The 72089-nt window shown below is 39.2% G+C and overlaps 1 protein-coding gene, 1 long non-coding RNA gene and 2 pseudogenes across 4 annotated transcripts; 3 read left to right on the forward strand and 1 right to left on the reverse strand.

The window, feature by feature from the left end:
• Positions 1-4336: 4336 nt before the first annotated feature.
• Positions 4337-4509, reverse strand: LOC122013071 (annotated as a pseudogene).
• Positions 4510-14143: 9634 nt separating this feature from the next.
• On the forward strand, positions 14144-26216 carry LOC122009662 (protein YIPF5 homolog). Of its 2 annotated transcripts, none has more exons than XM_042565919.1 (2): positions 14144-15052; positions 25946-26216. In XM_042565919.1, the coding sequence occupies exon 1, from the start codon at positions 14266-14268 to the stop codon at positions 15037-15039; it is 774 nt and encodes a 257-aa protein (XP_042421853.1). In that variant the 5' UTR covers positions 14144-14265; the 3' UTR covers positions 15040-15052; positions 25946-26216. The 2 variants fall into 2 exon arrangements, with proteins under 2 accessions (XP_042421853.1, XP_042421852.1); XM_042565918.1 differs by having other exon boundaries at positions 14144-15003.
• A 1685-nt stretch (positions 26217-27901) lies between these two features.
• On the forward strand, positions 27902-30277 carry LOC122010998 (annotated as a pseudogene).
• Positions 30278-42086: 11809 nt separating this feature from the next.
• Positions 42087-43411, forward strand: LOC122009663. 2 transcript variants are annotated; one of them, XR_006119629.1, is made up of 3 exons: positions 42087-42615; positions 42693-42785; positions 43197-43411. It is a non-coding gene; the product is annotated as an uncharacterized LOC122009663 (long non-coding RNA). The 2 variants fall into 2 exon arrangements; XR_006119630.1 differs by having other exon boundaries at positions 42734-42785.
• Positions 43412-72089: the final 28678 nt, after the last annotated feature.

Below are 72089 nucleotides of genomic sequence, written 5' to 3' on the forward strand. Positions count from 1 at the left end.
ACTATGTTTTAGACTTGGTTGATTTGGTACTTGGATATTTTATTTTAGCTTTGCTCTATCAGACTTTGTTTTAGTCTTATTTTGGAATTTTACATATGGATATTGTATGGAATCCTTCCGTTTTGATGGACTTTTGGTATGATTTAGATTTTATTCTACTACATGCTTGCCTGGATGGCAGAAGAGGTGAGTTCGCCGGATTTGAGCTTTACGAGTGTAGTTGAGTAGGGTGGATTTTGAGTCAGAGTACTATTGTTTGTGATTACTATTATTAACTGCGTGATTGTGACAGCTAGAGGCTGAATATCTATGTAAACTGCGTGGTGAATGTTTTTATTTATTGTTATTATTCCAGCCGCCTGTGGATGAGGTATATGAGGATGTAGAAAAGTTTCAGATTGTCCACCGTATAGGGGAGATGCTGCCGAAATTTTCTCGGTCAGGGACTCCTCTGGGGCGTGACACCAACAACTTCTCGGTCGGCGTTCCAGACTCTTGCCCCAGCATGAGTTATAAGTGAGCATGCTCTCACGACCAACGACCTCTCGATTGACGTTCTATACTTTCGCCCTGGCGCAGGTTATAAGCAAGCAAGACCTTCACCAACTACCTCTTGGTCAGTATTTTAAACTCACCACATCAGGGGTGATAGACGAGCAGGGCCCTTGCCATGACTCAAAGAAGTAGTTTTTCTGGAGGCAATTAACATCGCTATCGTCACGTAATTCATGGATATTCAAAAACGCCCTTTTTGTTAAAGATGTCTGCATGAAGCAAGGGAGTTCCAGTGGGAAAGGAGTAAAGAGATAGGAATAAAGATTGAAACCCGATCGGATCTACATTTAATTGATTACAGGGGAGCGCCCCTTAAAATCTCATTCTTAAATCAGTAAGAACATAGTGGTCATCTAAGTGCTTAGAATTCTCTTCCAGTGCCAGCCGTGAGTCAGCACCTCGGGCAAAAGCGTTATGCTTGACCTGCTTTCTCAAGATGGATTCGAGCCTGTTCTAGCTCAGCTTGAGTCAACTGAAGAATGCGGCGTTGTTGAGCAATTGCTTCATCTTTAATCTTTGTTTCTTCCTGCAAAAGGGATATGGAAGAGGCATGTTTCTCTCTCAAATAGATCATGAATTGAGCTTGGCTCTCCAGGTCTAAATAAACTTTTTGTTTCAACGCTACCTCAGCACAGGTCCACGATTTAGCAACTAGACAAAGTTCTTCAATTTTCCTACGAAGAGAAGACTGAAGATCCCTCTCCTGCATCATCTCGGCTAAGGTTGTATCCTTCTGGGCAAGCAGTTAGGTCACATGAGCCAGTTGCTGGCAAAGGTGTTGCAGTTCATCAAACTCGGAGTTCAACTCCATGATTAGGGGACGTCAGTTAAAGGAAAGTATGTATCTGTGGATAGAGGTCAACCCCTTTTAAAGAGAAAGAGGGGAGAAGTAAACTTCTGTAGAGATTAAAGTGGCCCTTCTTCTGAGGTTGATTGAGCAATTAAATAGGTTACAATACCGATGGTCTGGGAAATGTTGGGAAAAGAAGCAGCATTTATAGTCATAATGGCAAAGTAAATGAAACTCGAGTTTGAGTCTAGTTAGTCAGACTTTAGTCTCATTCGACTAGACTTGGAGGGGAGACTTGTGATACGATGTATAAGGGTGGGACCCGATAAGGCTAGACAGTTAGAAGTCAAGGGGATGTGACAGTTAAGGATATTCCAAAGTCAAGCGGACGTGCTGGTTAGAAGTCAAAGGGACATGATAATCAACAGTCAGGAGGGGAAAGAAGGAGTTAGACCGTGTGACGTCATCAGCCGCATAATTCTCAGTCGGGTACAGACAGATCAGGGGCCTAGATCTGAGACATAAGATTTAGCCTGGAGTAATGCCTGACCTGCCCCGACTGGTCGGGTTTCTTCAGCTCGGACCACATAGTCAAGCTTGATACTTTCATCAAGACAATTCCCGATCGGCCCTTCAGCGATCCAAACGTGAAAGATGGGGCCCTCGCCACATCTTGTCTCCCTCATCAAGACTCAAGTCAAGTGGTACACCCAAACGGTCATCCCGAGCTGTCCGTAGCTAAACTCGGGCAAGGCAGAAAGCGCTAAGTGACACACAATATTGTCAGGGAATCTTAATCGCCTGTTAGAGAATAACTGTCATCAGTCAGGGAATATTCTAGTGGTCGGTCATTCCCTGAGAATGAAACCTTCTTTCAACCAATGAGAGGGCACCACGTGTCCTCCATCACTCGACATCCCCTGACACCCGACATTCTCTGTAGAGCTGTAAGCGAGCCGAGCCGAGCCGAGCTGAGCTTTGAGGTGTTCAAGCTTGTTTGATAAGGTAATCGAGCCGAGCCGAGCTAAGCTTAAAATGAACCAAACTTTTGAGATGAGTGTTCAAGCTTGACTTAGTTTATTTTTTATAAGCTTGAGCTTGGCAATTCAAGCTTGGCTTGAGTTTGATTTGAGCTTGACTTGAGCTTAGTTTGAGCATGGTTCGTTTAGATGTTATCAAGCTCTCAATTAAAGTTTCTTTGATTGTTTGAAACTTTTAGTTGTTTGATTAATATTGAGCTTGATAATTTAAACTTATTTATTTATTTATTTAATTTTATTATTTATTACATATTGAAAAGAGTTTTATTAATGAATATTATTTACAAACGTTGTTCACGAATATTGTTCACGAACGTTGTTCATGAATGTTAACAAGCTGAACACATAGGTGTTCAAGCTTGTTTGTTTAGTTTAACGAGATGTTTAAGGTTGTTTGTTTAATTAATCTCGTGTACATTGAACCAACATAAACAAGCTCTTATCAAGCCGAACACCAAGCTTGTTTACGAACGCTTGGTTTATTTACAACCCTAATTCTTTAACATCGGTCAGGCTCTAGAGGTATACATTGCTATATAAAAAGGGAAATCATCTCCCTTGAGCAGGTACGCGTCCATTCGCACTCGTCTTTTATAATTTTTTTTTCCTTCGTACATTGTTCTTCTGGGGGAAAAGTACTTGACTTGAGCGTCGGAGGGCCTGTGCCGGGAACTTTTTCCCTGGTTTTTTATTTCTAACGTTCCGTGTGTTTGTTTGAGTGTGTGCAGAGCCTAAGTGCCACCAGTCTTATCACCACTGTACTTGAGTTACACATAGGGATCCATCTTTCTAGTACACATATACTTAGTGTGTCCAAGTCACCTTCCCGTAAATACTGACGCCATCTCAATTAACTTTCGTCTGACTTAAGTTTCAAATAGGATCATATGTGTTCTAGGTGTAACCCAAAGTACAAATCTCTAAAACCAATACTACTCTGAAGCTATTGGACTAGACCTCATCGGCTGAGCTCCATTAGCTTTCCCTTTCGAACCCTCTAAGTCTATGAGCTCTTAAATTTGAATTTTCTCTTTACTTCAATAAATTATAAATTTTATCTAGATAATCATTATCTGTTGTAAAAAGGTAAAACCGTAGACGATGCCTCTAGAACAGCCACACACTTATTAGAAGAAGATAAATTATAGGATGTTTGTCTAATAACAACAGCGCAGGTAAGGTAAGAGAATGAGATAATTAGCAATATTCTGTATGAATTATCTATGTCAATATGTGGAGGCTAGATAACTATTATCTCTTCTCGATGATTATATATGAGAAAGTAAATTGAGGAGTTATAATTGACAATTCTAGAAAGGATATTTTTCTTAATTTGTCAAGATTTAACCTCCTATTATAGTAATATCGATCCTACCGTAGCCAACTCATCATTCTAGAGTTAATAGTCACTAATTATCAAATAGTTAATGTTAATAAAGATGATTATAATTAATATCACCTGGATTAATAACTAAAATGCTTAAATAATTTATTATCTTCACCTTGTACTTATTAACACTAACGTATGCTAATATTGGTCCATCTCTTTTTCTCTCGTTTTTCTTTTTTTCCATATATGAACAGATTAGAAATGCGCGGAGGAGAGTCTTCATGTAACGATAAAATTATTACCATATGATCAAAAGGTCACGAGTTCGAATCCTGAAAATAGTCTCTTGTAAAAAATAAGGTAAAACTGCGTACAATAGATCATTTTTTGGGACCCCGTATGATGAGAGCTTCGTACACCGGATTGCCCTTATAAGTATTTTTTTTATAATTTAAATTATATAATAAATTTACTTTGTTGTTTTTTTTTAAAAAAAAAAATCGAGTTGATTAATTAATTTTTAAAAACCGATCAGTCCGTCCATTTTGTACGTATTGTTTGCACAGAGTATGCACTAAACTCACCTTTAAACAAAATTAGTCGGCCATAAATTAGACTCGGCAAGGATACATCAGTCTTATGCAGTAATATAACACAAGGATGATTTTTGAAAACTCTAGCAGAAATTATTATAACAAATTCTCTCTCATGAAAAATATTTTTTTTTTATATCAGATATTAAATTGATAAGAACGATAATATACTTGATCTTAGTCAAAATGCCAAGAAAATATATCTTGTAACGTCATCGACCCAAAATATTTATAGAAATTTTTTTGTTCATAATGTTACCAATCCTAAGATGTGAAACTAAAAAGAATCATGACAATACATATTTTTTATTAAAAAACAACTAGAAAAAATTTCTAATAACTCTTAAAATTATTTTCAGTATATAAAGAAAAAAGGACATTAATATAATTTTATTTTAGGCTTCATCAAAATTAGTTGGTAAAGGATTACATTGTTAATAAAATAGTAAGATAATCAATTTTCTTTTCTGATCGTGAGATTCAATTTAGTAATTTTGGATGAACATGAAAATCTTCATTCGAGTAGGGTCTTGTTTAGCTCCCTAATACATGTTTAGCGGTCAAATGTATTCTCAAATCTCAATTTGTATTTAAGGATCAAGTCTTAGTTTAGGTAAATTCTTGAAAATTCTTTTTTAGAAAAAGGAAAAAGAAAAATATAACTATTATTGAGAAGTACAAATGTGAGTAGAAGAAAACAGATTGCTCAATAATAAGAGATGAATGGACAAATGTGAGGGGAGATCTATCTGGAAGTTTTTCATAAATAGTCAGTGGGTAATATGTTTTTGAGATCTATTGATATATCTAATTTTTTTGCTGAAAAACTTTTTGAGGTGTTGGATAAAATAGTTAACAAGGTTGGAGAGGAGAATGTTATTCAAGTGATAACTAACAATGATGCAAATTGTAAAGTTGTTGTGGAGATGTTGATAGAAAAGAGAAACATAATTTTATGGAGTCGTTGAGGTGTTGTTGGATAGAACAGTTAACGAGGTTGGAGAGGAGAATGTTGTGCAAATTATATAGTTGCTGTGGAGATGTTGAAAGAAAAGAGAAACAGAATTTAGATGCTGAGTGGTTGTGTCGTCCAATTGTTAGAGTGAATTTTGGAAGTCTTTGAGGACTTGTCACATCGTCGGATAATTATTGATAAAGGAGTACTAAAGTTACATTGATGTTAAGGATGTTCACGGGAGGCAAAGATTTGTGCAGACCAAAAGCTACTATATTTGTTTTGTTATCTCTTATTGATATGAAAGACCCACTTATTGCAATATTTTCATCGGATCAATGCTGATCCAAGCACGAATGCAGAAAATCTGAAAAAGATAAAAGGTCAAGTTATTGATTTTTCAAAAGCTCAGGGATTATTTGGAAGCAAGGCTGCAATCATGATGAGAAATACAAATGATCCAGTTAAGTGGAGGGATTCAAAAGCATTGTCCTGAGCTGCAAAGGTTGACGAGTCACCTATTAAGTTTGATTTGTAGTTCTTGTGGAAGTGGACAAAGTCGGAATACATTTTCATTTAATTTTGATAGCACAGGAAATGAACATGTTTAATACCACTTATCTGTTTTTTTTAGGTTTACCGAAGAAAAGAAGCCGCTTGTATCCAAAGAAGCCGAATGATTTGTTTCCCCTCATTCAAAATTTTAAATCAAGAACTGACAAGCCAGAACTAAAAGATTTTGGGGCATTAATGCAGACGTACGTCCTCAGATAATGAATTGATAACTGCAAAGGAAGTTGGCGAATTAAGTGGAGCAAAGGAGGAGGTTATGGTTGCCGATTTCTGTCCATCGTTAGGTTTCCCCGGCGACACGCCGGCAGTGAATACGGAAAATCATAAATAATATATTTTGGCCAGAATTTGTTCAGTTTACATTTGGTTCTCATATTGAGATAATATTTCGGGAGTTCTCAGATTTTGGAATTTATTGGCTTTTATCCAATGGGAACACACATTCGTTCCATCATACGATGGCTGATGATGGCTTAGACTATACTATGTTAATATTCCACGATGAAGTCAACTAATTGATAGACGAAATTTTTGCTTGATCAATTTTCAATTGTTTTTCTATAAAAACGTAAAATCTCAAAACAAAAAACATTACAAAAATTCTCGGGCGTTTTACCAAATAAACTATACATATCTATTTTCAGATTGATTAAATCACATATTTCTTCTCATTCGCTTTCTTATAATATCCCTTTAAAAAAACACTCCGAACTATTTTTTTCCCCCAAAATAAACTAATCTCCACTTTCATCTCTATCGAATAATCCTTCCTCTCCATCGAAGAGTTCCCTATTGGGATGGGCCGATGATTTACTCACCTGCATGTCGAGCTCCGTCTCAGAGTTTGTAATCATCTTGTGAGGTAGGACCGCTGTCACCGAGGTTGCCACAATGACTAAGAAGCTCCTTCGTAGCACCGGAAAGGTCGTATAGATCATTGGCATCATCTTTCTCATCCTCGCAAGTCCCTTTATTATTGAGATGGACTGTGAGCAATAGCTGAATTAATTGGAGATGCAACAATCTGTTGGAAAAAATTGAATGAAAACGCGACGTGTGGGTTGTAGTCCCACAAAGAAAGTGAAGCCTTCCGGCCGGCTGATTCGGAACAAAGGGGATGAAAATCCAGGGCCTGGATGACATCAACCCAAGGGGCATTTTTGTGAACCCTATTAATTGTTACATCAGTCAGACAACTTGTTGGCCAACATACAAGATAAGGAAGGTTGCCAGCTTACTTACACGCCACGTGACACGCTTGCTTGCGCCACATGACACGCAAAGCCACATGGCAAGCAAGCTTGCAAGCCACACGTGGCTTGCTGGCAGCCACCAGCAAGCCACGTTGTGGCTTGCTGGCAAGCATGCAAGCCACAACGTGGCTTGCTGTGCTTGCAAGTCTTGCAAGACTTGCACAGGCAAGGTCTATAAAGAGACCTTAAGTGGAATGAAGAGAGTAGAGCACAAGTGAAGAGAGTAGAACAGCTTAAATAGCTCAGTGAGAGAAGTTAAAATGCATTTTGTGTGCTCTTTCATTCCTTCTGAAATCCCCATGTTTCTTTCCCTTCTGTTGTGCACTTCTTTTGCTCAACAGAAATAGTGATAGTTTTCGGATCTAGTTCAGATCGTCACGACAACCAGTGCTCGGTTGTACTCGTGATCCTGCCGTTTTATCCTGGGAAACAGACGTCCACTTAATCCTCTGAGCACCGCGGAGGGGCCGAATCTGTTTTAAGGAGACAGCGCTCTGCTGGACTCGGCATCCACTCTGAGTTCGTGTTGCAGCTCTCGACATCTTGTCAGCAACTCTTAGTACAACGTGGCGCTGCTCGACAACTCACGGTGTCCACGACTCATCTACTCGGCGCGTGGCTCGGCTCGCTAGAGTCGACAGTTTGAGATTATCTGCTCAAACCTACTTGATTGTAAGTTCTTGTGACTTTGGTACGCACTCAGAAGAGTGGAAAATCACACTGATTGTAACGGGTTTGCCCAACAATCTTAAAACAGATTCGTTCTGTTACCATGGCGGCAGAAAAAGTTGAGATGCAACAGGCTCAACATGTGCCGGCCGCCTCCGCCCCGATTGGGAATGTGCCAAACTATCACGGGGAAAAACCAGAAAAATTCACAGGAGTGAATTTCAAGTGGTGGCAGTAGAAGATGTTCTTCTACTTAACTACGCTAGGTCTGGCACGTATCTTGACCGAGGAAATTCCCAAGGTTGTTAAGGGTGTAGATGAGGTGAACACCCTCCTTCTGCTCGACAAATGGAACGAGTCTGAGTTCCTCTGTCGAAACTACATCCTTAACAATCTTGCCGACTCACTCTATCTTGTGTATTGTGAGATAAAAACGGCAAAGGAACTGTGGGAATCTCTGGACAAGAAATATAAATCGGAGGATGCTGGGGCCAAAAAATTTATTGTTGGTCGTTTCCTGGATTATAAGATGAGTGACTCGAAGTCTGTAATCAGTCAGGTCCAGGAGCTTCAAGTACTCTTACAAGAAATTCACTCAGAAGGTATGACTCTGAGCGAAACCTTCCAAGTGGCAGCTATCATCGAAAAGCTACCAACTGGTTGGAAGGACTTTAAGAATTATCTGAAGCACAAGTGGAAGGAAATGAACCTGGAGGAACTTGTTGTTCGCCTTCGTATAGAAGAAGACAACAAGAATTCAGAGAGAAAACTGTTCTCTTAGGCTACTGTAAAAGCCAATGTTGTTGAGCACGGACAAAGCTCAAAACGGAAGCATCCAAAATCTTCCACGATGCAACCCAAAGGACAAAACATGAAAAAGAAGTTTTTAGGGAAATGCTACAATTGTGATCGTATGGGTCACAAGGCTTCAGACTGTAAAAGGCCAAAGAAGAAAAAGCCTGAGGCCAACTTGGCAGGAGAACAGGATATGGATCTCTGCGCCGTGATCTCTGAGGTGAACCTAATAGGTTCCAATCCTCAGCAATGGTGGATCGATACTGGAGCCACCAGACATGTGTGCTGCAACAAGGAGCTGCTCCACAACTTCGAAGAAGTCACTGGAGACAAACTATTCATGGGGAACTCAGCAACCTCGAACGTCATGGTCCAAGGAAAAGTGGTGCTGAAAATGACCTCGGGCAAGGATCTCACTCTAAACAATGTGCTGTATGTTCCGGAGATTCGAAAGAATCTAGTATCCGGTTCACTGTTGAGCAAGCATGACTTTCGCATTGTTTTTGAGTCGGATAGAGTTGTATTGTCCAAAACTGGAGTGTTTATAGGAAGAGGCTATGTATCTGATGGGCTGTTTAAGCTCAATGTAATGGCCATTAGGCCCAAGATAAATAAAAATGAAAGCTCTTCCACTTATATGCTTGAGTCTTCGTATTTGTGGCATGGTAGACTAGGACATGTTAACTACGATATATTGCGTAGATTAATAAACATGCAAAGCATACCTACATTCCACCTTGACCCAAAACACAAGTGTGAGATTTGTGTTGAAGCGAAAATGACAAGGTCATCCTTTCAACATATTGAAAGAAGTAATGAACCACTTGACCTAATCCACACTGATGTGTGCGACCTAAAAGGTACGCCAACACGTGATGGTAATAAATATTTCATCACTTTTGTAGATGATAACACAAAATACTGTTATGTGTATCTTCTCAAAAGTAAGGATGAAGCTATAGAGAAATTCGCTCTCTATAAAAATGAGGTTGAAAACCAGCGTAATAGAAAGATAAAGGTGGTTCGAAGTGACCGAGGCGGTGAATATGTGTCACCGTTTGCTGAGTTGTGTGCTGAACATGGGATCAGACATGAAACAACAGCTCCATATACTCCTCAGCAAAACGGAGTTGCTGAGCGAAAGAATCGAACGCTTAAGGAGATGATGAATGCTCTTCTCTTAAGCTCTGGATTGCCAGAGTCCATGTGGGGGGAAGCTGTGTTAACAGCTAATTACCTTTTAAATAAGGTGCCCCGAAAGAAAATAGATAAGAGCCCTTATGAGTTGTGGAATGGAAGACAACCGTCCTACAAATATTTACGAATGTGGGGGTGTCTTGCCAAAGTGTTGGTGCATGATCCGAAAAGGATTAAGATAGGACCAAAGACTATTGATTGCATATTTATTGGATATGCACAAAACAGCTCTGCGTATAGATTTTGTGTGTTTGAGTCACACATACCGGAGATACACAAGAACTCAATAATCGAATCAAGAAATGCCTCATTCTTTGAGCATGTATTTCCTTTTAAGACCCGAGAGGATGCTAGCTCCTCAAAACGGGCATATGAAACACAAGACAAAGAAAAAGATGCTGAACCAGTGGAGGTTGAGCTTAGACGGAGTAAACGAGCTCGAGTAGAAAAATCCTATGGATCGGATTTTATCACTTTCATGCTGGAAAGTGAGCCCCGGAGTTACTCAGAAGCAGTAAGCTCGTCTGATGGACCTCACTGGAGAGAGACAATTGCATCTGAGATAGAATCTATCTTGCAAAATCACACTTGGGAACTCGTGGAGCTTCCTCCGGGAAGTAAACCATTAGGTTGCAAGTGGATCTTCAAGAAGAAAATGAAATCAGATGGCACAATCGATAAATACAAGGCCAGATTAGTAATCAAAGGATACCGACAACGAGAAGGCCTTGATTACTTCGATACATATTCTCCGGTATCGAGAATAACTTCCATTAGAGTATTGTTAGCTATCGCCGCTCTATGGAATCTCGAAATACATCAAATGGATGTAAAGACAGCCTTTCTAAACGGGAATTTAGAAGAGGAAATCTATATGGACCAACCTGAAGGATTTTCTGTACCAGGACAGAAAAACAAGGTCTGTAGATTAGTGAAGTCATTATATGGCTTGAAACAAGCACCAAAGCAGTGGCATGAAAAATTTGATAATGCCATGAATGAATGTGGATTCAAGATCAATGAATGTGATAAATGTGTCTACATGAGAGTCACAGAGAATGCCTATGTCATCTTGTGCCTCTATGTAGATGACATACTTATCATTGGGAGTAATGATAAGATAATCAAATTCACTAAAGACATGTTGAACTCAAGATTTGACATGAAAGACATGGGCCTAGCTGATGTGATTCTAGGAATCAAAATTCTTAGAACGACAGAAGGACTTGTTCTTAATCAGTCCCATTACGTGGACAAGATTCTTGAGAAATTCACCAAGGGTGATACTGCGTTAACACGAACGCCAATAGATACGAGTCAACATCTATCGAAAAATCGAGGTGAAAGTATCTCGCAGATAGAATACTCTCGAGTGATTGGAAGTCTGATGTACTTGATGAGTTGTACACGACCAGACTTAGCCTACGCAATAAGCAGACTGAGCAGATACACGAGTAATCCCAGTATTGAGCACTGGAAAGGGATAACAAGAGTACTGAGGTACTTAAGGTACACTCGTGAATATGGACTGCATTATACAAGATATCCTGCTGTGATCGAAGGATACAGCGATGCAAGTTGGATATCTGATATACAAGACTCTAAGTCTACGAGTGGATATGTCTTCATTCTAGCTGGTGCAGCCATTCTTCTAAGCAAACCGTAATAACCAGATCCACGATGGAATCTGAGTTTGTAGCTCTTGACAAATGTGGTGAAGAGGCTGAATGGCTACGACAATTCTTAGAAGATATTCCACGTTGGCTAAAACCTGTGCCGGCGATTTGCATACATTGCGATAGTCAATCAACAATTGGTCGGGCACAGAGCCATCTGTATAATGGTAAGTCTAGATATATACGTCGTAGACATAATACCATTAGACAACTACTCTCAACTGGAGTTATCACTGTTGACTATGTGAAGTCAAAAGATAACCTAGCGGATCCGCTAACCAAGGGGTTAACTCGAGAGTTAGTTGCAAGCTCATCACAGGGAATGAGCTTGATGTCGTTGTCAGCGATCAGTGCAGAGGACACCCAACCTATGCTGACTGGAGATCCCAAGAACTAGGTTCAAAGGGACAACTAATCTGTACTGACTAGACACACTGTAGGGGAAGCCCCATGAAACAGTGACGAGACCAGGATAAGCCGATGGGCTTTTAATGATCAAAAAAGAGTAGATGGTAACTCTTAAGGGATCACCTATGTGAGAAAGAAGTGGGGCCACTTCAAAGAGAATTGGAGGCACAATTCTGAGAGCTTCTCACAGAACCAGGCGTGTTTATGGCCAAGAACGAACACACTCATGAGACCTGAGCTATATCAGGGAGAGTCTTGGGTAAGAGCTGTCCATGCTTACACCACCGGCCGAACAGTTCAAAGACATCGTGTCTACTAATCAGCCAGTGAGCAAACAGAGTTTACAAGGGAAGGTTCAAAGGGTAACCCCTACCTATCCTATACTCGACTCAACTGTCGAAAACTATCACAAATCCTTGTTTTCATTCATGTGGGGGATTGTTGGAAAAAATTGAATGAAAACGCGACGTGTGGGTTGTAGTCCCACAAAGAAAGTGAAGCCTTCCAGCCGGCTGATTCGGAACAAAGGGGATGAAAATCCAGGGCCCGGATGACATCAACCCAAGGGGTATTTTTGTGAACCCTATTAATTGTTACATCAGTCAGACAACTTGTTGGCCAACATACAAGATAAGGAAGGTTGCCAGCTTACTTACACGCTACGTGACACGCTTGCTTGTGCCACATGGCACGCAAAGCCACATGGCACGCAAAGCCACATGGCAAGCAAGCTTGCAAGCCAAGTGGCTTGCATGCAAGCCACGTTGTGGCTTGCTGGCACATTGCAGCCACCAGCAAGCCACGTTGTGGCTTGCTGGCAAGCATGCAAGCCACAACGTGGCTTGCTGTGCTTGCAAGTCTTGCAAGACTTGCACAGGCAAGGTCTATAAAGAGACCTTAAGTGGAATGAAGAGAGTAGAGCACAAGTGAAGAGAGTAGAGCAGCTTAAATAGCTCAGTAAGAGAAGTTAAAATGCATTTTGTGTGCTCTTTCATTCCTTCTGAAATCCCCATGTTTCTTTCCCTTCTGTTGTGCACTTCTTTTGCTCAACAGAAATAGTGATAGTTTTTGGATCTAGTTCAGATCGTCACGACAACCAGTGCTCGGTTGTACTCGTGATCCTGCCGTTTTATCCTGGGAAACAGACGTCCACTTAATCCTCTGAGCACCGCGAAGGGGCCGAATCTGTTTTAAGGAGACAGCGCTCTGCTGGACTCGGCATCCACTCTGAGTTCGTGTTGCAGCTCTCGACATCCTGTCAGCAACTCTTAGTACAACGTGGCGCTGCTCGACAACTCACGGTGTCCACGACTCATCTACTCGGCGCGTGGCTCGGCTCGCTAGAGTCGACAGTTTGAGATTATCTGCTCAAACCTACTTGATTGTAAGTTCTTGTGACTTTGGTACGCACTCAGAAGAGTGGAAAAATCACACTGATTGTAACGGGTTTGCCCAACACAATCGACCCTCCTCGGCGCTCCCACCACCTTGACACCACTTTATATCACCGTCGCACCATTCAAGTGTGAAAAGGAATGAGATGATTGATCTAATTTCATACTTAGTTAGATGATAGCCTTAATTCATTTTTAAGGTAGTTGTATTAAATTCAATGAATTAATCTTAAATTTCATGAGGATGGTGAAAGATTATCTTATTTTATTTATTTTTTAATCATTTTTTCTCATGAGGATAGAAAAGTGTTTAAGAATAAAATAGATGAGCTTCTATAAATGATTGATCATATTGATATTCTCTTATCACTTTTTAGTATTACTATACATTTTGTATTAAAAAACAGATACTATTTAGTATTTATCATGTCTTTTCAATTGTTATATATTGAAAAAAAATATAAGACAACTTAGGATTGATTGATGAAAAAAAATATTATCTGATGACGATATTTAGTTATTGTAACTCATATCTTTAACTAGTTTATTTTTTTCTTAATTTGTATCATATTACAGGTGAAATTATTTTGATTGGTAATATTTACTTATTTGAACTGAGATTATGTACTATAGCCCGTTCTAAAAGTGAACTCTTGATGGAGAACGATAAAATTAGATTTTTTTTTGTGGAAAAAAAATAAAATGGTTTGAAATCTCTTTCAGATAAATAGTGAAAAGTAAAAGGGGAGGTATTATGAAAAAGAGAATAGAAAGACCTACGTGATTTGGTCGTTTGATAATATGTAAAATTAAGTACGTTGTCAGTTAAAAGCTGAAAAATTTCGTACAAAATATTCCCGTTGTTTTGAGAATTTTGGTTTATTTAAATATCCCCTTGATAAAATGAGTAGAAATGCCGGTTGACTTGAAAAACAAGACTTTACTGCTTCCGACTGACGAGTCACGACTCAGTTCGCGACGGGAACATACGGCCGACTCGCGAGCCATCGCGCCGCCGCTTCCTTCCACGTGAAGCCATGGCCAAGGAGTTCCCCGTCCCGCAGGTGGTGTTCCCCTCCTCCGACGGAAATCTTAACGTCCGCCCTCGGATCCACCAGTCCAGTCCGGCCTTCAAACCGCCGCGCCCCGACATCCCTGCCCCCTCCAACCCTAACATCCCCTTCGTGTCCTTCGACGTCGGCGCCGCCCAGGCCTCGTCCTCCTTCTCTGCCTCAGTCTTCGCGGCATCTGCTTCTGGCGGCGGATCCATCTCCTCCTCCGGCTCTTTCGAAGACGAGCCGCCGCTCCTCGAGGAGCTCGGCATCAACACCCGCCAAATCTGGCGCAAGACCGTTTCGATCCTGAACCCTATCCGTTTGAAGCCCGATCTCCACGAGGATGCTGATCTCGCCGGCCCGTTCATCTTCCTCATGGCGTTCGGCCTGTTCCAGCTTCTCGCGGGGAAATTCCACTTTGGGATCATCTTGGGGTGGGTAACCGTCGCAGCGGCCTTCCTCTACGTGGTCTTCAATATGCTCGAGGGGAGGAATGGGAACTTGGATCTCTACCGATGTTTGAGCTTGGTTGGATACGGCATGCTGCCGATGGTGATCCTCTCGGCCACGTCTCTCTTTGTGACCCATGATGGCCCTGCGATCTTCGCGATTGCAGCGGTGTTTGTGCTGTGGTCAACGAGGGTTTGTACGGGGCTTCTTGTGGAGCTGGCGTCAGGAGGGGATGGGCACAGGAGTCTCATAGCCTACGCTTGCTGGCTGGTATACATGCTTTTCTCTCTGCTCATTGTGTTCTGATTGTTGGTGAACGGTAAGAATTCACAAACTCATTGTTCTTGCTGTCTCATCTTATTTTTCTATTCTCGTTGTTTATTTATATGTTAGTTTCTAATTGGATTCTAAGAACTTTTAACATTGCTTGTTATGGTTAATTAATTTGATATGATGATTATGAATTTGTATCGTAACTGATGGGTCTGGAACTGGAATGCTAGCACATTATTTACATCTCTAATGCTAGGAGGAGGAATACCTTACTGTCGATATCAAAATGGTCCCCTTTTTTTTCATAATAGGCAGTTTTTATTGCTTAGTCATGATGGAATGAGAATGAACATTCTGATTGGTTCTTCAGATTGTTCATTTATGACATGAATAGAAGTAAATGAATCAGATACTGTCTCATCTCAAATCATATAATTGGTTCTCTAACTTGGACCATATTAGCTCATTTCACTTGTCCATCTATGGTGTACTAGATGCAAGTTCATAATACTTTGTTACTTGCTGAAAAGCATATTGATCAATAGTGCTCATGATTGGTACTGAGTATTAGGCCTGCAAGAATGAGGGATGTGTAACTAAAGCATTTGGTGTTGTAGTAGGGGTGTTAAAGAGCCAGACACTACACAGACCCATTCAGCCTGATTTTTTTCCATCCCATGCTCAACACCAGCTTCAAACAGGTTGTGCTTGTGCTGAGCACAGCTCAAAAAGCTAGTTTGCCTTGCCCGGACGGGCATGTGAGCACCATGCTTGTGTCAGCCTTGGTTTACGGGCCCGATAATTTAAATTAAAAAATATGAAAAATAACTATAAAATTTTATTAACTAAAAGCTTGATATTAAAATTGATATTTTTATTTTTAAAGATAATTAAATATAAAAGATGGATGAATTTCTGTTTCACTTTTATGTCATGTTTTTCTGTGGTAGGGATGGTTTTTCTTTATTGGAGATGGAGGAATTTCTTGTATACTTCTTTGTGCAACAAACATTAATTGGATACTATAAGACAATCACCCTGATCTCATCATGATTTTCTTAGTTTGGTAAAAATTCCATTCTATTTTCTCATAATGTATCTTTGGAAAAATGCATATGGAATTTCAGTTGTAAAGAGAGGTTAGGCTGTTGCATTGCGGGGAGAAATGCCTTTCATCTTTCTTATTATCTCCTACTTTGAAATTGTATCTACCAAAATGTTGGCTCAACTATTGGGATGAACATCAAGAATGCATTAAATATTGTAGTGGCATAAAGTTGTTGCCTTGAAGTAGTCTGGCTAGCAGTTTGTATGCGTCTCATGGGTTGTTGGACTATTTCTCTACACTTTTCATCTGTTTGTTAAATCAATTACATTTGAAGACATGGGAAGTAGAAGGAGAAAAGAGAAATTCAAAATCTAAATCAGTTCACTAGTAATGCTATGATCGTACACACAGCAAATTGTGTGACAAAATACTTACACCATCTATATATACTTGGGACATAAATTGTACTATTATTGTTTGATCCTGTCCTAAAATTGGGAAGATAGCATGGATCTAGTTGCTTTGATTGAATGTAGACCTCGTTCCGCTCTACAACACAAGGAAAGTTAGTGCCGAGCCAGGGAAGGGGTCCCGGCGTTTGCCCTCCGACGCTTAAGTCAGTAATAGGAAAGAGAAAAAAAATGGAGCAACAGTAAGCACAGGTGTGAATAGTGAATAATGCGTACCTCCGCCGGTGTATGGACCCCCCTTTATATAGCGCTCCCGCGGGTGATGTGCACACTCCTTGGGACGTGGACACGTTCTCCAATTGGTCTTATGAAAGGACCTGTCAGGAAAGTGTCCCTGACACCATACCTTAACAGGGCATGCATATCCCTGACAAGACAGTAGAAGCTTCCGTCATATGATCCGCCTGTTGACCATGCCTTGTGTCAGCGGCACTATCTCCTAGAAGGATATTAAGAGATACGTCCATGATCCCTCTATTCGGTCGAGCGGGATAACCGCTCGGTTGGGAACTCATCTGCTCGGTCGGACTCGACTGCTCTTCCCTGTGGTGACTCGACTCGATAGCTTGTTTTTGCCCGACCGGACTAACGCTCCTGTCGTCCTAATGCTCCTCTGCTCCGTGATGAGCGCCTGATGATCTTGGCTATACGGGCATTTTGCTTAGACCAACCCTTTGCCGGTTAGGCGGTTCATGCCCGACCGGCCACTGCAGGAGAGCTCCGCTCGCCCCCCTTCGGTGAGCCCGTTGGTTCTTTGACGTTGACCTCCTTGACTTTGACCTCCACGTCGGCTGCTAACTTCGTCCTTTGACCTTCACTTAGTTCTTAGAAGGACTAACCGCCGACTAAAGCACTGAGACGATGACCGGACCGAGTATCTGCTCTCCGAAGTTCGAGGGAGAATTTGCGTTATGGTAAAAACACATGGAGGTATTTTTTAAAACTGATTTTGAAATTTTTTTGATAATTAAATATGATTTTGTAGCTCCCAAAGACCAATAAGGAAATGAAAAAGAAGAATACCAATAGAGCAAAAAGAAGCAAGCAGATTTTGTAATGAACAGACGAGCCGAGTTCCACCTACTCAGCGTACTTCCATCCCAGGAAGTAAATCGGATTGAAAATTACGAATCAACAAAGGAACTTTGGGAGAAGTTCTTAGAACTACACGAAGGAACTTTCGAAGCAAAGCTCGCGAGACGAAATCGGCTCTGGAACCAACTAACGAACCTCCGGAGGGAAGAAAGCGAAACAGTCGCACATCTGCACTCGAGGATCAAAGAACTCATCATCGGACTCACGAATCTCGAAAAAAAGGTAACTAACCAAGATTTATTAAGGTACACTTTAAATGCATTTCCTAGGACATCTGAGTGGACCTCTATAGTCGACTCATTTTATATATCTAAAGACCTAGAAGTTACTTCATTAGAAATTTTTTTTTCCACCTTTAAACTTCATGAATCTTGATGTGCAGAGATGAAAAAGGAGCCTAGTCAGAACATTGTTTTGAAGACAAGAACGGACAATCTAGACTCAGAAGCGTCAATCGACGAAGATGAAGCGGTGCTATTAGTAAGAAAATTTAATAAATTTATTAAATCTAATAAAATTAATTCACAGACGAGAAAGCATTATCAGAACAAAAAGTAGGCCCGATATTACAACTGCAATGAAGAAAGACACAAATTTTCTAAGTATTAATGAATGAACGCCCGTCCGACGTTTCTTCTTTCTGTCAGATTTTGCTAGTGTTAATGAATGCATCGCCGTTCGGCTTAAGTGGGGCTGTGTACCACTTAGCGTTTGGCGAAAATTTTCTAAGTATTAATGAATGAATGTTCGTCCGACGCTTTTTCTTTCTGTCAGATTTTGCAAGTGTTAATGAATGCATCGTTGTTCGGCTCAAGTGGGGTTGTGTACCACTTAGCGTTTGGCGAGAATTTTCTATGTATAATTCCTTGCCATCCCGATCGTCGATGTAACTGGTTGCTGAGATGTTCGAGCGATCACTTCAACATGGCCGAATGACCATATTTTAGTGAAAAACTGCTGCTTCTAGCCGCAACTTTTGACTTCTTATCAGCTTATTCTCGGCTTGTATAGCCGTCATCGACTTTATTTGTCGTAGGCTCGGGTTTATAGCCGTCGATTGACTTTATTCGTTGCAGGCTCGGGTCTATAGCCCTTGCTCGACTGTTGTTGGTGTAGACTCGGGTTTATAGCCGCCGCTCAACTGTTGACGTAGACAAGGGTTTATCGTCGTCGCTTGACTGTTGAAGGCGTAGATAAGGGTTTATAGTCGCCGATCGACTGTTGACGTAGACAAGGGTTTATAGTTGCCGCTCGACTTTTAACTTGTCTAATCGGCGTAAGAGTCTTGGACACTTGTGAATTTTATTCAAGGCTCACCTGCATTTACAGGACATACGTTGATATAATTTTATCTGAATTTAACCACGCACCTCTCACCCGGCTTTATAGGGCTAGAGATGGTTGGCGCTCTAAGGCCGCTCGAGCCTTCTTCCGTCTTCGTCCAGTAGGTATTAGACTCCCAAACGGAGCTTTTGAATAACTCTATAAGGTCCTTCCCATGGAGCCTCCAGCTTGCTGACGTCGCCGACCGACTTCACTATTTTCCATACCAGGTTGCTGACCTGGAATGACCTTGGGATTACCCTCCAGTTGTAGTTCGGCTTCATGCGCTGCCTGTACCCCATTAGCCGGACGACAGCCTTATCCCGCACTTCGTCCGCCAGGTCGAGCTCCATGAGTCTCTGCTCGACGTTCCTATTGTCGTAGACCAAATGGATCGGTGTGACGCTGGTCGCCTCTCTTGGTGTGGTGCGATGGGCCCACAAGATGCTAGGGAGTTCATCGACCCAACTGCCTCCAGCGTAGTCAAGCCAAGCCCGTAACTCTCTAAGGATTTCCCGGTTGGTGACTTCCGCTTGGCTGTTGCTCTGGGGGTAAGCCACCGAGGTGAAAGCTTGCATAATGTCATAATCTTTGCACCACTCCTTGAGTCTCTGTTCGGCGAACTGTCTTTCGTTATCCGAGATGAGCCGGCGAGGGATGCCAAATCGACATAAGATATTTTGCCATATAAATTTGATGACCATATGCTCGGTTATCTTGGCTAGCGGCTCGGCCTTCACCCACTTTGAGAAATAATCTACTACAACGAGTAGAAATCTTCGCTGATCGGTTGTCAATGGAAATGATTCAACGATGTTCATGCCTCATTGGTCGAACGGACAAGACACGGTAGATGCCTTCATCTCCTCAGTGGATCGGTGCGGGATGCTATGATATTTTTAACATGATAAGCAGGTGGCTATAGTCCGATCGACGTCATCCTGCAAGGTGGGCCAAAAATATCCTGCAGCAGGATCTTCCGAGCTAGCGATCTGCCGCCCGGGTGACTTCCGCAGGAGCCTTGATGAACCTCCTTTAAGATATATTCGATGTCCTCCGATCCGACGCACTTGAGCAGCGGCCTTAAGAAAACTCTTTTATATAGCTGATCCCCGATCAGGATGAACTGCCTGCCCCTCTTTTTCAACAGATGAGCTTTCTCCTGATCGGCTAGTGCGACGCCCGATCGGAGGAATTCTATCAGTGCCGTCCTCCAGTCGCTCGGGGAGGTTATTCCATCCATCATATCGATATGTGCCACCAGTGAGACCTGTTCGATCGGTTGATCTACAGCGATAATGAACTGGCTAACTTAGCCAGCTCATTCGCGACTTGGTTGTCCGATCGGGGGATCTCCTGTATAACCACTTCTTGGAAGTTTGCTTTAACTTCTCGAAAGCTTCGGTATATAGCTTGAGTCGGGTGTTGCTTATGTCGAACGTGCCCATTAGCTGCTGCGCCGCCAACTGAGAATCCGAGTGAATGAGGACTCTAGTGGCTCCTACATGTCGAGCTGCTTGTAAGCCGACTAAGCCTCATACTCAGCTTCGTTATTTGTAGCCCGATAATCCAGCCGCACGGACAACTGCATCCTGTTCTCTCGAGGCAAAATCAAGAGGATGCCTATCCCACTTCCTTGCCGGGTGAATGGACCATCTACGTAGATCTTCCAAGTGGTATCCGACTCGATGTTTTGGACGTTGGTCACAAAATCAGCTAAGGCTTGGGCCTTGATCACCGTTCGTGGTTGATACTGTATGTCGAATTCGCTAAGGCTGGTGGTCCATTTGATTAGCCGTCCGGACACTTCTGGGTTACGGAAAAACTCTTCCGAGCGTGCTGTTGGTCATAACTATAATTGGATGTGAGAGAAAGTATGGACGAAGTCTCTCTGAGTGGCCAGTACTTGCTCGTATGCCACTTTTTCAAGACTGGTGTAACAGGATTCTGCATCTTTTAATATATGACTTAGAAAGTACACGGGCTGTTGCTTAGAGCCGTTCTGCCACACCAACGCCGAGCCAACCGCATAGTCGGTGGACGACAAGTAGATTCAAAGCGGCTCGCCAACGCTTGGCATGACCAATACAGGTAAGGAGTTAAGGTACTCCTTGAGCTCCTGCAGCGCCTTGTTGCACTCTGCGTCTCATTGGAACTTCGTCGCTTGGCATAGTATCTTGAAGAACGGATGACTCCGGTCGGACGATTTGTAGATGAACCTTGATAATGCGATGATCTGTCCGATTAGCCGTTTGGCCTCCTTCAGGCTTCAAGTTGCAGGACGGGGGTATATCCTGCAACGCCTTTACCTTGCTTGGATTCACCTCGATCCCCTTTTCGGTGATGATGTATCCGAGGAAGCAACCACTCTTTGCTCTGAACAGACACTTGTTTGTATTCAGCTTTATCCCATATTCCCTCAGAGTTCGGCGAGTTTCTTCAATATCTGTGCAAAGGTAAATGGCTTGGAGAGATTTTATTAATATGTCATCAACATATACTTTCATGTTGTGGTCGATCTGCCATCGGAACACCTTGTTCATCAGTCTCTGATAGGTGGCGTTGGCATTCTTCAATCCGAACGACATCACGTTGTAATAGTAAGTCCCGTCGGCCGTAATGAAGCTGACTTTCTCTTGATCTTCATGGATGAGCAACACTTAATGGTAACATTGGTATGCGTCGAGTATGCAGATCAGCTCACAACCCGCCGTGAAGTCCACCATTTGATCTATCCGGGGCAGTGGATAGAAGTCCTTTGGGCAGGCCTTGTTCAGATCACGGAAGTCGATGCAGACTCGCCACTTGTTGCCCGGCTTGGAGACCAGCACGACATTGGCCAACCAGCTCGGGAACTGAACCTCACGAATGTGATTGGCTTCTAGTAGTTTTTCTATCTCCGCTCGGATGATCTAGTTCTGCTCTGCACTGAAGTCCCTCTTCCATTGTTTCATCGGCCGGGCGTCTGGTCGGATGTGAACCTCGTGCTGTGCTACGCTTGGCGAGATGCTCGAGAGCTCATGGGTCGACCAAGCGAACACATCATGATTTCACCTGGGCAGGTGACCAGCTCTGCCTTCTTCTTCTCTTTCAGGTCGGCGGTGATGAAGGTGGTGGCCTCCGATCGGATGGATCTTGAATTCCTCCTTTTCCTCATAGACTAGCGCGGGAAGCTCCTCCATGATGGTGTTCACCTCCAAACACTGAATCTTTTGTGCTCCCCTCGTCTCTGTCTTGACCATCTTGATGTAACATCGCTGAGCGACCAACTGGTCACCTTTGACTTCGCCTATCTCATTGTTCACCGGGAACTTTATTTTCTGGCAGAAGGTGGACACCACCACTCGGAACTCATTGAGGGTCGGTCTGCCTAATATGACATTGCAGGCGGACGGTGCGTCCACCACAATGAAGTTTGTGGTCCTTGTCCTCTCGAGCGGCTCCTTTTCGAACGATATGGCTAGCCGTGCTTGGCCGATCGACTTCATTGCTTGTGAACCCATAGAGCAGGGTCGTCATTGGCTGCAACTAGCTTCGATCAATTTGCAGCTGGTCGAACGCCTTCTTGAATATAATGTTCATCGAGCTACCTGTATCAACAAAAGTCCGATGAATAGTATAATTAGCTATCACCACCCGAATGATTAAGTCGTCATCGTGCGGGATTTCTACTCCCTCCAGGTTTTGGGGGCCGAAGTTGATCTTGGGTCCCTCGGCCTTCTCCTTGCTGCATCCAACAACATGTATTTGTAGTCGCCGGGCGTGCGACTTCCTCGCTCTGTTTCAATCACCGCCGGTCGGCCCATTGGCGATCATTCCAATCTCTCCCCAAGCGACGTTGTTTCAGTTCTTCTCTCGAGCTGAGGGTCTGTTCCGTTCAGCAGAAGATTGGGCGGAACTTGTGTTGTTCCTCCGTTGAGGTTGATGCTGTCGTCGCTTAGCCGTTGTTCTCTCGTCATCTCGTCGGCCTGCTGATCGTCACCTCTGATGCCGATCGGGTGATGGTGACCAGCGACAATATCCTCGAGGAGCAGGTTGGCTTGCAATTGGCGTCAGATCGTAGCAGTCACGTGTGTTGTGCGTTGCCGATCGATGGAACAAGCAAAATATCAGCGCCCATAACTTGCCTTTCGCAGCCTTCGGGCGACCGACTACGACATGTTGCACGCCTGGTGTTGTTGTGCTCCTCCCGATCGGGGTCCCTTGGATGGTTGCTGGCTACTCGGTGGTCGTCGCTTAGGTGTTGCGGTGGATTCGGCAGGCGCCTCCTTCCTTCTCGCCGCTTGGGCCTCTTCCACGTTTATGTATTCTGTAATTCTCCTGTGCAGGTGGTCGAAGTCTTTTGACAGCTTCCGAATGAGGGAGTGGAAGAATTCCCCCTCGGTGAGTTCTTGGGCAAAGGCGTTCACCAATATTTTCGAGGAGACCGATGGAATATCCATGGCCACCTGGTTGAACCACTTGAGGTAAACCCTCAGTGCTTTTTTGGGTCCTTGCTTCAGCGCGAACAGATTAACGCTTGTCTTTTGGTAGCAGTGGCTGCTGGCGAAGTGATGCAAGAATATCGCTTGGAAGTCTTTGAAGTTATGAATCGAGCCGATTGACAATCGTCTGAACCAGCGCTGCGCCGATCCAGAAAGGGTGGTGAGGAAGACCCGACACTTCACTCCATCGGTGTACTAGTGGAGTGTGATCGCGTTATCAAACTTGGCCAGGTGGTCATCCAAATCGGTCTTTCTATTGTACTCCCTGATCGCTAGTGGGGTGTAGTGTCTTGGCAGAGGGTCATCTAAGATCTGAGAGAACTGTTGGTTGATCCGCTTGGGCGAACCATCATCCCTTGGTGCTTTCCATTTCCACGCGTTCCGAACGGGCGCATCATTCGACGAGGATCCTGTTCCCTATCTGCTCGACCCAACTCCTCTGATGGAGTATGGAACAGTGCCCGATGAAAGGGAATTGGTGTATTGGGCGTGCCCTTGTATATGTCGGTCGACTTCTTATTTTGTTCTCAAACGGATACATGCTTCGCTCGGTCTCTATATCCGACTTGATGACTCGCTGCTGATGCCACGGGCTCATGTACCTGGCGCTCGGTCAGCACCTGTTGCTGTTGTTGCTCTACCATTTTTGCTGCTTGGGCTTGTATCAGTATATCCAGCTCCTCCTTTGTTAAAGTCACTGTAGTGAGTCGCCCAGCGTCCTCCATCTTCACGTATCGGATGCAGGTTACGTTCCCATAAATGACGCCAAGATAATCCTATCCGAAAATCGAGAAGATGACTAGCTGGAGATGTGGCTGCTGCGTTGACTGGATGTGGACTATGCTCCGCTCTGCAACACAAGAAGCGTCAGTGCCGAGCCAAGGAAGGGGTCCTTGACGTTGGCCTTCCGACGTTCAAGTCAGTCACTGGAAAGAGGGAAGAAAATGGAGCAACAGTAAGCATAGGCGTGAATAGTGAATAACGCGTACCTCCGCTGGTGCATGAACCTCCTTTATATAGTGCCCCCACGGGCGACGTGCAGGCTCCTCGAGGCATGGGTACGTTCTCCAATTTGTCCTATGAAAATGCTTATCAGGAAAGTGCCTCTGATACCATACCTTAACAGGATATATCCCTGATAAGACAGTAGAAGCTTCTGTCGTACGATCCGCCTGTTGACCATGCTTTGTGTCAGCGACACTATCTCCTAGAAGGATATTAAGAGATACGTCCATGATTCCTCTGCTCGACCGAACGAGATAGTCGCTCGGCTGGGAACTCCTCCGCTCGGTCGGACTCGGCTGCTCTTCCCTGTAGTGACTCGACTCAATAGCTTGTTTCTGTCCGACCGGACTAACGCTCCGGTTGTTCCAACGCTCCTCTGCTATGAGCGCTTGATGATCTTGGCTGCATGGGCGTTTTGCTTGGACCAGCCCTTTGCCGGTCGGGTGATTCATGCCCGATCGACCACTGCAGGAGAGCTCCGCTCGGCCCTCCTTCGGTGAGCCCGTTAGTTCTCTGGCGTTGACCTCCTTGATTTTGACTTCCATGTTGACTGCTATCTTCGTCCTTTGACCCACACTTAATGGGCCCCCCTTTTATCACCGTATCACTGATGTTTCATTTTTTTACATCTTTCCAAAGGAATATTATCTAGAAATTACAAAGATTGGTGATATTCGTTGATGAGAGAACAACTAATTGCTGATAAAAGTAACTCATTGTTCTGTCTCTTAGGACTCAGTGGATACAGAGAAGGGATATATAAGGTGGTAGTTTTTTTATTAGTCTGTGTGATGGTCGATCATACCCTTTGGCCATCTGTTTGTGGGAGTTTATGCCCCCCCTGTTATAGCTTATTAGCACCTACTAATTTGCTCACATCTCTTTTCCTCTTATATCTCTTTTCAAAGATAGTCAATATGATTTATATAACCATGCCATTAACTTTCACTTTTCTTGTGTTTTTATTGGCAAACTCACTTAGAATTATTAATTTCGGCCACATTATGTTCCATTATTCTGTTCACAAGGCATGTGTTAAATTTAGACCGAACAATGCATGCTGCACTTTTAATTATTGCTCATACCTTTGCTATTGTATTTCTCTACAACTTTTAAGAGAGTTCATACCTTTGTGTGTGTGTATATATATATATATATATATATATATATATATTAGTTTTGATAGGCTTCTCACGTCCCTTCCGCGGCTCCACTGCACGACTAAGTGAGTTGGGGCGCCCCAAAGTGATCCGGGTGCCCTGAGTAAGTCAGAATTGGGGTGTCCGAATCACTTCCGAGTGCCCCCACTGACTGAGTCACACAGCGCCGTTGCCGAAGCAAAGTGTGCAGCGTATCATCTCTCAATATATATATAGGTTGTTCTAGCTTGATATTGTATTCTGTGACTAACTTTATTTACGTTCATGTCTTCATTACAACTTAATAATTTGATTCATCTTTGTTTACACCAGTGTCATGATTCATAATTTGATCCCTGCAACTTTGCTTAGCAGATTGATCTGATTAGCGCTTTCGATGGTGCCATTTCTTTTGTTCTTGGATGAAGAAGCTGAAGTGACCCAACATCCTTTCTATCTGGTGTTCTTGTAGTCAAGTAAATTTTTCTTTAGATAATTTTAGAAAATTTTGGAGACATGTATTATCCTGATGGTGAATCAATCTTCAGTTGATAGATGATATCACATAACTTTTAACTCACTTTTGTTTTGTTTTTATTAAAATTTGGAGAAAGCATTGGGCCACTAAGTGGTTACATCTGTCTTATATTTTTAACCTCTTACGACTTTATTTCCATCAAAATGAGTGGATGTTTATGTTATGTTTTGTTTTCTTCATTCATGTCTTCCATGGACCTCTGTGTGTGAAGTCAACTTTATTAAATCTGGTTCGATTATAAAGTTCAGAGATGAAATGCACCTCCATAAAGTAGGATATAAAGAAAGATTACTTTTCTATCAAAGCATATTTCTCCAAGTGTATGTATACCATTCTGTTATGTTTAAGCAGTAGTGGCCCATTATTCAAGTAGAGAGCATCTCAAATATTGCTCTTATGTTGCTTTTGCTCTTTGGCTTTGCTTATCTTAGATAGGGATAGAAGTAGAGTGGGAATCACATTTTTTTAATTCTACATAAACTCTTTGAATGATAAACAGGTTTTGAATTCTCTTTTTTAATCTTGACTTGGAGGTTATGAGAACAATTTTGTTTGGATTAGTAATGGTAGATTAAATCCCTATCAACATTGTTGTTAAACTGATTTGAGCCCTATAATACCACACGCACTACACAACACTAAACTACATGGTTTCTGTAATACACATGCTTTGAATCAAGCCCAACTTAATCAGGAGCAACATTTAGATGACAGCTTAATTTCATGAACAGAAGGTGACAAGTCGTTGCCAAGGCAGGGTAAGCCTAAGGCATCCTATTCATATATCTCCACCCCCAAATCAGGGGCGGAGTCACGTTGATGATTGGTGGGACAACTGTCCCACCTCAATATTTTGTAAATGTCCATAAATATTAGAAAATTACAATCTTGCCCCACTAAAAAATAAAAGTAGGGCTCGCAAGTTGCAACCCTCGTCCTGAATTTCTCTCCTCGTTGCCCTCTCCCTGCGTGGTTGTGCGTCGCCTGTGCTCCCTGAGACGACCCCCTAATCCCTATCCATCTTCATCGACGGCGACTCTGAGATTTTCTCCGCCCTCCTCTTCCTCCTCCGCTCCGGTTCTCTAGTCTCTACCCTCCGCCGCCTCCGTAGCTTCTCCAAGCAAAACCTCATCATCATCGACGACTCGACGAGACTCTTTTACGGTGTCGAGAGCCGGCTTCCCTCCGCCTTGTCCCCGCCGCCACTCGTTGGATTCGACGACGCTACTGTGCTTGCCTCCACCATCCACAGTGTTGGACGTCATTCCCTAATTTCCACTGCTTTGTCCGCCGGATTCAAGACTTCGAGGACCGCTGGTAGCCTGGTATCTTCCCCAATTTCACTTATTACTTTCTCTTATTATTTAGTAATTTTGGTTGATTAAATATTATTGGCCTTACATACGTTACATTACTAATTTACTAGTTAACTCACAATGTAGTAAAACAACATATTTTTAAGACCAAGAAAGTGAATTTCTTGACTGATCAGATTCTCGATTATACAAATTGAGAAAAGAAGTTAACATTTTAATCTTGTAGAGGAACTTCCTTATCATATAGTCTTACGGTGTTGCATTTACTAGACAGTTGAGGACTTGAGGTGAATAAATGAGCGGAAAAAATAAGTGGTGGACGATTAGTGTCAGCTGTTGTTGCAATTTTTCAGTTGCCATTAAACTGTTACTTAAGCTTCTTTGTTGTAGGGTTACATTTAAGTTAAGTAAATTATATTAAAATTTACAAATAATTGTTCATATGACATTTTCTTTTTCTTCTTAACATTAGCAGGAATGGATAAATTTCTTAAAAGAAAGTCAATGGTAAATGAAGAAACAAGTCAAAGAGAAAAAAGTAATCTAGAGTTACAACATGGTCCCTTAAAAAAATCTCGAGTTGAAATCAATTTGGATGATCTTCAATCATATCCTGGGTTACGGGTAAAGATTTCAAACTATGATCTTAATGATCGGAAAAAAGTGAGAAGAGCTTACTTGCAGAAAGGACCTTGTCAGCCTCGCAATCATAATTTTCCACAAAGAAAAATCGGTAAAGCATCAAGAAGATTTTGTCCATCTTGGTTTAATGAATTTGGAAATTGGTTAGAATATAGCATAAGTAAAGATGCTGCATTCTGTTTGTGTTGCTACTTATTCCGACCAAATTTTGGAAAACAAGTAGGTGGAGATTCATTTACTTCAGTTGGGTTTACTAATTGGAAAAAAAAGGAGATTTTTGTTAAACATGTTGGAAGTTTAAATAGCGCACATAATCAAGCTTGGCAGAAATGTGTAGATTTGATGAAAGAAAGTCAACACATTGAGGTGGCTCTCATCAGGCAAACAGAGCAAGCTCACAATCTTTATAGAGTCAGGTTAACTGCTTCAGTTGATTGCATACGATTTTTGTTACGCCAGGGGTTAGCTTTTCGGGGGCATAATGAATCTGAAAGTTCATTTAATCAAGGTAATTTTCTTGAACTTTTGAAATTCGTTGCAGATCATAACGAAGAGATAAAAAATGTAGTTTTACAAAATGCTCCGGAAAATAATCAATTAACTTCTCTTGAAATTCATAAAGATATTGTAAATGCTGCTAGTCTTGAGACTACATGTGCCATATTGAATGAACTTAGAGATGATGTATTTGCCATATTAGTTGATGAATCACACGATATATCAGATAAAGAACAAATGGCTATTGCTTTACGTTATGTAAATTTGAGAGACATTGTTGTTGAACGTTTTATTGGGATTGTTCATGTTGGTGATACTTCTTCCCTATCACTCAAAAAAGCTATAGAATCACTACTTTCATATTATGGATTGAGTATAGCTAGAATTAGATGACAAGGATATGATGATGCAAGTAATATGCGAGGAGAGTTTAACGGGCTCAAAAGTTTGATTTTGAAAGATGATTCTTTTGCATATTATGTTCATTGTTTTGCACATCAACTGCAGCTTACTATTGTTCAGTAACAAAAAATCATCTCCAAGTTGCTTCTCTCTTTAATTTGGTTGCTATTGTAGTTAAAGTAGTTGGAGGTTCATGTAAAAGACAAGATATCTTTCGAGAGAAACGAATGGCTGATGTTAAAAAAGCACTTGGAAATGGAGAAATTTTCAGTGGTTGTGGCTTAAATAAAAAATCTGGGCTCAAAAAAGCTGGTGATACTCGTTGGGGTTCACATTATGGCACATTGATGAGTTTAATTGTGCATTTTTCCACTGTTCTTGATGTTCTAGAATATGTAGTGGAAGATGGTTCTCATTCAGAACAAAAGGCTGAAGCTGTTGGTCTTTTGGATTCTTTAGAAACATTTGATTTTGCTTTCACTTTGCATTTACTGAAGAGCATTTTGGGTGTTACAAATGAACTTTCCCAGATTTTGCAGAGAAAGAATCAAGATATTGTCAATGCCATGATGCAAGTTAAAATCTCAAAAAAGAGATTGCAATTGATGAGAGATAATGGTTGGGATGATTTATTGAATGAAGTAATGATGTTTTGTAATTGCCATGATATTGTAATTCCAGACATGAATGAAGTTCGTGTTCTCAAGGGTAGATCAAGACGTAAATCTCCAGTTGTTACCAATTTACACTACTACAAGGTTAGTTTATTTTATGAAGTCTTGGATATGCAACTTCAAGAGCTTAATGATCGATTTACAGAAGTAAATACTGAATTGCTTCTTTGTATGGAATGTCTTAGTCTAGAGTTTTTTTTTTTCTGCTTTTGACAAGGAAAAGTTGCTTCAATTTGCTAAGTTCTACCCCACAGATTTTTCATCAGTTGAGATTCTGGCATTAGGTAATCAGCTTGATAATTATGTTATGGATATGAACTCCAGTAAAGAGTTTGCAAATTTGAAAGGAATAGGAAGTCTTGTGAGAGAATTAAATGAAACAAGAAGACATATTGTATATCCATTGGTATATAAGCTTATTAAACTTGCACTTGTGTTACCAGTGGCTACAGCAACTGTGGAAAGGGCATTTTTTGCTATGAAGATTGTGAAAAATCGACTTCGAAATTGAATGGGAGATCGGTGGATGAATGATTGTTGGGTTACTTTTATTGAAAAAGAAGTTTTTGATACAATTGACAACGAATTAATATTACGTTGTTTTCAAAATATGTGTACTCGTAGGGAATTCTTGTAAAATATTTTGTTATGTAATTTTTGTATAATATATTGTGCTTTAAATATTTTGCCCCATTTGTTATAAGGGGCCTAGCTTTGCAATTCTGGACAGAGAAAAATTCTGTGTATTGTGTCTGTTAAGTCATTCAAATTTCAGATATGGCTACAAGCTTATTGTAAAGCCTTTTAATCCTACAAAAACTTTTATACTGCGGTTGCTGTTACAGGAACTTAACCCTTTACTTAATGTTCCAGTTGATTTCTTTGATCTATGCAAGAAAACAACAATTGAGAGTTGCCATTTCTACTAATCATGTTATTAAGGTGCTTCCTTCTTTTCTTTAACTTACCTTCTGTATCTAATAGAATCACATACAAAGCTATTTATCTTCCGTTATATATGCAAATTCTTGCAAAAGATGTTCAAGGTCAGAAATTTCCCAACTAGCTTATTTACTTTGTTTTTACCACTATATAACTAGCTTACTTTGTCCAATTCTTTCAAAATTGAATTTATTAGATTCATATCCATCATGAAATTGGTTCACAAATTCTATTTTGAGGTTCAGAATTGCTATTTTACATTGTGTGATACAATGAACCAAATCTTCATGTGGGTTTAGTTGCTTAATCAATTAAGTTGCAGAATTGTACTATGACATGGTGAATGATGCTTCATCTTTTTGGATACAAATCATCTATTTTCCTCTCGCATTCTTCTCCTTGATAGGTGTCGTCACTAAAAAATAGAAATTTTCACTGACTTCTGTGTTTTGTGATTGTCCCTTTATTGTACAGGACGACAGTTATCTATTTTTCTGCTCTACTCTACTTGAACAATTGTGTTGTTGCTTTTGTTGAACTAGGACTTAAACGGGATTACTAAGTCCACCAAAAGGTAATATATATATATATATATATATATATAATGTGATTACATTTTCGGACACCGTCATATTTGTAACTATCTAAGATTTTCAGCTAAAAATATTTCTTCTCATTTTGATGCTTGTTTTTCGCTTATCATCAGTTCATAATATCTTACTTGGTTCTTTTACATGTCCCAGGACCCAGAATTGCTGTAACTATGCCATAGGTGACGATACTGAGGTTTTATTTTACAGTGCTAATTCTATTCTTTCACTAACCATTTTTTCCTAACACTTGATGTTTAACGTAATCCTTATATATCTTGTTTTGTTCCCATATGCATGGCGAAGCCCTGATTTTTTTTTTTTAAGGAATCCTAGGTGGTTAAACCGTTAAAGATCTCTGAGTCACTGTCTTTTCTGATACTACATAAATTTACCAAATTTTTTTGTGCTCATTAGTGTAACTTCTGTTTATATTTGTATTAGATCATTGAGGATCAAAAGCTCACCAACTTCATAATCAATAATGACATTCATTACCCCATCTGTTATAAGGGGCCTAACTCCGCCCCTGCCCTAAAGCAGCAAAGCTTTGCATCATCCTCATTACCAGCAACAAGAATATTACTTAATTTTCATGATCAATCATCTCTATCGCTATAAATAATCCCACATGTCACCAACAAGCATCGTGTTTGTCCACATTAATTGACTTTTAATTCTGTGTTGTTCGCAACACTTTGATAAACTATTCTTCATTGAATTTGGCACATGTTTCCAGGGGAGTTCCCTAGGGTCTCTCTATTTTAGGGGCCCTTCTATTATTAAGATTTTATATTTATATTTAGATTTTTTTTATTAAATTTGATAATGAATTAATTTTTTAACAAACCAATTAGAATATTCCACCTATTTTATAATTACACATGGACCATGAGTTGACTAAACCTTTTACATCCCCAATTCATTATATTCGAGCAAAAAAAAATTAATTTGGGTGAAAAAATGCCGTTTCACTTTTTCCTTTCCAATTCTTTGATTCTCTCTTGTACAATCCCATCCCTAATTTTCTACCCCATCTTTCGCCTCATCGCTACGCCGCATTCGAATCGCAACATAGAAACTTTCTAGAGAGACCGATAGTTCGACAGTCTCTGATCTTCGACACTAATATCAAAATTGAAGTTGATAAAGAACTATCTTCAATCAATTATGTCACGGGATAGATTGAATGGTTTAGCCATATTATCTATGGAAAAAAAGATGGTAGCTAAGTTTGATTATGATGATTTAGTTGATAATTTTGTACGACAAAAAGCGGGAAGAGTATGAACATTTTGTTATTAGATTTAGCTTATATATGTCATATTTTATAATTTAATGAATTTACATAGCATATTAAATATTGATGATAATCATGTGCATTTAATTATGGGTAGTGGAACCCCTAGTATTATGAGGTTTCACCGATAAAAATAAAGGATATCGTCCATTGTTTCACGTAAAAATCATCCACCATTGGCCATCGTCAACGACATCAAGGAAGTCAATCCCCTGAAAGTGTTCTAGAAGAAGAAAGACCTTTCGCTGGACTCTACCTGTTTCTCTTCTCCGATGACAATGCAGCTCATCGTCCGATCCATACTTTAAAAACCTTCATCAAAAACTCCAACTTCATTTACTGCAGGTTTACCAAGATATGACCGCTCCACGAGCTCACTACTTCATCTTCACAGGCCACAACTCCTATTCAGCCGGCAACCAACTCAGTAGCATTTGCAGTGATGAACCGATCATACAGGCATTGCAAAATGGAGTCAGAGTCATTGAGCTTGATCTATCGCCAAATAGGACACGTAGTGGTATTGATGTGGTTCATAGAGGGTACATATTATTTAATTCACTCCTCTCAGTATAAATAAACATACAGTATGGTTGCCATATATATATATATATATATATATATATATATATATATATATATTCATATCTGGTATCATTAACTCTGTAGGACATTGACTCACCCAGTGGAACTCATCAAATGCCTGACCTCCTGAATGCAGGCCTAACATATCAGGAAGCCAATATAACTTGTTAAATTTTAAAAGTACATAATTTTTTAGTCAGAACTTAGAATTAAACTCTATTAATGATCACACATAAAAATTTAAAAATCTATATTTATTATGGGTAAAATCTTAACGACCAAGTTTTGACCCTAAATTTCATCGTTTAAATTCTTTTCAAAGACTTTTTTTTACTATTTTTGATAATTTTTATTTTTAGGGTATTTAGGATAATTTTAGTATTCCTGATATTTATAGGAGAAGATTTGTCTTGATCCGTATTCTGTTTTGAATTAAAATTGTTCAGTTATGTATTTTCCTTTTCGGATAAAAGATCTATTTCCTTTTTTATAGGATTAAAATTAATATATGTTAATTATAATTTCTTTCCTTTATTTAGGTCTTAAGTTATGGTCTATATAAGAGTGACATTTAGATGTTAAGGAATTATCTTTTATTTATAATAAAATTTCTTATTATGGTAAAATTCAGAGTGGCATATTTCTCTTCGTTTTAAGAGAATCTTCTTCTTATTTTCTCCTCAATATTCCTTTCTCGGTAGCCCATAGGATAATCGCTATCTTGCCTAGCTTTAGTTGGTATCAGAGCCATGTGAAGGTCATCGTCAAATCCATTGGCGGGTTGTTGTGATCATAGTCATGGACGCAACAACAGGCAGGCATTGATGGAGGAAACCGAGAATTGTGGTCGTAACGTTCAGGACATAATGACGATTGAGGATTTACAAAGGCAAGTTATAAAGTTAACCCAGTGTCTAGTGGCGCGAGATCTCAAAAATCATTATATTTCTGATTGTGGATCTGAGTCTTCCTTCAAGAATCCATATCACCGACGGGAGACACCTTAGGAACGTCATGGGTGAGAGGAGCCTACTAGAGACTTCAAACTTTGAGATCTGTCCAAATTTTCTGGTTCGTTGCAAGCATAGGACTTCATTGACTAAATCAATGAAGTATAGAAGATCTTCGACTACAGGATGAAAGTGAAGTTAATTGCCATCAGACTTATGGGGCGAGCATCAGCATGGTGGGAACAAATGCGATGCTGTCAAGACAAACAAGAAGTCCCAAATAACTGACTGGGATAATATGAAGGGGGAAAAAAAAAATAAAGGAACACTTCCTTCCCTTCAACTACACCCAAACTCTGTTTCAGGGACTTCACTCATTGAGACAGGGTGTGAGATCGATCGACAAATATACAGATGAATTTTTTCAACTGGTGGACCAAAACGATCTATTCGAGATGGAGGAGCAAAAGGTGGCACGATACTTAGGGGGTTTGCACTTGACCTTGCAAGATGCCCTCAATCTTCATTCATTTTTGACAATGTTAGAGGCCTTTCAACATTCACTGGCGGTTGAAAAGCAACAAAATCTGAAACCAGTGAGGAGAAGTGACTAGAATAGTTGACTAGACCACTCTCAAAATTCTCATCCTTCACAGTAGCAACCACTGCAACAGCCATCACAGCAGCAACGGCAGCGGTCACCATAGGTTTACTCTAAGACCCCTATCTAGATGTTATCAATGTGGTGAATAGGGACATATGGTGCACCAATACAGGAAACCCTCTTCTACTAATTTGAAGGGCACAAACTTGTTGATAGAGGAAGATGTGATAGAAGATACAGCAACAATTGGTTATCCGATGTATGATGTATCTGATGAAGTGATTTATAGTGATGGTCATGAGACTTTGGTCATTCGTAAGAGTCTGCTGACTTCCAAGGGAAATTAGGTGATGATTTGTTGAGAACCAATATTTTTCACACTATCTGAACCATCATGGATAAAGTCTGCAAGATGAATATTGATAGCGACAATTGTGAGAACGTAATATCCGCTGAGCCTATCCAGAAATTACAACTAAGATAGATTGTCATTCTAAACCCTACAAGTTATTTTGTCTAAATAAAGAAAGTGAGGTAACAGTAGACCAATGATGCCTCGTTTCCTTTTCAATTGACAAATATTTTGATAGTACTTGGTGTGATGTGGTGGTTATGGATGCGTGTCATATATTTTTGGGGCGACCTTGGAAGTATGATAGCAATATTGTTCATGATGGGTAAAATAATATATATACCCTTCACATTAAGGAAAAAAAGATTATGTTGGTGCCGTGGTGGAAAGAAACTACTCCAATTCCGGTAACTAAAAGAACTAATCTGTTTTCTATATCTAGGTTTTTAGATGAAGTAGAGCATAGAGTTGTATATGTTTTGCTACCGTGCCAGAGCATTGCTCCTACCATGGACACTGAGTTACCAGTCGAAGTACAATAGCTGCTAGCAGATTTTGATGAGTTGATGTCAGAGGATCTTCCTTTCGGGCTACCATTTATGCGAGATATCTAACATCAGATTGACCTTATTCTAGGGTCGAGTTTGTCTAATCAGCTAGCTTATCTCCTTAACCCTAAGGAAATTGAAAAATTACAGTATCAAGTGGTGGAGTTGTTGGAAAAAGGACACAACTGAGAGAGAATAAGCTCCTGTGTAGTTTTTGCCCTACTATTGTCAAAGAAGAATGAATCGTGGCATATGTGTGTTGATAATAGAGTCATCAACAAGATTACAGTGAAGTACAAGTTTCCAATTACTGGCTTGGACTACATGTTGGATAAGCTATCTGGTTCTAAGGTCATCTAAAAAATTAACCTTAAAAGCGGATACCACCAGATCAAAATAAGGCCTGGTGATGAATGGAAGATGACATTCAAGATGTAGCATGAGCTATATGAGTTGATGGTCATGCCTTTTGAACTGTCCAATGCGCCCATCATCTTCATGAGGTTTATGCATCAAATCTTGTTGCCTTTTATGGAAAAGTTTGTGGTAGTATACTTTGACAACATACTCATTTACAGTCCAACATGGGCATCACACTTTGATCATCTTCGTGCTATCTTTGAAAATCTAAAAATGGAGTGCTTATTTGTAAATAAGAAGAAGTGTTCTTTCTTTACTACATCGGTAACTTTCCTCAGCTTTATTGTGTCTACTGATGATGTATACGTAGATCAAACAAATATAGATGCGGTCTTGGAGTTGCCTCAATCAAGGACCTTACACGATATCAGAAGTTTCTGTAGGTCCCTTTGGCGACCGGCTAGAGGGGGGTGAATAGCCCTGAAAAGAAAAATGAACCTTCCAAGAATTTTATAGTTTTATTAAACTAACACTTGCATAAAATAAGTTAAGAAGTAAACTAAGAGTAGAGGCACGAAGGGGTTACTTGGTTACAACCAGGGAGGTTGTTAATCCAAAGAAGTTAAAAGCTTAGTAAGCAGTCTCCTTCAGGCGGAGAAGCCTCTTACAGTGTTGATGGCTCACAAACAAGTAGTAGAACAAACTAGAAGCATTTACAAGTATTGTTTTGAACCATTGGTACCAGGGCTATATTTATATCCCTAGTCGGGGAGCTTGGAAGGGTTCCAGGCGCCTCATGCCACATTGCGTCTGGCTAATATTTTTGGGTCTGGGAGCCCGGAGTCTGGGCGCCTCGGACAGGTCTAGGCGCCTTGGACTAGGTCGGGGCACCCCAGATCGAAAAGTTAGCATTTTGTTGACTTTCGATCCCGGTCTTCTGCTCCGGTTATGCTCGCATTGGTCCGGATCTTTCGCTTCGGCTCCGCTCGCTTGGGTGATCTCGACCATCCAGAATAGGGCTCACCCGAAGGCATTTTCCGACCTTCGAGCAGTCTTCTGTTCTGACTTCTCGTCCATCGGAAACGCTGCACACCTCCTTCTCGTCCGCCCGCGTACTCTTCCACAACACCTCATCCCTCAGACGCACCGAGCCAATCGACCCTCTCCCGTGCCGTCCTTCTCGCTAGCTGCATCTTTCGCTCGACTTCCTATGCTCCTAAGTTCCTGCACACTTAGATACAGGAGTTAAATACCAACAAGACCTAACCTGACTTGGTTGATCACATCAAAACTACCTTGGGGTACTTACAATCTCCCTTTTTTGATGTAAGCAACCCAAGTTAAGTTAGGGTAAACAAACATAAAGAGGTAATAACAAGGTAATAAATTTACAACTCAATAATGTGCAAGAAAATTAAATTGCCCTCCTCCTAGACTTAATTTTCCCTTCTCCCTCTTTGATCACATTAAATAGGGTACTTTAAAATGACTTTGGAAAAGATAAATTTAAAGTCTAAGGAAAAAATTGAAAAACTCTTTTAATTGTTAAAAAAATCTAACAAAGGTTAAGCAGACAAAATAAAATGTTCGCAAAAAGTTGAATTTTAAAAATTTACATTTGGATAACTAATTCATAGAAAATTTTCTAACGGTAAAATTTTTTTTGAAGAATTGTTTAGATATAGAAAAATAAATTCGCTACAATAACTCTAACAAGTATATTTTTTGTTAAATAAATTTTAACGATCAGAATTTTTCTAACAGAAATTTTGACAAAGAATTTAAAGAATTAGTTAAAATTATTAAACGCTTCACAATTAGTCAATTAAACATTTATTTTTGTAATTGGCTTCCAGGTTGTGGCGAGACACTAGGCCTTCTTGGTTATTGGAACAACGACCACTTTTAGACAAAGCCATTTAAAGGAATTAAACATTTAATTTTCTTTCTAAAAGCCCTAAGTCCAAGAAAAAATAGTCAATCTAAATATGATTTGGAACCCAAAATAGATTCCTTCCTACAGGATTAATCAAGAATTTCTTAAGAATATATTTCTGTGATATTTTTCTAATTTAGTCCTTATGATATTTAAAGTGCCAATTTAATCCATTGTATTTTCTAACATGTTGGCTATGTGAGCATGCATGATTTTTTAATTCTTCTATTTCTGCTTTCAATTTTTCATTTTCTTTTTTTATCTTGTCAAAGTCTTCTAGTCGACAAGATGTTGCTAAATTTTTTTTTAATTCATCATTTTCCTTTTTGAGTTTGTCAAAATCTTCTTGTAATTTCTTATTCTCAATTTCTAATTTATAAGACATTTTAGTAAGAAACTTTATAAATTTAAATAGCTTATCAGGCGGTAGGAATCATACCTAACTTACCCTATCGATTTCATCATCTGAGACTCCCTCTATAGAGCTGCTCTCTTTTGATGTTGCTCCCTCTTCATCAATGCTCTTGATGCTTATTGCAAAAGAGCTTGCTTTATCTTCTTCTTCTTAGTGACATGCCATTGGTACGATTCCGGCGTAGGCCTCGATTTCTGATTTTGATGAGGTTTCGTCCCACGTCGCTTTTAGGTTCTTGTACCTTTTCTAGGTTGGTCTCTTGTCCATGCTTGTGTCCTTATTCTTGTCCTTGCTTTTTAGTTTTGGGCAGTTATCTTTTACATGTCTTCTTCATTGCAGTGGTAGTATTTTACCTTTCTTTTTCTTCTCTTACATTGTACTTGATTAAACTTATTGGATTTAAATAATTTTTTAAATCTCCTTACCATTACCGCCGTTTCGTTATTGTCAAGTGATGTCTCAGAATCTGGTTCATCCATTTTTTGCTTTTAAGATAATGTTTTGCCTTGATTCATTCTTTAGACCTGCACATCTTGACTCATGAATTTCAAAAGTTGAAAAAGTTCTTCTAAAGTGCTTACCTTTAAATCCTTAGAGATGAAATACGCATCTACTAAGGTCGGTCATTTCGGAGTCCTAGGAAATACGTTAAGCGCGTATCTTAGCGAATCTCGGTTGGTTACCTTTCTCCGATATTCGTGAGTCCGGTGATGAGCTCCTTGATTCTTGAGTGGAGGTGTGCGACGATTTCACCTTCTTCTAACTGGAGGTTGTTGATATGGTTCCGGATCAGGTCCCGTCTCGCTAGTTTTGCCTCCAAGGTTCCTTCGTGTAGTTCTAAGAATTTCTCTTAGAGCTCCTTGGCTGATTCATAGGCCCCGATACAGTTGACTTCTTGAGGTGGTAAAACACTAAGTAGATGAAACTTTGCCTTGCCGTTTACCACGAAGTCAACTTGCACCTTCTTTGTCCATTGATATTTTTCTTTATCTTTCGGGGCTACAAAACCATATTTCATAATGATTAATAATTCAAAATTTATTTTTAAAAAATACCTTCATCTTTTTCTTCCAGCTCTCGAATTCTCCCTCGAACTTTGGTGGATATATACTCGGTCCGACCATCTCTTGTGCTTCGGTAGGCGTTTAGTCCTCTTGAAGCGAACCCGCTCTGATACCAATTGTAGGTCCCTTTGGCGACCGGCTAGATGGGGGTAAATAGTCCTAAAAAGAAAAATGAATCTTCCTTAAACTTTATAGTTTTATTAAACTAACACTTGCATAAAATAAGTTAAGAAGTAATATAAGAGTAGAGACACAAAGGAGTTACTTGGTTACAATCGGGGAGGTTGTTAATCCAAGGAAGTTGAAGGCTCAGTAAACAGTCTCCTTTAGGTGGAGAAGCCTCTTGCAGTGTTGATGACTCACAAACAAGTAGTAGAACAAACTAGAAGCATTTACAAGTGTTGTTTTGAACCATTGGGACCAGTGTTGTATTTATAGACCTGGTCGGGGAGCCTGGAAGGGTTCCAGTCGCCTCTAGAGGGATAAAACATTATCCCCATCGTAATGCAACATGCCACATTACGTTTACCTAATATTTTGGGTCCGAGTACCCGGAGTCCGGGCGCCCCGGACAGGTCCAGGCGCCCTAAACTAGGTCGAGGCGCCTCAGATGGAAAAGTCAGCATTTTGTTGACTTTAAGTCCCAGTCTTCTACTTCGGTTTAGCTCACATTGGTCCGGGTCTTCCGCTCTGGCTCTGCTTGCTTGGGTGATCTTGGTCATCCGGAATAGGGCTCACCAGAACTCATTTTCCAGCCTTCGAGCAGTCTTCCACTCTGACTTCTCATCCCTTAGAAACATTGCGCACCTCCTTCTCATCCGCTCGCGTACTCTTCCATAGCACTTCGTCCCTCGGACGCATCGAGCTCGTCAGCTCTCTCTCATGTCGTCCTTCTTGCTAGCTACATCTTTCGCTCGACTTCCTATGCTCCTAAGTTCCTGCCCACTTAGATACAGGGGTTAAATACCAACAGGACCTAATCTGACTTGGTTGATTACATCAAAACTACCTTAGGGTACTTACAGTTTCCATGGCTTGACTTCTTTCTACTACCGGTTCATCAAAATTTTCAACACTCTGATTGCTCCTATCACTGAGTGTCTCAAGGGAAGGGATTTTAATTGATCCGAAGAAGCAGAGGCTGGCTTTCAATTGGTCAAACAGAGGATGAGCAAAGCACCAATTCTGTCCCTTCCTAATTTTAACAAATTATTTGAGGTCAACTGTGATGCATTCAACATAAGTATAGGGGTGTTCTGAGTCAATCTGGGTGACCAGTTGCTTTCTTTAGTGAGAAGCTTTCCGAGTATAAGAAAATTATTCTACCTATGACTTGGAGTTCTATACTATTGTATAGTCCTTGAAGCATTGGCGACACTACTTATTACAGAAGGAGTTTATCCTGTTTATTGATCATGAACCATTAAAGTACATCAATGGTCAATACAAGCTCAGCAGACGACATTCCAAATGGGTGACTTACTTACAAGAGTTCACCTTTATGCTAAGGCACAAAGCTGGAAGTATGAACCATGTCACAAATGTCCTAAGTTGGCGTTCTTCATTACTCATCACTATGAGAACTGACATTATAGGCTTTGAGATTTTCTAGATATGTATGTAGCTTACCCATCATTCAGAAGAATATTCTAGGAGGTACATAATGGTCATTGATATGATTTTATTTTGTAAAATGGTTATCTGTTTCATTAGTTGCAGTTATGCATTCCAAAATACTCTCTAAGACAGTAGATTATGAGCGTACTTCATAATGAGGGGCACTTCAGACATGATAAGACGTTGGCCCTCATCTCAGCCAATTTTTATTGACCCAAGTTGACCAACGATGTGGTTTACATTGTTGATCAATGTTCTGTATGCCAACGATTTATGAGGGTTCTAACAAATGCAAGCTTGTACACTCCCCTACTTGTTTATGAAACTCCTTGGTTTGATGTCAGCATAAATTTTGTATTAGGATTATCCCGCACCCAACAAACCTCAGGTTCAATTCTTGTTGTGGTTAACAGATTCTCAAAGATGACACATTTCATAGCTTATAGAAAAACTATGGATACTGCCCCAGATTGCCCATCTTTACTTTAAAGAGATTGTACGTTTATATGACATTCCTCAGTCCATGACTTTAGATCGAGATACCGAGTTCATCAGTTACTTCTGGAAGAGTTTATGGGGGAAATTGGGCACGTAGTTAAACTTTAACATTGCTTACCCACCCTCAGACAGATAGGCAAACTGAGGTGATGATAGGAGTCTAAGCAATCTTTTGAGATGCCTCACAAGAACCAAACCAAAGCAGTGGGATTTGATGTTATCACAAGTATAGTTTGCCTATAACAGATTGAGAAACAAGACTACATGATTGAGTCATTTTGAGATTGTCTATTGGCAGAATACATTGGGGGTTTTGGACTTAACCCCTATTCTACGTGTAAGGTGAATTAGTTTGAAAGCAGATGAGATGACAGAGCATATTTGAGATATTCATGAGCAGGTAATGTAAGATATGGCAAAATTAAATAATAACTGTTATTGGAGAAATAACTTTATTAGATTTTTTGAGAATTTTTAGAATTTTTTTGAGATTTAAACAGAGTCCGTATGACTCGTTTGGAGGGGATGAATCAGTTGGGCTTGGAGAAAGCCTGTTTTGTTATCCCAATTAAATTGGGAGTTGATTAAGGAAGTAACTTTGGGTTTAGTTAATTTAATCTAAAGTTAGAGTTAATTAAAGCTAGGTATTTAAATCAAACCTAAGCTTCATTTCTCCCTATTTTTCTCTCCCGACCCAAGCTTCGCCCAATTTCTCTTCTTCCAATCTCCTCCACTACTCATCGCTGCCGACCACTCTCCTCCCCACCCGATCGTCGCCGGTGCAGACCTCCTCAGTCGGTGATGTCCTCGCGACCTCGAAGCCGCATCATCGTCTCCTTCTTCTATGCAACACTGACCCTCGGGCTCACCTAATCTGGCCAACGCTGGGGTTGTTTTACTTGATTGCCGACTCCGTTTTGGTCCTTTCGGCATCACCGGAGTGGATCTACCATCAGAGTTTCGAGAGGGAGCTACCTTCATCCGACCTTCCTCTTCCTTGATTTATGTTAGCTTCAGCGCCGAGTCTTTCATCCCCTTTCCATTGCCGCACAGGTTTTCTTCGACGAAGGAAAGTCACGACCATGAGGGGCCAGATTTGGGGCAGTGTTAGCTATTTGGGGGTCAGGAGCAACCTTGGAACTCCCTCTCACATACCAATCTAACTTTCCACTGGTTCGCCGAGAGTTTTTGGTTGTTTGGTCATGAAATTAAAGGTAGGCGTTTAACCCTAGCACTAGTTTTAGGAATTTGAATCTTTTCATAGTGTCGATTTGGGGTTTTTGCTTGGAAGGTAGTGGTTTCACTTGGTTTCGGTCATTACATCGTTGACAGCCTATGTCCACTTTGCCGGATCTGTGCAACGCAGGCTGTTGAAGAAGAAGAGGTAATTATAGCAACTTGTTAACTAGAAATTGAGTTGTTATCAGATTGGTTAGATGATTTCTATTTAGTAGATTGATGTTTAACTAATTGGTTACTAGTAGAGTTATTTGGGAGCATTGTTAGAATTGATTTGATATCAGATTAAGGTTCTTAACAAGAGCTACTAGGTTTGGATAGATTGGAAGTAGAAGCATACATAAACCTAATCTAAATTTATTATGAAGTGTAAGGGTTATTCCATCTTAAGCAATTGAGGAGGAATTAAATATAATTAAGGATGAGCTTATTATCTAGTTGGATTTGGTTTATTAGGTAGAATTAAACATGATTACCTAATCGACGTAGGATTGGGTTTTGGGTTTAGCTAGTGTTGTATATGTGATTAGTTAAACTTTATATCATGTGATCGCAGGACTTGGATTCGGGAGGAGCGTCTCAATATAGGGTTTCTAGACATGATTTACGTAAAAAGGCGGGTACTTCCTACTTTGTCTCTTTAGTACATTGATCTTAGTGCATGATCTATATATTTGGATAGTTACTGTGTTTATCTTGATTTCACTTGTATTTTTCCTGTGCTTGATACTTATCCACTAAATCTTTGAGCTACTCATTTTTATATCTATACAGTCTCTCATTGCTATCTATGATATTTAACAGATACTAGATACCAGATGCTAGATATTAGATATTGGATATATGGAAACTAGATATCATGTTTACTTGTTTTGAATGCTGTATGTTTACATAACTTATTGAGCATGCTGCTTCATGTAGCATACCTAGTTTCTGTTTGTATATATATGATGACTGTTGCATTTTACGCATCATGTCATTGCATATATGCTGGCGACCATGTCTCCATTGTGGTTGAGAGGGTCGTTGGCCAGGGCCGCACGCTCGGCCACTCATGGGTAGTGGTAGCTGGAGAGTGCCACTTGTCCTGTCATGCCTCCCACTCGCTCACTCATAGGTAGTGATAGCTGGAGTTGCAGGCAGCAGGGACCCCTGTCGCAGACGTAGCTAGTTAGCTACTATGCAACTGTCCCCTCGGCCATTCGAGAGTAGTGGTAGCTGGAGTGGTGTACAGTTTGTCTCTGACCCGACCTCTCGACCATATAGGGGTCATGGTGCAGAGGGGTGGGCGGGAGAGACCATCCGTACATACACTATTATTATTATACTTGCTGATGCTGTTGATTGCTTACTTATGCAGTTTTATTATATCTATGTGATATGCATACATATGCCGAGTTATATACCTGTGCATGTGATTGGGCACGGGCTTCCTTGATAGTAGTATGTATACACTTCACATGCTATCCTTATAGTGTTGAGCAGTACTGTAGCAGATCTATGCTACTCCTGACCTTTGATTACTAGCCTAGGATATGGTTAAGTATGTACATTATTATGATATCATTGTAGTATCTGCTAATTTTCCTATGAGACTGTATACCTTTATATCTCTAGTTCTTTATTATGTTCATGCACTATCTGTCTATTACCCGTTGAGTCTTAGTACTCACCACCCCGTAAACTAGTTTATTTCGCCAGGTAGCAGGTAAAGGATTTATGCAGTCACTTAGAGATCCTGTCCGCTAGTCCCATGTAACATCGAGCTTCTCCTTCCGTTAGTGTTTTCGTTCGCAATATTGATTTTGTACTTGTTCCTGTATTTGTATCTTTTATATGGAGTTTAGCTTTTTGATATCTTGTATTTGGTTTGGTAATGATGTGTCAAGACGAGCCGGTTCACAGTTAGTGGTTTTGTTTGTTTCATGTTTATTATTTTGTGATTTCCGCTGTGTTGATTTTTAGTACAGCCGAGTGGGTTGTTTAATGTATATATATAACTGCGTGGTTATGTTTTATTTTGTTCCAGCCGAGTGGGTTGAATATATAACTACGTGGTTGTGTATATATTCCAACCGTATGTGGCTGATGTATTTTGTATGTATGTATGCTTCAGATTGTCATCGGTACAGGGGAGATGTTGCCGAATTTTTGTCTGGCAGGGACTCCTCTGGGGGCATGACAGGTAATATGGGATATGGAAGACCATCTATAGGGGGATGAATAACCATGCAATTTAAGTTAAAAATTTCTCTTGTTTGGAACTTAGTAAGGACACAAATATTAGATAAACAAAATAATTAATAACAACATAAAGAAATAAAATAAGAGGTAGAGATTTTTACTTGGTTACAAGATAGATGGTTGTTAATCCAAGGTAATGAAAGTACTAAAAAAATTTCCTTCGTTGTAGGCGGAGAAGCCTCTCTTGCAAATGTTAACAACTAAAAAAATAGCTAGGAATTGATTACAGAAGTTGTTATTTTCATTCTTAGCACCAGGGGTTTTTTTTATAGCATCCTAGGATGAAGTATCCGTTGATGTTCGTCGCTCGAAGACACCTCCAAGGAGGTCCAAGGAACCTCCAAGAGGATAGAGTCTATCCTCTAGCGATAAGACTTTATCCTTCTTAACGACTACTGGAGGTGCCTCCCATGAAGGCGCGAGGGCGCCTTCCATTTGCTTGAGGGCGCCTTCTATCTGCTTGAGGATGCCTTCCATGAAGGCGCAAGGGCACCTTCCATGAAGGCGCAAGGGCGTCTTCCATCTGCTTGAGGGCACCTTCCACTAGTCAGCTTGAACAGATAACCTTCAAGAAAGGTTAACTTTTCCTCGCTCTTCCTTTTGGGTGATGCTTCGATCATCTTGATTTGAGCTCACTCGAACCCAACTCTGACATTCTCCTTGAACAATTTTCCTCCCCGACTTCTCATCCCTCAGACCGTCGAGGGCGTCCTTTTCGCTCCACTAGTATACTCTTTCGCAACTTCTCGTCTCTCGAATGCACCGAGCCCGTCGATTTGCTTCCCGTGCCATCCTTCTCATCCGTTACATCTTCCGCTCAATTTCTTGCATCCTAAGCTCCTGGACACTTAGCTATAATGCATCAAACACAACATGACATAACTTGACTTTGTTGACCACATCAAAATCAACCCGAAGTACTTACAATCTCCCTCCTTTTGATGTGTATCAATCCAAGTTAAGTTATGGTAAAAAATAATAAAATAACATATGAACTATTAAGTACATAAAAAAAAATAAATGTGCAATTAAGTACTAAAAAATTAATGCAAACATAATATGCAAAAAAAAAGAATATATCTCCCACTTAACTTATCCCCTAAGTTTTCTCCCCCTTAATCACATCAAAAAAATAAGGGGGAAAAAAATGAAAACTTATAGAAAAATTTTGAAATTTTTTTTTTGGGGTGGGAAATAGAGTTTCCAGGAATTTTGTTGTTTATTGAAATTAATTTTCAAAAAATTATAATTTTTAGCAATTAATCTTCAGTTTTGTCGAAAATAATATATTTTTTTTGTGTTTCTAAAATTTTTGAAATTTTTGTAATAGTCAAATAGAAAAATTAGAATCTGGGGAAAAAATTGACAAAAAAATATTTTTATTTTGACCCGAATAATTATTTTTAAACAGAAATGATTATTTTCAATTTAAAATGTTTTAAAAATAGATTTTTAACTAAAAAATCTTGTTAATTTTTCTCAAAGTTAAAAATATAACGTAATTTAACTACAAAAATTAGGTTTCTCAAAATTTATCTAGAAAATAGTTTTAAATTTAAAATTATATTTTTTGATAAAAAATTCATAAATAATCAGATAATTACCAAAAACTTTTGAGAATATTTATTGTAATAGAAAAGCTAACTCATTATTATTGAAAAAATTAAAATGTTCAAAAATCTAATTTATAAATATTTTAATTATAAAAATATTATTTTAGTTATAAAATTCATAAAAAAAATAATATAAAGGTAAAAAAAATTTTGAAATTTTTTTTATTAGTGGATAATAATTTCATTTCTCATATAAAAAATTAACAAAAAAAAAAAAGAAAAAGAAAGCATGTGGAATAATTAATTTTGTAAATAATGTTAAAAATTAAAATAAATTCAATTTAAGTCATGCATGAAAATTAATTTTAATCAAATTAGGCATGATTTGGGAATAAGTTTCTACCTACTAGGTTTATCAGATATTTTCTAGGAATATTACTTCTAGGTACTTTTGTAATTTTCCCTCTATGGTTCCTAATATACCAATTAAGTCCTCTAAAATTTGGAACAAATGAATTTGAGCATGCAAAATTTTCAAGAATTCTATTTGTTCTTTTAATTTAGTATTTTTATTTTTAACTCTATCAAAATCTTCTAATGGACATGCTTTAGCTAAAATAGTTTTTAATTCCATCTATTCTTTTTCAATTTATTATTCTTGGACTTGAGTTTGTATAAAGATTTAGACATTAATTTTATACCTTCATAAAGTTGGTCAGAAGGAAGAAGGCATATCTCACTTACCATGTTAGTCTCGAAGTTCGACCTCCCTCTTCATCGCTGTTTTCCTCTGAAGTAGCTTCCCCTTCATCGATGCTCTCATTTGGTGACTTATTATTAGTGCTAGTCCGATGTATGCTTCAATCTTTGATTTAAATGATGACGTCTCATTCCAAGTTGCTTTGAGGTTCCTTTGTTTTAGCTTGCTTGATCCTTTGTCTTTGCCTTTTAATTTCAGACAAATTTCTTTTATGTGTCCTTCCTTATCACAGTTATAGCAACACACTCTTCTCTTGCTCCATGGATTTTTTTTAGTCAGACTTGTTGAATTTATTAGTTTTAAATAACTTTGAAAGTTTTCTTAGCACGTAAACTTTTTCATCTTTGTCGAGAGATGTGTTGGAATTTGGTTCATCCTTCTTGGCTTTTAGGGCAATGTTGTTGTTTGACTTTTCTCTATCTTTAAGATCTGCACATCAAGACTCGTGAAGTTTGAAAGTAGAAAATAAATTCTCTAGCATACTTACCTCAAAGTCCTTGGAGAGTCTACTATAGATCTCCACGTCGGTGTTCTTGGAAAAGCATTTAGGCCATACCTCAGAGAATCTTGATTCGTTACCATTTCTCTGAGATTGGTCAGTCCAGTAATCAATTCTTTAAGCTTCGAATGTGGTTGAGCAACTAACTCTCCTTTTTCTAGTCGTAGATTACTGAGCTTTTTACGAAGCACATCTCTTTTTGCAAACTTGGTCTCTGAGGTTCCTTCATGCAACTCTAGGAATTTTTCTAAGAGTTCTTTCGTTGAGTTGTAAGCGCTGATTTTGTTGACATCTTAAGGTGGTAGCACACTCAGGAGGTGGAATTCAACCTTACCGTTGGCCATGAACTTGGTCTGTTGCTTTATTCTAATGATGCTCTTCCTTTTCTTCTCCATTCTCATCTCTAGGCACTTTAAAACCATATTTCATAGTAAGTAAAATATCGAAATTAGTTTTAAAGTATACATCCATTTTTAGCTTCTATAACGCAAACTCTCCCTCAAATTTTGGCGGGTAGATGTTAGATCTGTTGGTTGGTCCTAGTAAGATCGTACCGGTTCCATTGTACAAAATTTTGTACAAGTGTCGAACATTTCCTAAACAACCTATTGTGTTCTTTAGAAATTAAATTCGGAATCGCAAACGGAACTTAACATTATTGATTCCAAATTTAACTTATCTGTTCTTAATGGTTTAGATTTGGATCACAAACGATGCTTAACATTATTGATCCAAATCCACTTATGTTATAAATTCAATTAAATATTAATTGCCAAAATTGGCTTCCTGGTTAAACATGGTGAGGCACTAAACCTTTTTGGATATGGGAGTAACCACCACTTTCTAGACAAAGTCTTTTAAAGAAATTTAATATTTAATTTCCTTATATAACTCTAGGTTTAACCAAAAGGAATAATCGAATCACAAATTCGAAAAATAAAAAAACACAAACTCGAATTTCTAATCCGAAAATCTAGAATCATATGCCTCTTGTGTTTGGAATTCATACAAAGAAAAACTAGTATGATGCGGAAAATAATTACTAGTTATACCTTTCTTTGTAAGCAAATAACCTCTTGATCTTCTACCGTATTCCTCTTCTAATCTCAGACGTTGTGTGGGCAACAATCTTCCGAGATGAGAACCACCAAGCTCCTTCTTCTCCAAGCCAGATTCGGCCACCACCAATTCTCCAAGAGAAGTAGAGGTTCGGCCACCACCACCAAGCTCCAAGGGATGCAAGAGCAAAGCCTCCTTTCTATCCTTCTTCTCCTAGCTAGAACCGGCCACCAACAAGAGCTCCAAGAGAAGGATGATCCGACCACTAAAGAAGAAGAGAAGAGGAGGGAATAGGGCCAGTCACACACCAAGGAAAAGAGGAGGAACTATAGAAAATATGTTCTAAGGTGAAGGCACCTCTATCCCCTCTTTTATATTCCTTGGTCTTGACAAATAAGAAAATTTAATTGTTATTAAAATTCCCTTATATTCCTTGCCTTTGGTTATTAAATTTTCCTTTTAACTATGCTATGGCCGGCCACATCCCCATGCTCCAAATAAGGAAAGTTTTAAACACAAAATTAAAACTTCCTTATTTGTTTTCGAAAATTTTAAAATTAAAATTTCTCTAAAAATTTATCCCTTCATGGTTGGTTATAAAAGGAAATTTTATAAATTAAAATCTCTCTTATTAAAACATGTGGATGATTTCTAAAAAGGAAAGTTATCTCTAAAATTAAAATCTCCTTTCAATCTACAAATAAGGAAAGATATCTAATCTTTCTCTTAATCTTTTGTAGAAAACTATAAAAGGAAATATTTAATTTTAAACTCTTCTTTTAAATCATTGCTTCCACATAAGGAAAGATTTGAAACAAAATAAAAATCCTTTTAATATGATGTGGCCGGCCACACCAAGCTTGGGTTCAAGCTAGGGTCGGCCACACCAACTCAACTCATCCTATTTACTTGGCTGGCCCAAACTTGGGTTCCAAGCTTGCTTGGCCGGCCCCATTAGGATGGGTATAAAGGTGGGTAAGAAGTGAGTATGTGGTGGGTATAAATATCTATATACAAGAGCCTACGATAGGGACCGAGAGGAGGAATTGATTTTGGTCTCCCGATGAAATTAAGCTTCCCGTGTTCGCCCCAAACATACAACTTAATTTCATCAATAATAATTCATTCCACTAAAGAATTATTATTGAACTACCGCACCAATCCCAAATTATATTTTGGGCTCCTTATTATGAGTGTGTTAGTCTCCCTGTCTTTAAGATGTCGGATTTCCACTAATTAATTGAGTTACTGACAACTCATTTTAATTAATATCTCAGTCCAAGAGTAGTACCACTCAACCTTATCGTCATGTCGGACTAAGTCCACCTGCAGGGTTTAACATGACAATCCTTATGAGCTCCTCTTGGGGACATTATCAACCTAGATTACTAGGACACAGTTTCCTTCTATAATCAACAACACACACTATAAGTAATATCATTTCCTAACTTATCGGGCCTTTTGATTTATCGAGCTAAATCTTACCCTTTGATAAGTTAAAGAAATAAATACTAAATATATGTTCTTGTTATTATATTAGGATTAAGAGCACACACTTTCATAATAACTAAGGTCTTGTTCTTTTATTAAGTCAGTACAAAAAGAACTTACCTTAAATGGTCTTTCTCAATACACTCAGAGTGTACTAGTGTAATTTATTAGTTAAGATAAACTAATACTTAATTACACTACGACTATTCCAATGGTTTGTTCCTTTCCATCTTAGTCGTGAGTACTGTTTATAATTTATAAAGAACCGATAACATGATCTTCTGTGTGTGACACCACACACCATGTTATCTACAATATAAATTAATTGAACAACTACACTTAGCATATAAATGTAGACATTTTTGACCAATGCGATTCTTTATTTCTAAATAAATGTTTACAAAAGCTAAGCTTTTAGTATACACTCTAACAAGATCCGCCCATCATCTTCTTGTTTCAGTTGGCGGTTAGTCCTTCTTAGGCGGTTGGGCTCTGATACCATTTATAGGATCTGGTAGACTGGCTAGAGGGGGGATGAATAGCCTTGCAATTTGAGTTAGAAATTTCTCTTGTTTGGAACTTAGCAAGGACTCAAATATTAAATAAACAAAATAATTAATAACAACATATAGAAATAAAATAAGAGGTGGAGATTTTTACTTGATTACAATCTAGATGGTTGTTAATCCAAGGCAATGAAAATACTAAAAGAATCACCTTCATTGTAGGCAGAGAATACTCTTACAAACGTTGACAGCTTAAGAAAATAGCTAGGAATTGATAGAAGTTGTTGTTTTCATTCCTAGCACTAAGGTGATTTTTATAGCCTCTTGGGATGAAGTATTCATTGATGTTTGTCGCTCGAAGGCACCTCCAAGGAGGTCTAAGGCGTCTCCAAGATGATAGAGCTTATCCTCTAGCGATAAGACTTTATCCTTCTCAATGGCTACTAAAGACGCCTCCAATCATCTTGAGGGCATCTTCCATGAAGGCGCGAAGGGGCCTTCCATCTGCTTGAGGGTGCCTTCCATGAAGGCACAAGGGCGTCTTCTATCAGCTTGAGGGCGCCTTCCACTAGTTAGCTTGAACAGTTAACCTTCAAGAAAAGTTAACTTTTCCTCGCTCTTCCTTTTGGGTGATGCTCTGGCTGTCCGGAGTCGAGCTCACCTAAACTCAATTCTGACTTTCTCCTCAAGTAGTCTTCCTCCTTAACTTCTTGTCCTTCAAACTACAGCGCACGTCCTTCTCACTCCACCAATGTACTCTTTGATAGCTTCTTATCTCTCAGATGCACCGAACCCGCCAACTCGCTTCCCGCGCCATCTTTCTCGTCCTCTATGTCTTCCACTTGACTTCTTGTATTCCTAAGCTCTTGCACACTTAGACACAATATAATAAACTAATGGATAGGAAAATTGGACCTTGTGAGTACTGTAGAAGATTAGTGACTGATATGGGTTAGGTTTAGTAGATCCCCAGTGAAAAGGGAAAAAAGAGAGATAACAAAATTAAGCAATACAAATATTAGACGGGATATCAGGCTTAAGAAAATATAGGCCATTATCAGCCGGGACAATAGGTTTAAGGAGATATAGGCCACGATCGGCCAAGATAACATGCTTAAGAAAATATAGGCCAATATCAGCTGGGATAATAAGTTTAAGGAGATATAGGCCACGATCGGCTGAGATAGCACGCTTGAGAAAATACAGGCCAATATTGGCCGGGATACTAGGTTTAAGGAGATATAGGCCACGATCGGCCGAGATAACATGCTTAAGAAAATATAGGCCACTATCGGCCAAGACAATAGGTTTAAGGAGATATAGGCCACGATCGACCGAGATAACACGCTTAAGAAAATATAGGCCAATATCGGCCGGGACAATAAGTTTAAGGAGATATAGGCCACGATCGGCCGAGATAGCACGCTTGAGAAAATACAGGCCAATATCGGTCGGGACAATAGGTTTAAGGAGATATAGGCCACGATCGGCCGAGATAATACGCTTAAGAAAATATAGGCCACTATCAGCCAAGACAATAGGTTTAAGTAGACATAGGACAAGATCAGCCGAGATAACATACTTAAGAAAATATAGGCCAATATCGGCCAGGATATACCTTAAGAAAGAAAAGCCAATATCGGGCGGGATTGTCTGAGCTAGTGCATGCGAATATAGACTGATATCGAGCGGATGTATATGATCGCCCGGGAATGAACAGATGTCAGGCTTTACGGAATTCATATTACTGGACGATTAGGACCTACGTTGAACAATATTGATAACTAGCCCGGACATAACTTAGGCTCAATCCTGTCCAATATAAATCATAGTATAATATTGGGTTGTCCACAACATGATGCAGACAGGGTAAGCGAACACGAGCGATAAATATAACTCGATATAAGACAGGGCGAGAACAATTGTTTCGAGAATATTCTTAAATAATTTATGTGATTATATGACATGTTAACTAATTTGGTGGGAAGAATGCTTCTAGATTTTTCTGCAGGTACTAAACGACAAAGAGAGTACATCTAGGGTACAAAGAAGATTCCTTAAAAGCTATTTTATGCAAGTACATGACTTACGTCTTCTCATAATAAACTCTAACAAACCGGGGTCCACTTCATGATTACGGAGGTTATATGAAGTGGTATAAAAAGGAGAATCCTCTCCGTTAGCTAGGTATCTTCATGCTCACACTCGCAACCCTAGTTTTGAGTTACTGTTCATCTTCGTCTTCCTTCTTCCACACTAAGAGAGATCACTAACTTGAGCGTTGGAGGGCCTAGCTAGGGATTTCCACCCCGGTCTTAGGTCACTGACGATCATGTTGGCGGTTCTCTTGTGTGCAGGAAGTCATCGGAGTTCCAGATCTTGGCATTTTTCACCGGAGCCTTCCTTTCGTCTCTGGAACTTCGCACGAGGAGGGCATTCCATGACTCTATTCTCCTAAATCCGCTTTGGGTTTCTCGGATTAGGTATTCTGCAAGTATTATTCCCCATCCACAGTGAGTTCTCTCCCCAGCTTTCCATTTTGCACAGTTTCTCAGATAGGATCAAAGTTGGCGCCGTATGTGGGAACTTCACCTGAATCTGAGACTGCAAGATGGAAGACACTGGAAAATCAAACCTACTCACCATTAGTCGTGAAGATATGGATTTCCTCATCACCACTCATGTACAAAAAGCTTTACAACAACATCAGGAACAACAACAAGCCCCTACTGGAGCTACTCTGCCATTAGCTCAAAATCCGGCTATCTCGACTACTGAGCATCGAAGGAGAAAGGAGTCGGAAGAAGAAGATTATGCATATTTCCCTCCGGCCACTGCTTCTCTGACTAGGCGTCCTCGAGCTTTCCTTCGCACTCCTTTCGAACAGGGAGGACGAAGGCCTGTATTTCAAGAATCCTCTGACGAAGCACCAGACAAAGAGAAGCGCAAAGTTAAGATGATGGTAGCTAGTGACAGCTCGCCGGAAAGAGTTATCTCTCCATTTTCTCAAAGTATACTGGATGATCCGCTTCCCAAGCGGTATCAAAATCTTCAGATCGACGAGTACACCGGAACTACAGATCCAGAGGATCATTTGTTAAAATTTGAGAACGTAGCATTATTACAACAATTTTTCGATGGAGTAAAGTGCCGGATGTTTCTTATCACGCTCGGAGGAGCTGCTCAACGCTGGTTCAAGAGATTGCCTGAGAATTCCATTCGAAAGTTTAAAGATTTCAAGAAGGTTTTCTTACATCATTTCTCTAGCAACAAGAGGTATCACAAAACTCCCTAGAGCTTATTCTCAATTAAGCAGGGATCTAAGGAGTCCATCAAAGCCTATATTAAGAGATTCAATCAAGTAGCTATTGATGTACCTAATGCTACTACCGAGATATGGGTGAGTGCCTTCTCTCAAGGCCTGAATGATAATGATTTCTTTAAAGATCTGGTGAGAAATCCTCCTGCCAATTTTGATTCATTAATCGAGCGTGCTACCGAATTCATTAATGTTGAAGAAGCTCAAGCTGCATGCAGAAAGGAAAATACTACTCCTTCTCCTGCTCCTGTTAAGGAGAAAGCTCCTGCTCCTGTTCCTCCACCAAGAGGACCTCGGGTAGTCCCTCCACCCCATCGTCATCCAGAATATCATCCACAAGCGGTACATCATGTGGAGATGCAGGAAGAAGCACCAAGAAGATGGTGCACTTATCATAAAACACAGTCGGTCGGGAAATCTCTTGAAGTAACCCGGAAGGGTCTTCATGGGAGGAACCAGAGACTTTAAACTATTATAAAGCATAGTCGATCGAGAAATCTCATGAAGTAACCCGGACGGGTCTTCATGGGAGGAACCGGAGACTTTAAACTATCATAAAACATAGTTGATAGGGAAATCTCATGAAGTAACCCGGACGAGTCTTCATGGGAGGAACCGGAGACTTTAAACTATCATAAAACATAGTCGATCGGGAAATCTCATGAAGTAACCCGGACGGGTCTTCATGGGAGGAACCAGAGACTTTAAACTATCATAAAAAATATAGTCGATCAGGAAATCTCATGAAGTAACCCAGACGGGTCTTCATGGGAGGAACCGGAGACTTTAAACTATCATATAAAATATAGTCGATCGGGAAATCTCATGAAGTAATCTGGACGAGTCTTCATGGGAGGAACCATGGGAGGAACCGGAGACTTTAAACTGTCATAAAGCATAGTCGATCGGGAAATCTCATAAAGTAACCCGGACGGGTATTCATGGGAGGAACCGGAGACTTTAAACTATCATAAAAAACACAGTCGATCGGGAAATTTCATGAAGTAACCCGGACGGGTCTTCATGGGAGGAACCGGAGACTTTAAACTATCATATAAAACACAGTCGATCGGGAAATCTCATGAAGTAACCCGGACGAGTTTTCATGGGAGGAACTGGAGACTTTAAACTATCAAAAAACATAGTCGATCGGGAAATCTCATGAAGTAACCCGGACGGGTCTTCATGGGAGGAACCGGAGACTTTAAACTATCAAAAAACATAGTCGATCGGGAAATCTCATGAATTAACCCGGACGGGTCTTCATGGGAGGAACCGAAGACTTTAAACTATCATAAAAATGAAGTTGATCAGGAAATCTCATGAAGTAACCCGGACGGGTCTTCATGGGAGGAACCGGAAACTTTAAACTATCATAAAAATGAAGTCGATCTGGAAATCTCATGAAGTAACTCTGACGGGTCTTCATGGGATGAACCGGAGACTTTAAACTATCATAAAAAACATAGTCGATCGGGAAATCTCATGAAGTAATCCGGACGGGTCTTCATGGGAGGAATCAGAGACTTTAAACTATCATAAAAATGAAGTCGATCGGGAAATCTCATGAAGTAACTCGGACGAGTCTTCATGTGAGGAACCGGAGACTTTAAATTATCATAAAAATAAAGTCGATCGGGAAATCTCATGAAGTAACTCGGACGGGTCTTCATGGGAGGAACCAGAGACTTTAAACTATCATAAAAATGAAGTCGATCGGGAAATCTCATGAAGTAACCCGGACGGGTCTTCATGGGAGGAACCGGAGACTTTAAACTATCATAAAAATGAAGTCGATCGGGAAATCTCATGAAGTAACTCGGACGGGTCTTCATGGGAGGAACCAGAGACTTTAAACTATCATAAAAATGAAGTCGATCGGGAAATCTCATGAAGTAACTCGGACGGGTCTTCATGGGAGGAACCAGAGACTTTAAACTACCATAAAAAACATAATTGATCAGGAAATCTCATGAAGTAACCCGGACGGGTCTTCATGGGAGGAACCAGAGACTTTAAACTATCATAAAAATGAAGTCGATCGGGAAATCTCATGAAGTAACTCGGACGAGTCTTCATGGGAGGAACCGGAGAATTTAAACTATTAAAAAACATAGTCGATCGAGAAATTCATGAAGTATCCCGAACGGGTCTTAATCGGAGGAACCGGAGACTTAAACTATCAAAAAACATAGTCGATCGAGAAATCTCATGAAGTAACCTAGACGGGTCTTCATGGGAGGAACCGGAGACTTTAAACTATCATAAAAATGAAGTCGATAGGGAAATCTCATGAAGTAATCCAGACGGGCTTTTGTGGGAGGAACCGGAGACTTTAAACTATCATAAAAAAAATATAGTCGATCAGGAAATCTCATGAAGTAACCCGGACGGGCCTTCCTGGGAGGAACCGGAGACTGTAAACTATCATTAGCAAGATCATGCAGGATTGAGTATCTGATCAAAATATGATAGAGCACAGAACTCTATTTGGGATTGCATGCCCGACCGAGAACTCAAAGGTTGATGAAATTATTCATATTAAATCAGTCGGGATTATACGCTCGACCAAAGGTTAATGGAATTCTTCATGTTAAACCGATCGGGATTACACGCCCGATCGAGAACTCAAAGGTTGATGAAATTCTTCATATTAAATCGGTTGGGATTATACGCTCGACCAAAGGTTAATGGAATTCTTCATGTTAAACCGATCAGGATTACACGCCCGACCGAAACCCCAAAGGTTAATGGAATTCTTCATGTTAAATCGACCGGGATTACACGCCTGACCGAGAACTCAAAGGTCGATGGAATTCTTCATATTAAATCGATCGAGATTATACGATCAACCAGAGGTTGATGAAATTCTTCATATTAAATCGACCGGGATTACACATCCGACCGAGAACTTAAAGGTTGATTAAGCCATTTGGGATTATATACCTGGTCTAGATTCAAAATTATCTGGATTTCTTTATGAAGATCACTCGACATTATACTTTCGACCAGGATTCAAAGTTCAAAGGTGAATTCTTTATATATACATATACATAATCCTGTAAAATTACATTCTTCATCAGAAGCCACAATCATATAAAGTTCTCTATTTAAAATCGCTCGGGATTGTACACTCAACCGAGATTACATAAATCCTATGGAGTTCTTCATATGAAATTGCTCGGGATTACCTATCCCTTGGAAGCACGGAGGTCTTCGGAATTCTTTACATGCGGTCATGCCTAATTAAAACTCAAGGAGTTTATGGAAAGCCTCATCATTCGGAACTATATGCTTGGTGAAGATGTCATAAAAGGGATAATTCTTATTCTCATCCCTCATAATCACCTCAGAAGGAGCAGTGGTCAGATAATAAGGATCAGAAAAACAAGTAAGTACAGATGCTTACAAAAAATGCAAGTATTTGATTTTTACAAAAAATGCAAGTACTTAGTTACAAGTCTTTTTCTTACATAATCATGCTTACTCAAAATTGCTTGTTAAGTTTTCGGGCAATTCTTGATTAAGTCTGCGGTGATTTATAAATTGAGAGGGAGGTTCCCTAGATAAGTAATCACCTTCCCTCAATTGCCGAATAACCCCTGTCACAGAATGATTCAAAACCCCTATCATACGACGGACAAATTCATTGTTAAACCTCGGAGACCTTAGATATGTCAAGCGCCTGCCTTCCCATCGATCCTCCTCATGCTCCTTATAACCTTGAAAGTCAGCTTGTAATTTAGCAGCCTGATCTTTGAAAGTATCTCTTTCTAATTTGAGCTGCTCTATCTCCTTTTGAAGTGAGGGTATCTCAACATCTTGAGCCTTTCTTTGCTCTTGCTCTTGTAGAAGAGAAAAATCTCTTGATGCTAAATCTTGAGCCTGATCAGATAGAAAGACATTATGAAGCCTCTCCACTTTCTCTAAGACAATGTTTTTATGAGAAATATCTGAGATGACTTTGTCTTTCAAAGCAGTTTCCACCTGAAGGCTGGAATTTAACCGATCCACTTGTAATTCTAGGGTTCTTCTTTCAAGCTCTTTGTTTTTCAACAATTGTTGCTCATGCTGCAGTTCCTTTTTCATAGCCTCTATTTGTTGAGCCTGTGAGGCTATCTTCTCTCGTAATTGAGTAAGCTCAATATGGGAAGGAGGAAGATTGGCTTTCAACGCCTCTACTTGAGCTTTTAACTTGCTATTTTCCCTTTGCAGAGCAATAAGTAACTGGTCTATATGAAGGCTTGAGGCAAGAAACTGAAACAATAGTGCAGTTAGCAGGAAATAATGATACGATGACAATATATAATGAAAAACACTTACGGCAACAGGTTGACAGCTATGACTGTCAACTCGGTGGGAAAGACTCGTGCCCTTTAATAATTCTTGGCTATGTTGCCAAGACTCAGCCAACGAACCTTGTAGTTGCAGAAACAATAACCAGGAGGATCTGAAGCTTGTCCTAGTTGAGAGGGAAAACCTAAAGCCTGCCTAAAAAAGGTGTGGAGGCAAAAGGAGAAGAGGGTCGTGTAGAAGAAGAAGGAAGAGAAAGGAGGGGAGTAGTAGAACCGGGAATGACAGAAGAAGAGCTAGAGGGGATAGAAGAGGGCAGAGCAATGAGAGTTGATTCAGTGTTCGAAGCACGAATAGCTGATGGTCTTGGACTCGGAGAAGATCTCCTGCAAGGCATTCTTTTAGCTCGGGGTCCAGGAGCCAGAGGAGGCAAGGTCAGGATAAGAGGTTGAGAGAAGGCCAAAGCAGTAGTAGCCATCTGAGAAGCAGAAGTAGCTGAAACGATAGCAGAAGAGGAAGGCATAAGTAGACTTGGTCTTATCATTCTAAGAGAAAGATTAGAAATAATGTGGATAGGGGGCATTGGTGTCTTACCTCTCTCAAAAGAAATAGGTGAAGGAGCAATAGGGGTCTGCACAAAAGTACCAAAAGTGTCGCGAAAGGGAACATCCTCAGTAAGTCTGGGTTTCTTGAGTATGGTAACAAAAGGTTGTTCCTCTTCCTTTTCCTCTTCCATAGAAGCAACAGCTTCCGCTGCTTGTTCTTCCTTAGATAATAGACCCAGAGTAGAGGAAGTGAGATTAGCTCGATGAGCTTGTAGCCACTTTTCTCCAAGCTTATTCAAATAATACTTGGTCATAGTTGTATTCTTGTACATAAAAGCAGGTAGGAGAGCATCAGCTGAAATATAAGAATCAGACGTTATTATAGAAAATAGCTAACAAACGGCTAATAACTATAATCGAGAACATCGGGACATACCAAAAGAAACCTCCAAGGGGGTTTCAATGGAACTTATGCCAAAGGGAAACATTAAACCTTCCACAAGTAAAGCCGGTAAGCAAAATTTTGCACCCTTTAACTTGTGTAGGGCAGAAGAAACTGAAGGATCAGTAAGGAGGTCGTCAATGCTAGGAGTCGGAGGAAGGTCGTATATCCAGTTGATAGGAAAAGGGGGAGAAGAAGGAAGACGCATAAAGAAGAAGTTGTGACGCAATTCCTCTTGGGGAGGAATCTTACCAAACAAAATAGACTTAGGGCGAGACTGAAATTTAAAGATGCCAATGTCTACTTGGCGGGGAATGAAGAAGTGGTGAAATAGACGAGGAGATAGAGGAAAGTCTAGCAGTTTAGATACCCCAATGAAACCCACAAGGATAGAAAAAGACTGAGGGGTAAATTGATTGAGAGGAATCTCAAAGTAGATACTAACATCAACGAAAAAGGGGTGAAGAGGAAATCAAAAATCTTGTAAAACTTGATCAAAGAAGATAGATATGCTTCCTAAAGGAGGAAGATGTGGACTACCCTGAGAGGTAGGACGGACCATATAATAGGGAAAACCATAGTTTACTTGCAACTCCATCTCCTCCGGATCGGCAAGGCTAGAAGCGCACGAAATAAACCACGTTGGGGAAGAAGTGGCCATGGCCGAATAGCAGAAGGAAGGTGAACAGAGAAAGAAGGAGGAATAGTTGGGAAGCAGAAGAAAGCATTCTAAACCTTTGCCCTTCCTCTAGGACTTATACTAAAACCCTCAAACAGACAAGGAAGAAGAATTGGGCAAAGAAGGAACCCAAAACCACGGTAATGTCTAAATAATAGAACCAACAACGATTCGTGCAGGACTTAGGTATAAAAGAGGGTAGGAAAAGATGTAAACTCAATAAAGAAGAACATACGGAATCATAATTGTCATAAAGAGGTGAGGTCATCGAAGAAGGGGATCGAATTCAAAAAGAAGGCCGAATCCCGAAGAAAGGAAGGTAAGTTTAGTGATCATCCTCGGAAAACATGACCAGCTTTTCTCTCTCTATGCGCTTGATTCTTAAAGAATCAAAGAGATATGAAGAAAATCGGTGGGATACTGGTCGATAGGATAATTTAAGATTATCTGTTTGATTAAACAACAAACCCGGACGGTCATACTGGACCGGATGAGACTTAGTTAAGTATAAAACGTTGGACGATATTTGTAAATATGGTGGCAACTCGACCGGTCATAAGAAGCCGGTCGAGACCGGCGTCAGATGGTTATACTGAATTGGATGAAAACTAGTTGAATATAAAGCACCGGTCGATATGTGCGAGCCTAATGATAAATCGACCAGTTATAATAAATCGAGCGATATTGATAATATTATAACGTACTATACTATATCGGACGGAACTTGGTTAAATACAAAGTACTGGATGATATTTGTAAGCATAAGTATAAATCGATCGATCACGATAGACCGGTCGAGGTGGACGATGTTATAATATATTGATTAGGGCGTTATAGTAGCAAGCCGGGCGACACTAGACGTACTTGGATAAAATAAACAACCACCATAAATGAAAAGGAATGCATTTGGTGGTAGAAGGAAAAGTTTTACTTTACACAATGACCCAGATTCAAGCGAAAAGATTACTCTAGGGACAGCTGAGGGAACAAATCAGCAGGCCTGTCATTAAGGAGCTTGCGTCGGTTCAGGAAGTTAGGAGGAGGATCGCGAGACAAGAAGTTTTCTTCTCGTAATTGCTTTACTGCTCCTTCAGCTCCAGTGATATAGGCGGCCAAAATAGATTTTACGATCGGCCGGTTGAATTTAGGAGAGTTGATCAAGGTGGTGGCCCGCTCCTTGAAGCGACCATCTTCACCAGCTTTGTAAACCACTAAAGCCGTCTGGGAAGACTTCAACTCAGCTTCTTTAGTAGAGGCCTCTGACTTAGCTGTAGTTAGGGAAGTGTTTAAGGAGGTTCTTGTTAGGATGTATACTAAAAGCCTAGCTTTTGGTATAAACATTTATCTAGAAATAAGAATCACATTGGTCAAATGTCTACATTTATGATAAATGTAGTTGTTCAATTAATTTATATTGTAGATAACATGATGTGTGGTGTCACACATAGAGGATCATGTTATCAGTACCTTATAAATTATAAACAGTAGCTCACGACCAAAATGGAAAGGAACAAACCATTGTAAGGTCGTAATGTAATTAGGAATTAGTTTATCTTAACTATATAATTACACTAGTACACTTAGAGTGTATTGAGTAGGCCCATTAGAGGTCGTTTCTTTTATACTGACTTTATAAAGAAACAAAGATCTCAGTTATTATGGAAGTGTGTGCTCTTAATCCTAATATAATAACAAGCACATATATTTGATATTTATTTCTTTAATTTATCAATGGGTGAGATTTAGTTCGATGAATCAATAAGCCCGATAAGTTGGGAAATGATATCACTTATAGTGTGTGTTGTTGATTATAGAAGGAAACTGTGTCCTAGAGATACTAGGTTGATAATGTCCCCAAGAGGAGCTCATGGGATTGTCATGTTAAACCCTGCGGTGGACTTAGTCCGACACGTGATGATAAGGTTGAGTGGTACTACTCTTGGATTAAGATATTAATTAAATGAGTTGTCGTAACTCACTTAATTAGTGGACATTCGATATCTTAAACACGGGAGACTAACACACTCATAATAAGAAGGAGCAAAAAAATGTAATTTGAGATTGGTGCGGTAGTTGATAATAGTTCTCTAGTGGAATGAATTATTATTGATAAAATTAAGTTGTGTGTTGGGCGAACACGGATGCTTAATTTTATCGGAGACCAAAACCAATTCCTCCTCTCGGTCCCTATCGTAACATCTTATTTATAAGTACTATACCCACCTATACCCACCTTCTATACCCACCAGTGGGCCAAGCTAGCTTGGGAACCAAGCTAGGGTCGGCCTAGGTATAAATGGTCGGCCTAGCTTGAACCCAAGCTAGTGACCAAATTAAATTAAAAAAGAATTTTAATTTTAATTTTTATTATGTGGAAGAAATAATTTATTAAAGAGAATTAAAATTAAAATATCTCTCTTGTAAAAGATCTATAAAAGATTAAAGAAAGAGATTAGATTTCTTTCCTTATTTGTAGATTGGTGAGATGTTTTATTTTCTCTTTAAAATTATCCACATGTTGAAAAAATTAAAATTATGGAAATTTTTTTTTATCAACCATGAAGATATTTTTAAAAGAGAAATTTTAATTTTAAAATTTCCGGAAACAAATTAGGAAGTTTTAATTGTTGATTAAAACTTGTCTAATTTATCTCTTTTAATGTGGCCGGCCATTAGAGATTAATTGGGGAAATTTTATTTTATTTTTCTCAATTAAATCATGTCAAGGGAATTAAGGAAATTTTATTGTAATTAAATTTCCTAATTTGCCTAGGCCAAGGAATATAAAAGAAGGGGTGAGGGTGCCTTCACAAGATACAACCTCTATTATTTCTCTCCCTCTTTTATTCCTTGGAGTGGCCGGCCATCCTCTTCCTCTCTCCCTCTTTGTGGTGGCCGAAACTCTCAAAGGCTTGGAGCTCTTGTGGCGGCCGGATACTACTTGGAGAAGAAGAAGAAGAAGAAGGAGAGAAAGCTAGCATCTATTGAAGCTTGGTTGGTGTTTTGATTTTCTTCCTTGGTGAAGCTTCCTTATTGTGGCCGAACCTAGCTTAGAGGAGAAGAAGGCGGTTGGTGGTTTCTCATCTCAGAAGATCATTGCCCACACAACGTCCGAGGTTAGAAGAGGAATACGGTAGAAGATCAAGAGGTCTTTCTAGAAGGTATAACTAGTAGTTTTTCCTTTTCCGCATCATACTAGTTATTTATGGAAATAATACCAAATACAAGAGGCTTACGTTCTAGTATTTCGAATATATTTTTTCGAAGTTGTGTTCTTTTGTTTTATTTTTCCTTGTGATTTGATTGTTCTTTTCAGTTAACCTAAAGTTATTTTAGGAAATTAAATATTAGATTTCTATAAAAGGTTTTGTCTAGTCGGTGGTGGTTGCTCCCATATCCAAGAAGGCCATGTGCCTCGCCACGTCAGTACTGGGAACCAATTATGGAAATTAATATTTAATGGAATTAATAACTTAAGGTGATTTGGGTCGAACGTGTTAAGCTCCGCAGGAGATCCAAGTCAAAACTTAAAAGAACAAATAGATTAAGTTTTGGATCAAACGTGTTAAGTTCCGCAGGCGATCCAAAATTTAATTTAAAAGAAAACATGGTAGCTAGGAAAAGATTCAGACCTTTGTACAAAATTTTTGTACAGTGGAACCTCTAGGCTTTCCGAGTAGCAACCAACAATTGGTATCAGAGCTAGGGTTTTGCCTCTGTGTATTTGGTATTAGGTTAATTATGCACATGTCATACATAATTTAGGCAGGTTAATAGTAGGATGTGCTAACTTTGTGGATGCAGGATCCAACTATTATGACTTTTAATTATTATGTGTGTGATTGGACCCTTCGACATGTCAAGAGCATTCATATGTGTGTGCATGATTGTATTAAAATACAGCAGGAGCTGTATTTAGTTTTATTAGGATTTTATTTTTGATCTAGATATATGTACATTCCTTTTATGGAATATAGGATCAAAAATGTAAAATTCTATTTATGTCGCGGATCGAATCTTGCAAAGCGTGGAATCTTAAGGACCCGGAGGCAGTGAACTAGGAGCAAGATAGAGGCGACAGCTAGACCCGGTGGCGGTGGCCAAATATGGCAGCAGCTTGGGATGACAACACACGGAGGACAACTAGAGATAAAAGCCATAATAGTTGAAAATTAGATTTTCTATTTATTGCTTTTATATTGTGCTGTCTGTGCATGTTAGTTTACAAGTTTAGTAGGTTAGCATAGTTAAAATTCCTCATTAATAAATAACTAAGTGGGAGAGAGATTTTTAAGTAAATCCCATGGTCTCCATTACTGGTTTGTAAGTGATGCAAACAAACTTGCGCGTTGGCTCTGAGTGCCTTCCTCCATAACGGATGAGCTAGTTTGTAGATCACTAGAACAGACTTCCATTTTGGATGACTATAGGAAGTTAATTAAGAGCGTGTGATCTTCCCCAGGAAGGGCATAATCTTATTAATGGACTTAGTGTCAAGTAATGGTATACACTTAGACACATCTAATAGTATCCTCCCCATCGGAGTCACTGCTATTATTTGTGCGACCAAATGAAACCAACTATTAATTTGTCATAAAACTAGGTTGACAAGATAATAAAATTAAAGGGTTAAAACCCCTCTTACAAATGATTGATTTTGTATACGTCCACACTAACGTGATATAAAAAATTAACGGTGTTTGAGATAATTTTATTTGTCATAAAGTTACGTTGACAAGATAGTTAATGGGTAAAACCCTCCTCTTACAATTGTTGATTTTGTATACGTTCACACTAACGTGGCATGCAAAATTCACGGTGTTTTGAGGTGTTGGTAAATTTAAATAGTATTGTTAGAGGAATCAATATTATTTTAAATTTAGAGTCTTGACCAAATATTTGATTAAAGATAGACCAACTATTAATTTTATTCGTCATAAAGTAAGGTTGACGAGATAATAAAATTAAATGATAAAATTTCCTCTTTGAATTTGTATACGTCCACACTAACGTGGCATACAAAATTCATGGGGATTTTTAAGGAGTTGGTCTTAACCAAATATTTTTGTGATTCTTAGGATGATGGTCAATCCCTAGCTGATATACTTTAGGATAGACTTAGTGGTCCCAATTATAATTGATTGGAAATAGGATTTGGACATTAAGGTAGACTGTCCTCTTAGAACTAAGAACAATATAGGTGTATTTTATTCATTAGTTGAAACATGTTTAGGAGTGTTATCTACCAGAACCTGGAGTGTATATACAAATGCCATTAATCATGTCCGCAATTCATTGCAGGGTTCCAGGAAACCCGACAACTAAATGAAAATAAAAACACCGTCCACATGGGCAATGCTGTAAAAGTGGCAGCTGTTGCAGTGGGAGATGCTTATCCTTTGATAAGAATAAAACATGGATTTTGAGTAATTGTCTTTACGTACCAAGTTTAGAAAGAACTAGATTTCAGTTTCAAAACTATTCAAAGAACTTGATATTCTGCCTCTTTTAATAACAAAGTTGTTATTAAGAAAAAGAGGGAAGTTATTTGTTCTGGTACGTTGGTTGGCAATTTATAAATCCATAACTCCCACGATGCAACAAATGGAAATTAGTAACACATCTTCTAACTTTAAGAGAAAGCAACCTTCGGAAATGAACCAATTATATCTTTGGCATCTAAAGCTAGGTTATATTAACTTAAGTAGGATTCATTGGTAGCTAATGAACTTTTGGGTTCATTAGTAGTGGAAATCTTTCCAACCTGTGAATCTTACTTGGAAGGAAAAATAACCAAGAAGCTTTTAAGTCTAAGGGGTATGGAGCCAAAGATATGTTGGAATTGGTTCATTCTAATTTGTGTAGACCTATGACTATCCAGGAAGAGGTTGTTTCGAATATTTCATCTCTTTTATAGATGACTATTCGAGATAAGGATGCATTTACTTGAAGTGCCACAAGTCTAAGTTTTTTTTGATTAGTTCAAAGAGTACTAGGCTGATGTGGAGTAATGTCAAAGTAAAAGTATCAAGATACTACGGTAAAATCGTAGTTACGAGTACCTCTTAGGAGAGTTTAGGAGTCACTTATTAGAAGTCGGGATTTAATCCTAACTAACTGCACCTGATACATCCCAACAGAATGGTGTAATAGAAAGAAGGTATAAGGCTCTTATGGAATAATTAGATCGATGATGAGTTATTACCAAATTTGTTTTAAGGATATACACTAGAAACAGAAGTGAACATAATACCTTCTAAATTCAGAACTCTCTACTCCCATAGAATTGCAGAATGGGCGTAAGCCTAATCTGAAGTATATTCGGATTTGGGTGGTCTAGCATATGAGGGACACTGATAAGTTGGGCAGGAGTTCACTTGTTTGTGAGTTATCCTAGAGAAACGAAAGTAGGTTTATAGTCTTAAAAATCAGAAGGTCATTATTAGCATCAATGACCGATTTTTAAAAAAGGATTATGTAATAAACCACGTGCCCATAAGTAAATTTGTTCTTAAGGAAATAATAAAGGACATGTCTAATCTAGTACCAACTGTACAAGATGAAATATCACAAGAAACTGCAACACGTATCATAAATGATACACAATTACAGATAGTGCCTCATCGTAGTGGGAGGGTTGTCAAACAACCTAAGAGATTCATGTTTTGGAGAGTCTTTGGACTTGATCCCAAATGAACATGAGCCTGATCCCGGACATATGATGAAGCACTCCAAGATAAAGATGTAGCATCTTGGCAAAGAGTAATGAATAACAGAATTAGAATATATGTATTCTAATAAAATCTGGAAGCTTGTAGAACCACCAGATGGTGTAAAAGCCATTGGGTGTTAAATAGGTCTACAATAGAAAAGGAAGGACAGACGGGAAAGTGTATACTTTCAAAGCAAGGCTTGTTGAAAAAAGGGAAACCTTTTATCGGTAGTCATGCTAAAGTCTATCCAGTTTCTTTTTAGCAAGTGGATGTCAAGACAGCCTTCCTTAATGGAAGTCTTGAAGAAAGCATCCATATAAAGCAACCAGAAGGGTTCATTACAAAGGGCAAAGAGCATCTTGTGTGCAAGCTCAATCAGTCTATGGACTGAGGCAAAGCTTTAAGGTCTTGGAACATCCGGTTTATCAAAGTAATCCAGACCTGTGGATTTATTTAATAACCGGATAAGTCTTGTGTATACAAAAAGTGTGATGGAAACGTGGTGGTATTTCTTGTACTATACGTAGATAATATTTTTGGTAGTTGGAAACAATATCAAAATGTTGTCAGAAGTAAGGGTAGGGTTGTCCAAAGCAATTTGATATGAAGGACTTGGGAGAATGTATATTCTTGAGATCAAAGTAATAAGGGATCGCAAGAAAAGAATATTTTACTTATCCCAAGCTTTATATATCGAAAAAAAAAACTTTGTTCGTTTTAAGCATGCAAAACTCCAAGAAAGGTTTCTTACTTTTTTAGCATGGAGTAACTTTATCTAAAGAAATGTCTCCATAGACATCAAAGAAGATAGAGGAAATGAAGGCAGTTCTTTATGCTTCGGCTGTCGGAAGCCTAATGTATGCTATACACGAGATCAGAAATCTGTTTTGCCAAGGGCATAGTTAGCAGATATCAAAGTAACCCTAGACAAGGACATTGAACTGCAGTAATGCATATATTGAAGTACCTTAGAGGCACTAGAAATTATATGCTAGCTTACAAGGCAGTTAATTTGGTCTCTGTGGGTTGCACGGATTTTGACTTCCAATCGGATAGGGACAATATTAAGTCAACCTCGGGGTTTTGTGTTTATTTAAGGAGGTAAAGTCATAACTATGGAAGAGTGATAAGCATAGGTGTTTTTTCTGGACTCTACCATAGAAGTTTAGTATATGGCAAGCCTCTGAGGCAGCCATAAAAGCTGAATGACTCAATAACCTCAAGATAGACTTAGATATGATTTCTGGTTTGTCCAAAGATTATTACAATTTATTGTAATGATATTGGTGCAGTAGCAAACTCGAAGAAACCATAAGTCTATAAGGCAAGTAAACACAATAGAGCGCAAGTACCACCCAATACGAGAAATCGTATAAACGAGGAGAAGTTGTTGCCGCCTAGATTGCATCAGGTGATGATCTATAGATCCTTTCACTAAGGTCCTTAAGGCAAGAGCTTTTGATGTGCATGTTGAAGGGTTGGGAATCAGATGTATGGTAGCAGATATGGCAGCTTAGTCTTTTAGTATAAGTGGGAGATTGTTAGGATGTATACTAAAAGCCTAGCTTTTGGTATAAACATTTATCTAGAAATAAGAATCACATTGGTCAAATGTCTACATTTATGATAAATGTAGTTGTTCAATTAATTTATATTGTAGATAACATGGTGTGTGGTGTCACACACAGAGGATCATGTTATCAGTACCTTATAAATTATAAACAGTAGCTCACGACCAAAATGGAAAGGAACAAACCATTGTAAGGTCGTAGTGTAATTAGGAATTAGTTTATCTTAACTATATAATTACACTAGTACACTTAGAGTGTATTGAGTATGACCATTAGATGTCGTTTCTTTTATACTGACTTTATAAAGAAACAAAGACCTCAGTTATTATGGAAGTATGTGCTCTTAATCCTAATATAATAACAAGCACATATATTTGATATTTATTTCTTTAATTTATCAATGGGTGAGATTTAGTTCGATGAATCAATAAGCCCGATAAGTTGGGAAATGATATCACTTATAGTGTGTGTTGTTGATTATAGAAGGAAACTGTGTCGTAGAGATACTAGGTTGATAATGTCCCCAAGAGGAGCTCATAAGGATTGTCATGTTAAACTCTGCAGGTGGACTTAGTCCGACATGATGATAAGGTTGAGTGGTACTACTCTTGGATTAAGATATTAATTAAATGAGTTGTCAGTAACTCACTTAATTAGTGGACATTCGATATCTTAAGCACAGGGAGACTAACACACTCATAATAAGAAGGAGCCAAAAAAATGTAATTTGGGATTGATGCAGTAGTTCAATAATAGTTCTCTAGTGGAATGAATTATTATTGATAAAATTAAGTTGTGTGTTCGGGGCGAACACGGGATGCTTAATTTTATCGGGAGACCAAAACCAATTCCTACTCTCGGTCCCTATCGTAGCCTCTTATTTATAGAGTACAATACCCACCTATACCCACCTTCTATACCCACCCAAAGGGGGCCAACCAAGCTAGCTTGGGAACCAAGCTAGGGTCGGCCTAGGTATAAATTGGGGTTGGCGGCCCTAACTTGAACCCAAGCTAGTGGGGGCCGACCAAATTAAATTAAAAAAGAATTTTAATTTTAATTTTTATTATGTGGAAGAAATAATTTATTAAAGAGATTTAAAATTAAAATATCTCTCTTGTAAAAGATCTATAAAAGATTAAAGAAAGAGATTAGATCTCTTTCCTTATTTGTAGATTGGTGAGATGTTTTATTTTCTCTTTAAAATTATCCACATGTTGATAAAATTAAAATTATGGAAATTTCTTTTTATCAACCATGAAGAGATTTTTAAAAGAGAAATTTTAATTTTAAAATTTTCGGAAACAAATTAGGAAGTTTTAATTGTTGATTAAAACTTGTCTAATTTATCTCTTTTAATGTGGCCAGCCATTAGAGATTAATTGGGGAAATTTTATTTTATTTTTCTCAATTAAATCATGTCAAGGGAATTAAGGAAATTTTATTGTAATTAAATTTCCTAATTTGCCTAGGCCAAGGAATATAAAAGAAGGGGTGAGGGTGCCTTCACAAGATACAACCTCTATTATTTCTCTCCCTCTTTTATTCCTTGGAGTGGCCGGCCATCCTCTTCCTCTCTCCCTCTTTGTGGTGGCCGAAACTCTCAAAGGCTTGGAGCTCTTGTGGCGGCCGGATACTACTTGGAGAAGAAGAAGAAGAAGAAGAAGAAGAGAAAGCTAGCATCTATTGAAGCTTGGTTGGTGTTTTGATTTTCTTCCTTGGTGAAGCTTCCTTATTGTGGCCGAACCTAGCTTGGAGGAGAAGAAGGTGGTTGGTGGTTTCTCATCTCGGAAGATCATTGCCCACACAACGTCCGAGGTTAGAAGAGGAATACGGTAGAAGATCAAGAGGTCTTTCTAGAAGGTATAACTAGTAGTTTTTCCTTTTCCGCATCATACTAGTTATTTATGGAAATAATACCAAATACAAGAGGCTTACGTTCTAGTATTTCGAATATATTTTTTCGAAGTTGTGTTCTTTTGTTTTATTTTTCCTTGTGATTTGATTGTTCTTTTTGGTTAACCTAAAGTTATTTTAGGAAATTAAATATTAGATTTCTATAAAAGGTTTTGTCTAATCGGTGGTGGTTGCTCCCATATCCAAGAAGGCCATGTGCCTCACCACGTCAGTACTGGGAACCAATTATGGAAATTAATATTTAATGGGATTAATAACTTAAGGTGATTTGGGTCGAACGTGTTAAGTTCCGCAGGAGATCCAAGTCAAAACCTAAAAGAACAAATAGATTAAGTTTTGGATCAAACGTGTTAAGTTCCGCAAGCGATCCAAAATTTAATTTAAAAGAACACATGGTAGCTAGGAAAAGGTTCAGACCTTTGTACAAAATTTTTGTACAGTTGAACCTCTAGGCTTTCCGAGTAGCAACCAACAATTGGTATCAGAGCTAGGGTTTTGCCTCTGTGTATTTGGTATTAGGTTAATTATGCACATGTCATACATAATTTAGGCAGGTTAATAGTAGGATGTGCTAACTTTGTGGATGCAGGATCCAACTATTATGACTTTTAATTATTATGTGTGTGATTGGACCCTTGGACATGTCAAGGGCATTCATATGCGTGTGCATGATTGTATTAAAATACAGCTGTATTTAGTTTTATTAGGATTTTATTTTTGATCTAGATATATGTACATTCCTTTTATGGAATATAGGATCAAAATGTAAAATTCTATTTATGTCATGGATCGAATCTTGCAAAGCGTGGAATCTTCTAAGGACCAGAGGCGCAGTGGAACTAGGAGCAAGACAGCTAGACCCGGTGGCGGTGGCCAAATATGGCAGCAGCTTGGGATGACAACACACGGAGGACAACTAGAGATAAAAGCCATAATAGTTGAAAATTAGATTTTCTATTTATTGCTTTTATATTGTGCTGTCTGTGCATGTTAGTTTACAAGTTTAGTAGGCTAGCATAGTTAAAATTCCTCATTAATAAATAACTAAGTGGGAGAGGGATTTTTAAGTAAATCCCATGGTCTTCATTACTGGTTTGTAAGTGATGCAAACAAGCTTGCGCGTTGGCTCTGAGTGCCTTCCTCCATAACGGATGAGCTAGTTTGTAGATCACTAGAACATACTTCCATTTTTGGATGACTATAGGAAGTTAATTAAGAGCGTGTGATCTTCCCCAACGGAAGGGGCATAATCTTATTAATGGACTTAGTGTCAAGTAATGGTATACACTTAGACACATCTAATAGTATCCTCACCATCGGAGTCACTGTTATTATTTGTGTGACCAAATGAAACCAACTATTAATTTGTCATAAAACTAGGTTGACAAGATAATAAAATTAAAGGGTTAAAACCCCTCTTACAAATGATTGATTTTGTATACGTCCACACTAACGTGATATAAAAAATTAACGGTGTTTGAGATAATTTTATTTGTCATAAAGTTACGTTGACAAGATAGTTAATGGGTAAAACCCTCCTCTTACAATTGTTGATTTTGTATACGTTCACACTAACGTGGCATGCAAAATTCACGGTGTTTTGAGGTGTTGGTAAATTTAAATAGTATTGTTAGAGGAATCAATATTATTTTAAATTTAGAGTCTTGACCAAATATTTGATTAAAGATAGACCAACTATTAATTTTATTCGTCATAAAGTAAGGTTGACGAGATAATAAAATTAAATGATAAAATTTCCTCTTTGAATTTGTATACGTCCACACTAACGTGGCATACAAAATTCATGGGGATTTTTAAGGAGTTGGTCTTAACCAAATATTTTTGTGATTCTTAGGAT

This window comes from Zingiber officinale, chromosome 8A (assembly GCF_018446385.1).
Source record: "Zingiber officinale cultivar Zhangliang chromosome 8A, Zo_v1.1, whole genome shotgun sequence".
NCBI classification, from domain to species: Eukaryota; Viridiplantae; Streptophyta; class Magnoliopsida; order Zingiberales; family Zingiberaceae; genus Zingiber; species Zingiber officinale.

Excerpts from the sequence above, each read along its gene's own strand:
- LOC122009662 (XM_042565918.1), top strand. The coding sequence starts at position 14,266 with ATGGCCAAGGAGTTCCCCGTCCCGCAGGTGGTGTTCCCCTCCTCCGAC. Across the intron at positions 15,004-25,945 it reads TAGCCTACGCTTGCTGGCTG|ATTGATCTGATTAGCGCTTT; the intron begins GTATACATGCTT and ends TTTGCTTAGCAG.